Raw genomic sequence first — 72,089 nt, 5'->3', positions numbered from 1 at the left:
TTAAGTGAAGAATATCACCATACCTTGTACAGTATGGTAATGGGGGATGTACTGGGTGTAAATGAACAATACATAGTATGACATACTCTCATATACACATTGACAAACATATAACAGTCATAGACACATCTGACAGACCTGGGTTTAGCAGGGCTAACTACCTTGTCACTGAGTCTATTCTTTTACAGAGAATTTGCACACAGCACATGCATCATTGGGCTGGATAGTGTAATCAGTTACCTGTATGGTTGATGGTGACAGTGGTCCTCATACAGTGGACCTTGGGACATGAACTGGGGGTACCATGGTGTAAAGACAGTATACCCATCACCCACACCCCACATTGGATATTGTACTCACTGAAACCCATGATAATGCTCTGACATACCCACAATCACACATTGACCAGGTCTGCTATACAACACCTTGTCTATCTAATCAGTGCTACTACAGGGATATGCATTTATTGCACATGCCATAGGGATAGTAGGGTGAGGGTTTGTCATGGCTCTCCTAATGGCAGCAACATCACTATCCCTTATAATGTATGGCAAGGTTTATTGTATTTGGAGAATGTGGCCTCAGAATGCTGTCTCTTACAAATATGCACACTTGCATACATACATACACTTGCCACGTCTATCTACCCATTTGTAGAACAGTGTTATGCTGGTACTGCAAGCTCCAGGTAGCCCATAGGGTGAAGAGATTAACAAGGTACATTTACATTTAATGTCAATTACAGTAGCAGCCATTTCTAAGTATGACAATAGGGGATGTAGTGTGTGAGAAGGCCCTCAGGGTACAACTACCTCAACTACAAGTTTACAAACACACAGACACTGTTATTTTCAGTAATGTACACTGACACATTTGTCAGTACTGGGGTCCATAGGTGCAGGTGTTCTTAAGTGTGTGCCAGGATAATGTCCATGGAGAGATGAGAAGAGTAGGGCATGTGGGTTCACTGGTATCATGCCACCTGACATTTGTCAGTAGTCCATCTATCAACCGATGCTACTTGAGTGATCCCCAGGGTGACAGTTAAATCCAACATCTAATCATTTGGTTTTCTCTAGCAGAGGGCCAGTGAGGTGCTATAACTGACATGTATGCAACATATATTACCTAACATGGCCAGTGTCTGGGTTAGAGACCTGTACCTATGCATGCTCTGTTGACTGTGGTAGTCTGGTTGAGGTATCTATGTCATGTGGTGCATACAGAATGGGGTTTCCTAGCTGTGGCATTCATAACATAGCTGGGCAGAATGTCAGTGTCAGTCAATCATAGATTGCCTGGAAGCAGCCAAGATGGATACCTGATATCTGCACTTCTGTACAGAGGGTAAACAGAAATCAACTAGCCAACAGTTTACGCATTAGGATGAATGTTTTGACAGATAGAAGTTTGACACTGATAGATATGCCATTACTACATGACAGCAGCCCTCAATGAAATATTCTAAACACATAGTCTACAGTTAATATCCACATATCAGATCAATATCCAGTAGCAGATACTTAATAACATACAGCTCACACACCAAGAATATGCCAGTCAGTACTCAGAGTCCAGCTTTGCATGCAGGGGTGTATGGTTCCAGTACTACAATCTGCAATCTACTCTTACTTGGAAAAACACTGTTAAAAGTAGTAATGTAATGATACAATACATGCAAGTGTGACCGCATATAACCTGGGATACTACCCATGTATGAAACACATACAAAGTGAAAATATTTTTGTACAAGACATGTATACTCAGGTGCCCCATACAGTATACTCACACCCCTTGCTACTGTAATGACAGCATATAGAAGCATGTTATGTACATGGAATTAAATACACTTATTAAAGATGTCATTACCCTGCTATTTTATCAGACTGGAATATGATCACTGGTTACCAGGGCTGGGCTATGCTTAGCAGTTGTAAGCATTGCTTAAATGTAAATGCTAAGCACATTTGCGCACTGGTAAGTGAAACCTACATGGAATAAATGCTTATTTGTTTGACCGTACATTAGCAGCTTTTACCTTCGCGCAAACCCTCATAAACCCACTTAAAGCTGCTCAAAACTGTCTTAACCACTCTGTATCCAGCAGTCCTTGTTCTGCCTAGCAACAAAATAAACAGGTCTTGTAGGTCTTGAATCCAGGACCCTGTCAGCTATACTCACAGCAGTTAACCACTAAGCCATCAGAGCTGTGAAGATGTCTGTTGTTTTTTTTTTCAAATATATCATTCAGTACACATACTGAGTAGTAGTGAACAACTGCTTTGACTACTACAATTGTTTAGTACTTGTAAGTGAAAATAGTGTTGAATCAGTCATGTTTTTATATCTAAATATACACATATCAGATAAATATGGTGGGATACATCTGTGAAGGTATATACAACACTCATGTTTACACATAAGGATATGGATATATATATATATATATATATATATATACATATATAAATATACAATATATACATGTATACATTTACATAAAACACATACACACACACACACACACACACACACACACACACACACACACACATATATATATATATATATATATATATATATATATATATATATATATATGAAACATATGCACATAACATATAGTGGAGTCATACCTCAGCACCATAAGTCACAACCTCAGTGCAAGGGAATGCAATGTAAGTATTGCAGGTATAAATGTAGAATGTTGCTACAGTAACAGGGGTTGTGTCAACAGATATGTTGGGTAGGAAGTCACTTCTGATACTGACATGTGTGCCATCAGTTACTGACAGACATCATAAGATCATTATAGTGAAGTACCACACAAATCACAGCAATGATCTTTTGGAATGCAGCAGAAATATGACCAATAAATGTGGACAGTCTAACATAATCTGGTCAGTCCAGAGGTATACACAGAACTCCTTAGTGCAAGATGTGTGGACCAAGCCTGACAAAGGGGATGTTTACAGTCATGAAAAAGGGGATATCACACAAATACTGGAATAGATAAGCTCACACACTTGATGCAGTAACACCCTCCTGTATGTCCTAACACATATTAACTGGAGGCGCAGACATCCCAAGCCCACATACTTCCCATTAGTTAGTGACATACATATTCACAACATCCCACTGCTTTTTCAGAAATATACAAGACATATGGTGGCCAGGCAACAGTACATCTGACAAATATCTGGACATAACATCACACTAGGTAAATACACTGAGCTGCTGGGCATGTCACAAAGCATTGTGCAAATTGCAGACAGACTGCCACAGCACTGACCCAAGATTCCTATGGGGGAATATACATGTACTTGCAAATATAGCAGGCACTACAGGCATGTAACAGCATGGAGTAACAGACACCAGTGTGAAAGTGCATTCCCATAATCAATCTCAACAGAGTAGCAGTCATATTATGGTAAGCCTAATTAATAGTACAGTATATGGACTATGTGAACAAAGCCATCATCATATTTGCCACTCACACACTACCCCTACATATACTGGCCCAATTCACAGTGTAGTCTGATGCCTGACTGTGGTATGGGACATGTCTCAGTCTGGCCCTACAAATGTATACGCTGATAGGGTACTAGAAACTGGAGCAGCATGCAACATCGGATAGAACAGGACCAAGAACACTGACATCTACCACAGTCTGTTCACAGGCTAAGTAACATATTCACAATACATTGCTACACAATACTGACACTCTGTCAATAATCACCATAAGTACACAGACCTCACTACTGTACAGACTACAACAGAATGACCAGGTTTTGTCCTCAGATATAAGGCCTACTATACATAACATGTCTAGCAGTCTGATATCTCACTGGCTTGTTATCAGGTATGAAGTCAGTAAATAATGATATACTGTACATATGCACCTCTTGCTGCATGACATATGGACAAAGGGTGACAGACTTGGAGGACAGAGGCACAAACACAAGGCCAATATTGACATATTGTTGTGATAAACTGAGAAAATTCCTGGTGCAACAGGGTTTGTTGTGACATATCTCTTCTGAGGAATATGAAGTCAGTAACTCACATGAATATCACCGTGTACTGACTGAAATCATCAGAGTATGCTACTGCATTTCTAAAGATAGGAAATGTGTGAGTAACACACCACATGTAAGACTACAAACTCTGGCCAGTCTGCAGATAGCCCTACAGGTGAGTTTCCTCAATCACATAACAGTGTCATGCCAGACTTTAAATCATGTAGAACAGCCATATCCACACAAACTCTGTTAAACCAACATTACTTCAAATGTAGAACAGCAATACTTACATTCTGTCCCCATGTCTGGAACATACCCCTCATGTTTTTGGCCTGTCTCCACAGTGTATGTTGTAAGAGGTATTTCCAACGGGTCTATAGCAGATTATCAGTTTTACTACTTCGAATCACTAAACATCAAACTTTAATGATCGAAGTAGTAAAACTTTGAATCCCTATAAAAACAATTTAAAAACAAAAAAGCTAAAAAACAAACAAAAGGGGTAAGCTGGGAGGGAAGCCCCCTTGCATCCCCAACACTTCCCGTTTTTAAAATATACCAACTCCGAGATCGCGCTACAGTGTAGGAAATGGAAATCTTCCGTTTCTGCACCATATTGCACTGAAGTGTGATGTCGGAGTTGGCATATTTAAGTAGTGGGAGTGGGGGCACAGCCCCCATGTGGGGGGTGCAGGGGGGCTTGCCCCCTGCTTACAGCCTTTAGGTTTTTGTTTTTAAAATGTTTTTATTGAGATTTGAGGTTTTACTACTTCGATTACTAAAGTTTGATGTTTAGTGATTCAAAGTAGTAAAACTTCTATAATCTGATATAGACCCATTTCCAAATACCCTCTGTGATGCTGTTTGTCAGACACCCACATGACGTCCTGCTCACAGTGAAGGAAAAGGGCCAACACCCACATGAAGGGCTTAGTTATAGGAGTGTGTTTCCATTCAATTGGCTGTAGGAATTATACCACAGCTGTTCCACATGCAATTAGCAAGTGGAGGACTGTAATTTGTGCACAGGCCATCAGCTGATCATGAGCATTACTTACAAAACTCAAGCTGCTGCCTATGCATAACAGATGTACTTTTCCACATCCACCAGAGAGGGAGATAGGGAGACAGAGACAAAGTAAGAAAGGAAGGGAGTAAGAGAGTAAGAGCCAAGTGTGTTTGTGAATGATCCGTGGGTAGAGAGTGGTATCTGGGTATTAAAACAGTTGCCTATATTGTTTATTAATCTATACTGTCATATCGTAATTGCACATGGCTGTACACATTTATGGCTGAGGAGTGTCTACAACAACCTCTACAGTGTTTGAAAAATGTTGGCCTTGTAATGTGGACATTGGGACATACAGGTCCTCAATATAATGATGTAGCAAAACCCACACTGCAATGGATCCTGTCATTACACAATCACCCCAACACCCACACAGGGGGTGGCAGAGACACACACACACACACACACACACACACACACACACACACACATGCACACACTCATTTGCTAGTACTGTGTTTCTCCCCTACCTAGCTATGTATTGAAGTGTTGCTCAGTTATTGAAGGTGCCACTGAGCTTATATGTTGGAAACCTGTCCAAAGGTATCTTTGAAGGAGAGTGACATCAGCAACAATGCTAAAGGAGGGGTAAGGGAAATGTAGTAAGTGTGAATGTCCACAAAATCAGGTGTCAATGAAGACACACACACACACACACTGTCTCAGAAAAACACACACATCATCACAGTTGGCAGGATCAGGACTAGAACTCCTTCCTAACTAGTTTGCTACACTATGGTAGTGCACAGTTATCACAAGCGCCACAGAGTTTATAGAACTGAAGCTTGGCTAATGGGTTATTTCAAGGTGAGCGAGATCAGCAGGCATGTTAAGGTAGGGCAATGGGAGGTGTAGTGACTGTGAATGGCTTCAAAATCATATATCTCCACACACACACACACACACACACACACACACACACACACACACACACACACACACACACACACACACACACACACACACACACACACACACACACACACACATACACACTTGCCAGTACTGAGATGCATAGTTTCATTGCTTCACAGGTGTGTAGTAGGTGAATGGGTCTGAAGGCTGTACAAGGCTAGGCAAAGAGAATACCTTGGCATCAGGCCATATGACAATAGTCTCCAGTGTGGCTCAGGGGTGTAGTCCCTGCAGTGGTCCCCAGGAGTGTGTATTGTATTCACCATACACTCATCTGGGTTACTATTGTGGGTGGCCAGTGAAGTGCACTGCTTCTCATGTATGTGATCTATATTCCATAACATGGACAGTATCTGGGTTGGGCACATGTCCCACACACATGTTGTTTGACATGTGGAAGTGTACTTGAGGTCTCCTGGGCATATTGTGGGGCCAGATTATCTTCTGATGTAACATTCCTGACCTCACTTGGTGAGACCTGGCTATGTAACTGAGGTTGTGCTTGCACCTACATTGACAGCATGATACAGGTATCCAATGTAGTTAGTGGCGTCTGTCCATACAGGGCATGTGTATAAGGCATGGTATTCCCTTTGTGGGTTACATTTGCAGACTTTACAGTTGTTGTAGGTTTCCAGTGGGGAACATAGCAAAAGGGCCACTGTAAGCAGTGATTTGCCTACTGCGGGGATGGAACAGGGTGCAATGTCCTTTTACTTGCTGGATAACACACAGTCAGGAGATGTAACACATCAAGTACTTTCTGATGTCAGTGGCACTGTTGTGGTCAACAGGTATGTAGTCCACTGCAATCACGCAGTGATTACTATCTTTGAGTCAATATGCAGGGAACTACCAATATAGTGGTTGTCATATAGCTCAGTGTGTTTTTGTATGAGACGTGGGTGGAGAGTGTTCTCTGAGTAATAGAAGGGTTACCTATATTGTTCGCCAATCCATAATATCACATGAAGGGCTATGGATTGTCTACACCAACCTCTCTGGTGTTTGACATCTGTTGTCCTTGTAAGGTAGACATTGTGACATATACTAGGTCCTCAACATAATAATTTAGCAATACCTGCCAGACAACAGCTCCTGTTATTACACAATCACAGCAACTTTCACACAGGGTACTGATGACACACACACACACACACACACACACACACACACACACACACACACACACACACACACACACACACTTAGTGCTGAAATTCAAACCCTTACCTAGCTATGTATTGCTACTACAGTGTACTGCATTTATCGCAGTTGCCATGGAGCTTATAAGATGGACTGTCCCAAGGTACTTCTAAGGTGAGGAACATCACCAGCCCTTGTAAATACTGACATTGGGTGATGTAGTGGGTGAGAGATCCCAAAAATAATTTTACCCTACACACACATTTACATTTGCCAGGGTTGAAGTTCAAACCTCTATCTAACAATCTTTATGGACCATTATGTTACGCATTTACCACATGCACCACTAACCTGACATGGTTTAGGGTTATCAACAGGTACTTCTAAGGTGGATGATATCTATGGGTCTGTTAAAGTCAGGCTCTGAGATGTGTACGGGGTGTAAATGGGACCAAACTCTTTGAGGTAGAGACATACAAATGTACACACACAAAACACTTGCCACAGATAAGATTCAGACCCATACCTATGTAGCTATTGCTACGACATTGTTCCATATTTATGGCATGCGCCAAGGAGCTTACCTGTCAAAGAGTTCTCCTCAAGTTTCTTTGAAGGTAACTAACAACAGCAGCAGTGCTAAAGGAGGGGTAAGGGGAGAGTAGTAAGTGTGAATGTCCATAAAATCAGATATCACCAAAGATGCACACACTCTCTCACACAAGCACACACAGTTTCACAGTTGCCATTTCTGGGATTAGAACTCCTATCTATTGCAAGCACCATAGAGCTTATATGTTGGAGAGCTCTCCACAGGTATCTTTGAAGGTGACTAACATCAGCAGCAGTGTTAAAGGAGAGGTAAGGGGAGAGTAGTAAGTGTGAATGCCCATAAAATCAGGTATCATCAAAGACACACATGCACACTCTCATACCATCACACACAGTTTCACAATTGCCACATCTGGAATTAGAACTCTGACCTAACTAGTATGTGACACTACAGTATTACACAGTTATCGCAAGCACCACAGAGCTTATGTGTTGGAGAGATCTCCACAGGTATCTTTGAAGGTGACTAACATCAGCAGCAGTATGTGAATGTCCATAAAATCAGGTATTACCAAAGACACACACAGTTACACAGTTGCCATCTTGGGTATTAGAACTCCTACCTAACTAGTAGGCTACACTACAGTATTCTGCAGTTATTGTAAGTGTCATGGAGCTTATGAAGTTGGCACTTGTCCATAGGATTATTTCAAGTTGACTGACATCAGCAAGCTTGCTAAAGTAGGGCAATGGAAGATGTAGTGACTGTGAATGGCCTCAAAATCATTCATCTCCACACACACAAACACACACAGTTGCCGTGTCAGGGAGTAGAACTCCTACCTAACTAGTATGCTGCACTACAGCATTATGCAGTTATCACAAGCACCATGGAGCTTATGGGGTTAGTACTTGTCCAAAGGGTTATTTCAAGGTGACTGACATCAGCAGGCTTGCTAAAGTAGGAAAGTGAGAGGTGTAGTGACTATGAATAGTCTCAAAATCATTCATTTCCACAAACACAGACAAACTCAGAGTTTCACAGTTGCCATGTCTGGAATTAGAATTCCTACCTAACTAGTATGCGACACTATAGCATTACGCAGTTATCGCAAGCTCCCTGGAGCTGGCACTTGTCCAGAGGATTATTTCAAAGTGATTGACATCAGCAGGCTTGCTAAAGTAGGGCAATGGGAGGTGTAGTGACTACACACACACACACACACACACACACACACACACACACACACACACACACACACACACACAGTTTCACAGTTGCCATGTTTGGGATTAGAATTCCCACCTAACTAATTTTCTACCCTACAATATTACAAACGTATCACATGCACCACACAGCTTATATGGCTGATACTTGGCCAGAGGGTTATTTCAAGGTGACTGACATCAGCAGGAGTGCTAACATGGGCAGTCGGAAGTGCAGTGTGTGTGAATGGGCGATAAAACACTCCTCTGGAAACACACACTCAGTCACACACAACTTTACATTTGACAGGACTGGGTATATAAATGCTAGATGAATATTGATTTGCACTATCGTGTTACACAGTTATCACAAGCACCAGAGACACTATAGGGCTGCGGGCTACCAAAAGCAATGTCTACAGTGATTGACAGCAGCACATCTTGTGATATTGGCCACTTGGATATGTAGTGGTTGGGACAGGCCTCATGATGGAAATCTCTCTGTCACTGTCTGTTTGTCTCTTCCTCACATCTCTGTGTGTGTACATTTGGCATATTATAGTGTGTTGGCCTTGGATATGTGTGAGTATTCCTGTCCAATGTATGTGCAAAGCATGAATGGTGTATAATGTGGTGTGTGTGCACAGACATCTGCAACTGATAGATATGTATAGTACAGTGTTGTCAGACATGGGCTTCATTTCTCTAAGTGTAGGAGCATGCCCAGTATGACCTTCTGTATTGAGTGTGTGAATCCATTCCAGTAGGTTGTACTCCAGTCCAGGATTTTGTGTTTTACACCTACAGCTAGCAACCTGTTTCTGCAGGATATCTGTAGATAGGTTGACAATATGGAGTCACAATGGGTGACAGATAGTGGGATACTGTAACTATTGTGTCTGTGCTGCTTGTGTTACCTGGTTGGTGTTAGCAGAGATATTCAAATATATGTACTGTTTTACACTGTGATGTATTATGCCATCAACTACTGACAGATATACTTATTTGCTCACAGTTATTTCCTGGGAAATACAAGATGAATGAAGCTGTGTCCAGTATTGTGGTCTGTAGCCTACATATTCTTGCATACTCATGCTATTTTGGAGGGGTAGCTGCAGACACTTGCTGATAGGTCTGTGTAAATGGTCCAGCACCTTGGTACCATGGTGGCTGAGGATCCCCTGCTTGTACATATATCAACGTAACAGAATAGCCATATCCTGCTGTGGCCATACCTCTCAGCTGTACAGATTCACCCAGATTACCCAGAGGCAGGGCTCATATATCTGGTCAGTTCCCCTTCACATTGTGGTTTACAAGCAGGTTTGTAGGCACTCATTACTGAGTTTGCAGGCAGGGGTAGTATGGGCACACATCAGAGTTTCAGACTTCACACACTCCATGATGTCCATGCTTCTACATCCCCCACTCTGATTCTATGCTCTTCCTAACATTATGTGAGCAATATCTGAGAAGTATCCCAAAGTTGTCCCTTTATCCCAGCAGTATTTAGGGATTGGTCCACAGTTCATGCAGCAGAACACGGTGGGCATGCTACTGGGATTTGTCAACATAGCCTTGCATTTGGCTTCTGTTGACTGTGTTATGTTGTTAGTTGGGACCCCATGAGATAACATATATTGGCAGTATGGGTGAGGCACAGGTCTTTGACAGAGGTCTGTAGGGAATTTGGTAGTGATGCAGGCCAACTGTAGCAGGCCAGTGCATTCTGTCACTCCTACATTCCCAGGCTGCGAGCCACTGGATTCCCCTGGGGTGACAGGGTAAGTGTGTGAGGTGTTAATGGCAATAGTTCCTATCCATATTAATCCATTGTTCTGGATGATGGCAGGGTGCTGCTTATTGACCTACATTTCAATTTCAGACCTCTTACCCTTCAGAACTAACATACAACTGCCTGACCTGTTGTAGTCTATCTGTGTAGGTCTGGAGGGGGGCAGCTCTCCATTGCCATCAGTTGGAGGCCTTAGCACAGCCTTTCTTTATGATCATCTACACCTGTCCTGCTGGTTGAGGCTGGTGTTGGGTATGTGAGCCTCACTGACATGCATGTGTGTGTCCTATGGGCACACATTTGGGCCACCACATCTACTGACTGCAGTGGGATTTGTCACTGTGTCTAGTACTGCCTACTTTGTTGACACCAGTATTTGTTATGGATTTCATGCTGCCCATATAGGTGTCCACTACCTGTTGCCATCCCATTCAGCCACCCAGTTCCCTTGCATGCTCACATTCATACCATAGATACAACTAGCAGAACATACTACTCCATTCAGCTATTGATAGGAAGAGTGACTTATCTTATGGCTGTGCCAGTATTGAGAATGGTGCTGGAGGGCTGACTATGTCGGATGCATATAGTACACTCCCTATACATGGTAAAGCACAGGTGGTGTCACGTTTGGCATCCCTTTTACTGTATGTGCGAGTCAGAGAGAGGTGTCATTCCCTGGGTCCCCACCATGTCAGTGTATGTGCTATGCATTGCCTCTTTGCCAAAGCCTGGGAATACTGGACACACCTCCTTCTGCCTACATGGGCAGGCTCAGTTTGCTCCTTCTCCAAGTCCCTCTGTGCCTGTGATGGCCTTGGCAATGTTGGGGGGCTGTGTGGCCATGCCCCATGTTGTTCCTGCTGCAGCTGTTTCCACAGGATCATATTGTATAGCATGGCACATACAATGAACATTTGTGTACATGTTGCTGGAGAATACTGCAAGGCTCCACCGGATATGTCCAGGCAGCGGAACCATGATTTGAGCATCCAAAACACACACTCTATTATGATTCTGGTTTGTGTGTGTGGTTCATTATAGAGTTATTGTTCGGGTGTGTGTGCATTTCTGATGGGTGTCATCAGCCATGGCTCCAGTGCATAACCAGCATCTCCCAGTAGATGGCTATGGAATGTCCCCACTGGCAAATGTCTGGTACAGCTGTGTCATATGCCAGATGTGGGAGTTGTGATAGATTCCAGGGATGCCAGCACACACATTCAAGATAATGCCCTGGACATCACACATGACCTGGCAGTTGATGGAAGGGAAGCCCTTGCAGTTTATGTAGACCCTACCACACTCGCCGGATGATGCTTTGATGTGTATTTGTGTGCAGTCTATAGCACCCACTACATCAGGGTATTCTGCTATTTGGTGGAAGAGATGCATATTGCTGGTCAACGCCTCATGGGTGTTGAGGAAATATATATGCTCACCGGCATGTGTTGACATGGCATCCAGGAACTGGTGGAGTACCCTGGATGCTGATGCCTGTGAGATCCCCATGATATCCCCAGTTGGCCTTTGGAAGGTACCTGTGGCTAGTATTCTTAAGTCTACACATGCCTTGGTATCCACTGGTATGAGTTCCCTTCTGTTGGTTCTGTGTGAGGCGTGGTTGGCACAGCTCAACAATTTGCTGTAGAATGTCCCTGTCCACCCTATAGTGCTCCACTATCTGCAGCTCATGTAGCCCCTGGTGGGTTATCCTTGGTCTGTGCATTCTTCTCCTCCTCCTCACTGTGGGTTGGTAATCAGCATTCACATCCTCCCCACCCTCAGTCTCTTCCACATATTGATGTATGAGAGCAATAGCAACCCCTAACATTTTATTAGTTTTGTCAAGTAAAATTTCCCCGTTTGTGTACACCGGTGGTGTAGAGTTTGTGGGAAAAGCCAGAGTGACAGCTGTTTGCATAGTTTATTGTAGTGTGCTGGGCTGGGCTGCTGCCTGTGTAATTGGCTGATTCTGATACATTTCACCTGCCAGCTATGCTGGTTCTCCTTGATTGCCTTTCTACTGCTATTTTCCCTTCCTGTTGCCTTACTGTTTAAGCCCCGAGGCACGCAGCACAAACACAGTGCTCAGATGTGAAAAGAGCTGCTATTTCCTTTTTTTTTTGTTTAAAACCCGGTTCATGGTGCTCACACCCATTTAAGCAATGTAAACACTACTAGGCAGCCTCAGACACCCCCCCCCCTTAGCTGTGCTTTGCTAAGGGCAAACAGGGGTCACAGAGCTCCAATAAGCTTACGGCATGCATGACACTCCCCCTTATGAGGTCCTTTACCTCTTATACTTATACCATGGTGTTGCTGCACCTAAACGGTTGGGTGCAAGCTAACACTGAAAGGAATTCTGTGATTCAGTATCAGTCCCTTCATTTGCATAAAACAGAATGCTACTTCATAGTTACCACACTCACACTGAGCCTTCCCCCTTAGCAACCACTATTCACTGGTATTGTTGTCTTATGCATGCCATTGACTATCATGGCAACATGCTGATTTGGGTTTAAAAGCTTATTTTCAACTTTTTTTTCATATTTTTGGGCTGATCCCATTTGCGCAACTCTGCCCTACACTTAAATGGCCAAAATCGGCCAAAAAAAAAATAAAAGTTATTTTTTATAATTTTGCAACTATTTCCCATGTCAATGGCCATATATTTGACCATTGGCATGCCTACTACATTGAATGCATGCTTTCTTTGGGGCTGTCATGTCTCCGTTTTGTAATTTGCAGAAATGTATTCAGTTAGTAACCGAATACATTTCTGCAGGTTATACTATTCCTGCACAGATACCTGCCTGCTTCCTGGAGCGTTAGTTCACCTCATTTGCATGGTTTTCAACAGCAAATGGGGTAATTAGCATATAGCAGTGGTGTCTATGCAGGAATAGTGTAGGAATGCTTGTGCACGTCCCAAGAGCTCGTTCCTGGATTGCTCGTCAGCCATATTGGCTGCAGCAGCTCTTGCACTATTCCTGCACACCATGCAGAGCTTGCTGAATCCCAGGGAATGTCTTGGAGAAACTAATTCTATCCTGTTTTAATTGATGTTTGCTTTCTCCTTCAAACAACCCAGCACTGTAAAAAAAGATGAAATTATTTGCAAATTCAGAGCAAGTAATTACCTGCATAGTGTAGCTGTCCTTCCATCAATGAGAAACTCACAATGTCTTTCAATTTTTTGCTCTGTAAGTCATGACAGCAAAATATTTAAATTGTCTTTCAAACTTTTTTATCTCTGCTGTAAATTTGAGACTATCTCTCTCTATATATAGTTCTATGTATTGTCTGTAGATTAGAATGTGTGATATACCTTTAAGAAGCTTTCTGGTGAGTTAGCATATGCATGTAAGTACTGAGCATGTGCAAGCAACAGTGCCATTTTGAGTGAGCAGCCAGAGTGAGAGCATGCATGTATGTATGTATGTAGTCAGTTAGTTAGATAGTTCATTTAAGTTCAGTGTTCCTGCCTTCCATCCTGATTTATTTGTATACAATAAACTACTTCAATTAACACCCAAGTATCAATGTCTTCTTAATGCACATAAGAAGAGTGACACTGTCTTTCTTTCTCTTTCTATAAATATATAGGTATTTTTTTTGTTCCTTTTGCCCACTACCTGTTTATTATCATTCCCCACTTGGCCAATTGGCCTATTTCTTCCCTATCACTGGTGTGAAGGTTGATTAGGAGGGTCCCATTCAGATGTGCATAAGGGGTGATTTTTGATTTTGTTTTATGCATGGACACTAGGTGAACTGTGGGGAAGGATGTTTACAGTGGGTATTCTTAGAAGGTTGTTCCTTTTGTCCCTCACTTTTGCAAGGGATATTGAAGCAACTATATTCATTTCCCAAAGCACAAGAGGTGGATTTCCCAGTCTCCAACACACAAATTGCAGGTACTTGACATTCTCCATGGTGCATGCAACTTTCTCCATACTCATGGCTGAGGAGAGCAGGCCACACTCCTTCACTCATCTCTTCTCCCTGCCTGGCTTCTCCAGTGCCAGGGCTGCTAATCAAACCCTGGTCATCTAGGTTGCAATCAGTGCTCCATACCACGTATATTTTGTACTTTTTATTATACTGTAGCTAAGCTTCCCAGAGCAACACAGTTGCAGTGTGATATATATATATATATATATATATATATATATATATATATATATATATATATATATATATCTTCTTCTTCTTTTGGCTTTTCCCAGTTAGGGGTCGCCACAGTGGATCATCTGTCTGCTCATGATTGGCAGTGGAGTTTTACAGTGTCGAGTTGCCAGCCCGGCACCCAACCTTCCACAGAAGGCACACACACGCACACACTCACACCTAGGGTCAATTTAGTGTGTCCAACACACCTACTGCATGTCTTTGGGATGTGGGAGGAAACTGGAGCACCTGGAGGAAACCCACATGACCACAGGGAGGACATGCAGACTCCACACAGAAGGCACCCCAGCCGAGAATCGAACCGGAGAACCTCTTGCTGTGAGGCGGCAATGCTAACCACAGATATATATATATATATATATATATATATATATATATATATATATATATATATATATATATATATATATATATATATATATATAGATAGATAGATAGATATATATGTATACATTGTAAAGAAAGACACAAACATCTTATATACATTTTCAGTGACAAATGTACAATTCACATTACACAAATCCTTCTTCCTCATTCTTGAATAAACATTGTTATAGATTTAATAAGGTTTGTGAGCAGCTTACAGACTTGTTGCAGTCTTCTTAAAAAGCACTGGCAGATATATACACAAAAATCATATCTATACAATCTATCTACACATCAAACAAGTTTCCTTGAGACACCATCAAAAAAGAAACTTGAGGTGAGGGTGTGTACAATTTTATACTACTCCAACATTCCCTTCCCTTTCCTGACAGATCATCTGCTCTGGCTTTACTGGTAACATTCCTGTATCAGAGTGTCATATTGTAGAACTGCATATCTATGGTCTATCTGATTAGCTTAGCATTTTGATTACTAGAGCTGGGGTTATGATCTGTGGCCATTGAGAATTGTTTGACATATAGGTAGGGGTGAAGCTTTTGTAGATCCCAAACTATGCTCAGACATTCTTTTCTATAGCTGCATAGGATTCCTCACTGAGTTAAGGTCTACTGCTGTTTTCTCAATTTATTTGCTGAAGAATTATGAACAAGGCCAAAATTAATGGGGGAGTGAGCACGGCCCAAAATCAGGGATGTTTTGAAATCTTACTCAAATTCACTTATAAATTTAACAGAATGATGGGTTATGAATCAGTGTGCATGTCCTGAAGAATGAGTGGTATGAAACCTTAATATCTGCATTACTGGCTGACTGCAATCCTCTGTAATTTACCAGAAAAATCAATCATTTTATGACAAACAGGGCAAAAATATAAGACAAAATCAGGGAAGTCTGCAAAATTAGGAACAATTGAGAGCTATGCTGCTCAGATATGGTATTAGGTGCTCTTCTTCTTTAATGGAAACCTAAATATAACCCCTAAACCATGGTTTGAACCCTCTGCCTGTGCAATGAATTCTTGATTGCAGTAAGGGCTGGCTAATGTAGGATGTCCACTCAAAGCTTCTTTAAGCATTTGGAATGCTGGCTCACAGATGAAGTCCATATAATTTTATCTTGTCTAATCTTTCTGGTCTGTAACCCAGATTCGGCACTTCTGCCATTCCAGTCTGACACTTGTTGGCCTTAATGGTTAACTCTTTTTAATTTGCCCAACATTTAACATGGTCTTGCCAGGAAAAGGTATTAACAGCACTGCCATCTCAGTGGGAATGTACATAGTATAAGCTGCTGCTAGTATGCCATGTACCACCCTCGGGGATGCTGCTGGGGCATTATTCATTCCCAGGGGTATTTTTGTGAGCTCATTTAAACAAAAAGTGTCAAAAGGCTGACATCTCACTTCAGGGAACAAAGGTAACAGATAGTAAACCTTGGTCAGGAATAAACACCGTCACTTTCTGCTCAACAGAATATTCTCTTTTCCTCACTGGTAAATCATGCTAGATTTTGTGCCAATCCTATAAGCCCTCTAAGTCTAGTCCTGGCATTTCTGACATATCCCATAACAGATTCACTTTAGGAATCATAATCACTATACTACTCATTAGGACCATACAGGAGCTCAGAGGCTTAAAAACCTATGTATTCCTGGGATATATGCCAAAAAAAGGTATGGCAGGTTTTTGTTCCACTGCTACTTATCTGGTTAGGGAATGAACTCATTGTGGTCTTTATGACAGAGTTGCAGATCTCCCCTAGGCCACTGGTCTGTGGATGGTAAGGAGGTGTTTTTAAATACTCTACCTCACAACCCTTCTACAAACAGGTTAGCAGGTATAATATGCGACACTGGAACCTTTATGTGTGAGCATTTCTGTGATTTAATCTACTCTTCTAAAGATTTATGAAACATAATTTGCCACCCCCAAAATATAACTCTTACCTGTGGAACTTGGAGTAATAGGCCCCACAATGTCCATAGCTACACTCTAAAGTGGTTCCGCAGTAATAAGTGAAGCCATCAAAGCACCTTTAGCCTTATCTGCTACCTTGTCAACTTTTCAGCACTGCTTATAGATTCTAAATGACTCTGACACATATCTTGCAATATTGGACCAATAAAAATATTGGATAATCATTACTTTTGTGCACTTTATGTCCACATGGCCAGAAAAGGGAATATTGTGCCCTATGACCAGAAGTAACTCTGTGTTGGCCCTTGGCACTGCCAGCTGCTGTATCACTTCTCCCTCTAGTTTGTCCTTATGATTTCATTCTCTGTACACTACATCTTTGTTCCAGTTTACAAACGTTCCCTTCCTTTAAAATAAGGAGCCTAATCGGTTTCCTCCCTCAAGTTGTATAAGGTTATGGTCTGAAAACTGAACCTGTTTTAACTACTCATTTGTGACCCCCTCCAGTTCCCCTTTGAAAGGAGGTCTGGCATTATTAAACAATGGTCCATTAAATTCAGGCTTGCCACTACCATGTAACTCTCCCCATTAAGTAGCCACATCACTAACCTTGGTTGCAGGTATGAATAGTGGCTAGGCCTCCTCCCTGCTGCCTTCCCCATGTCCTTAAATCCATGCATGGCTGCATGTAACCACATGCACAAAAGATGCTGCACCATCCAAGTCATTTCTTATTAAAATATCTACTGTTATATTATTAAACACTACCACATGCTTGTTCCTTTATTCATCCCTCAAAAAGGTGTCCCTTGCTACTCTATAACTACAGCAGACTGCTCAGGTAGCATTTTTACCACTTTAACCACTGCAGGATAAAAAATTGTTATGACTGATGTTGTATCCCTCATGGTAATGGTCTTTTTCCCCTCTACAACAACAGGGTACAGACCCTTGTGGTAGTTTGGAACACTGGTTGTTTCCAGACAGCCCACCACTGCTATAGTGCTACCTCTGCTTGCTGCATCTCATAACTTTAGTTCACTGTTTTTGTTGTAGTGGACATTTGAACTATATATGCCCCTTTTGGGTAGACTGAAAAGATTTGAGTCAAGGACCAGGGGATATACTAGAACTGATATTGATCCCCTTCACCTGTAGAATATGCATGGTATGCATGGTAACTTCAGGTTCTCCCCACAAGTTCCTCTACACTAGTGCATAGCAGTAGGTACCTTCTTTTTGAGCAGTTATGACCTTTAAGCTAGATATTGTTCTGGCAGTGTTACAGCTCCATTCTGCAAATGAGAGTCTCATGTCCTTAGGCAGGGTACTGAGTGCTTTTCCTTTCATTAAAATGTCTGCTAGCATTTCAAATGTAGTGAATTGACATTCACTGACTGACTGCATCACTCACTCACTCACTCACTCCCTCACTCACTCACTCACTCACTCACTCACTCACTCACTCACTCACTCACTCACTCACTCACTCACTCACCTATGAAAGTGCTCATTTCGGCAACATAATCACATGGTCATCTGCCTTTCTATGTCCTCTGAATTTCATTCTATATGCCTAAATGCTTCAGAGGTCAGTTTACAATATTACATTTTCAAATAATTCAACCAAGCTACAGTAGCCATTTTTTGATACTGCATGCATTGCTTTACCTATGATGAACAGTGCAGTTAAGAATCTCAGCCACTGCTTTGATCAATTTGGTGTTTATTGCATACCCTTTAAAAATAAAATGACAAATGTCCCCTCTCTTTATACTATGGAAATAATTTGGTACTCAGCTGACCTGTAGAATCCAGCTTCTCTTTCTTCATTACTCATATGCCGTTGGCAGTGTCAGCATTTCTCCCTCTTCTTCTTATGTCTTCAGCAGCTTCATTCTGTCAGCTGACTTGAACTCCCAAGTGTTTCATCACTAACTCAAGTTACTTTAATTCCAGCTGGGTACTGAGATTATATAAATCATCTGGGAATAGCCTAAATTGTCCTTTTTGTTCTGCATGCTGCACACTCACAGCCCCGGCCAGGCTATCTCTGGATTCAGTGTGCTGCACTCCAGCTACACACATGGCTATCATGTTCTCAATGGACACACTGCCATATAAAATTCCTTTGGTTTGCCACTCCTTAGTCAGCTGTGACATGGACATCTTAATGTTTTTTCAGAGGTAATTTCTCTTACCTAGCTTTTATACCCACAAAAATAAAACAACTGTTGCACAATCTATACCTTGTGCATTTGTGGCTGTTTTACTTATCTTGTGAATGTGAAGGTGTGTGCATCGTTGTGATTGCAAGCATACATACACCTTTGGTGACTAAATAAATCCAACTACGATATCCTTAACAGTACTATCATTATGTGACAGAGGGGAGGGGCTATGGTCTTTGGATCTACTCCACTGCCCACAATAATCTGATGACCAGCAGGGGTTGTGGCCTCTTGATTCTCACCACTGACACCAAGCAAATTATAATATAAAATGTCCCCAAAATTAAACACTAAGCAACTTATTAAGTGAATCTTGGCTTCAAGAGCATAAAAGAAACAGGCCTGTTGCTTTGGGCTATGGCTTACATAATCCAAATCATGAAAGGGTTTCACTCTGAAAACCCACTGTAACATTTTGGGGTCTAACTTATCAGGATCCTTTCCCATTTCCCTCTTTGATGCCTTACATTGTACACACACACACACACACACACACACACACACACACACACACACACACACACACACACACACACACAAAACACTTTTTATGGAAGACTGATAATATTTCCCAATAATACTGTTTTCAATCCAGATCCAGGGTATACCACTGTTAACACTCCTGATTACATGACTAGAGAACTCAGTGTACTAGTCCGCATGAAAGTTAAGCCAAATGACTACAAACATAAATACATATAAGCTCAGATGGCAATGTACAACAGAACAGGATGGCCAGTTTCAGATATATAACAGTATCCGTAATCACCATTCAAAGCAAGTACCATCTCTTTGATTAATAGTAAGGTAAATAAATGAACTACTTAAAAAATGAAGTTGGGCAGTTCACTTAAAAATGCAGAGAAATATGAAATTGCAAAGAGGGATCAGAAAAAATAAATTCAAGCAGATAGGATTGTTAGAACAATTCAGCTAATCTGGGCCCTAGTTATTCTATTTGAAGTTTTAGCACACAGCAGGCAGAAACGCACATGCAAAACGAATCACTGATACATAGTAACAAGCCAATCAATACTCAGAAAAGTGTCTGCCAACATTCCCAAACAGCAAAATGATGGTTGCCAATTTGGCACGCTCTGAAGAGAAAATATCTCCATCTAACTTCTGGAAGGCTGTCATAATAAATCCACAATGGAAAGCATTCTTTCAAAACCCATTTCCCATTAGTGACTCTCAGTCCATGTTACCTTATGGAAACTGTCTATGAGCTAACATCTTGGAGGTTTTGTCCTGTTTTAGTTAACAGGCTTATTTTTCCCTTCTGTCTGGCAGCAACCCACAGGAGCAAAAGAAAAATTTAATTACATATTCAAAGCAAGCAACTACCTAGCCAGTGTAGCTGCCCACCCCCTAAAAAGTCAGAAAGTCTTTTATTTTACTCACTGCAGCTGAAGGCAGCAAGAAACATTTTCTTTCATACATTTACATATTATGTGTGCATTGAATGTTCTGTATGCAATTACTGTGCTTCACAAAACACAGTTCCAAGTATAGTAGCAAACCTTATATACATTTGTATACATTGTAAAGAAAAGCAAACACACATCTTATACATCTGTTCAGTCAAATACGCACAATTCTCATTCTACAGCCATGTTACCTAATCCTTTAGTAAAAGCAATTACAGATTTTACAAAGTTTATGTGCAGTTCATTGCTTTGTTACAGTCTGACCAAAAACAAAGGCAGACTAAAACACAGATAGCCCAGCAATCCAGATGAACACATGACAACTCACTGATTTCCAGATTGTCTGTGTAGCAGAGTAGGTAGTGATCTCTTCTACTTCCGAAAAACCTATGCATGTCATATGTCTCATATCTGTAGATTGTTAATCAAAGTTTCCTGAAATAAATAAATCGACAGTTGTAATATGAGCAAGTGTGATTGGTGTTTTAAAATTTGCATTCTTGAGACTGCGGATACCTAATGTTCTCATGACTGACAAAAATTCACAATACAAAAGTTAGGAATTCCAAAGATTTATGCACAAGTGGTAATTCAGACATACAACATCCAGCTGACAATGTCCTCAGTCCAATGGACAAGTAGAATGAACTCTGCAAACAATGGTGAGTCTTATGACAGAGAGCTGTAGCAAAAGTTATCTGAACTGCCATCCTGCAATTTTGGAGTTTAAGAATGTTCTAGAATCAGACACATAACACACGCTCTTAGGTCACTCCACAACAAGTACAAGTATGACTCTGTCACTGTCCATGTGGGTGTGAATGACCTGAGACACACCTCCCTGGACTACATGAAAAGAGACATAAAGGAGCTCTCAGATAGCCCTGAGCAGCATCCTACTTTTGCCCAGAATTATACCGCAGTACAAGTAGAAAATGATTGACTTCAACAATTGGCTAAGTTTCTGGTGTCATTCTAAGGGGATCCAGTATCTTTCTGCTTGGGATGACATGACTGACAGACCTCAGTGCTTTCCCAGAGATGGCCTGCATCTGTCACACCTGGGTTTTTGGATACTGGCTAAGGCTTTGCCTCCTCTATAGTGCCTTTTTTAGATGATGTTCCAAAGACCAAATTACCATCATAACAGCTATAACTAAATGCAATCTGAGGGTCATGCTGCTCAATGCTAGAAGTCTAAATCTCAAGATGCACTTGCCCAAAGCACTCCTCAAAATGGAGAACATCGACATTTGTGCTGTAATGGAGACCTGGTTTAAAGCAGCAGAAAGCACCCCTGCACTACCAGGCTATAACTCATGCCACACCTTTCGGCCCCAGAACATGGACTGAAGCTCCAAAGGCAGTGGTGTCTCTATATTCATAAAGGATATGCACACCTTCAGACTAGTAGCCCAGCATAACACATCTGAGATACTTCAGGTACAACTAACATTGGGTAAGATGGTGATTCAGGTTGTAGCCTGCTATAGGTCCCCAACCATGTCCCAAGACTCTCACTCCATGTTCCTAACCACCCTGGAAACTATTAGGGTCCAACCCAACACTCTCATACTAGGTGACTTCAACTACTCCTCCATCAAGTGGCAAAACTCCTCATGCCCCAATACACAGGACAAATGCTTCTTCAATTCCAATCCGCTGGACCAGCTCATTCTTACTCCCACTAGAGGAAGCAACATCCTTGACCTGGTTATTACTAACATGGGCAACCATTGTACTACACCAATAGTCAATTTCTCCCTGGTTAGATCCAACCACAAAATAATCACCATGGAAATCCACATCTCACCCCCCCCCCCCCCGCAAAGGTAACCACCATGAGAAACTTCTGCAAAGCTGATTTTGGGCTCCTAAAAACAGAGATGGCTAACTTCATGGCACCCATGTCAATGGCAAATAGATGCATGACTGCAGAATCATACCCCAATGCACTGTACAAACACGTACATAAATGCATGGAACTAGCCATACCCAACAGAACCAAGATGCTCTCCTCCAGAAAAAGGAAGTCAATGTGGTGGTCCCCTACCATTAATAAACTCTACAACAGAAGGAAGAAACTGCTGAAGAAAAAGGTGAAGTCCCAAGACTGGAAAAATTCCCTTATTAGCCTCAACAAAAAGTTGAGATCCCTCATCAAAACCTCTAAAGATAGCTATGAAGGCAAAACTGTGGCAGACACTAAAAACAGCCACACAGCCTTCTACAGTTATATCAAAAATCTCCACAACAATACCCAAGTTTGCTCTGAGTTACTGCACAATGGTACCTCTTATACTGAGCCAACAGATATTGCCAATGTACTGGCAGACAGAGTCAGTGCTAACTTTATCCCTCCCCCCTCACAGGGCCAATCACAATGCCGGAGGAATGCCAGGCACCCAGCATTACTGCAGCACAGGTTAAAGCTGCATTGTCCAAGGCCAAGAATACAGCTTCCATGGGAGCCGACAATATCCCTGGATGTGTTCTGCATCAACTACTAAGTGAACTGGCACCACATCTTTCTGCTCTGTTCAATCACAGCCTCACCTCAAGCTTTGTCCCTACTGAATGGCACACACTGCTACAGTCATTCCTCTCCATAAAGGGGGAGCAACTACAGACCCTGGGAATTATTGGTCCATTAGTCTGACAACTCTGATATGTAAGGCTATGGAGCGCATCATCATGGACATAATTAGCAAGGATATAGGGACTCTCCAAACTCTAGATCCCACACAATTTGGTTTTGTGAAAGGTAGATCATGCCTGCTCAACCTGGTTGACTTCTTTGACTCAGTCACCAGAGCTGTGGATGAAGCAAGGCAGTTCATACAGCTTACCTTGATCTGGCCAAGGCCTTTGTTACCATTTTACTCAGGAGTTATTGATAAACTCACCAAACTAGGCATCAACCCCTATATCACTAGGTGGGTTGGAAATCAGCTCACAGATAGAACCTACAGTGTGAAAGTAGTGGACTCCAAGTCAGACTGTTGACCAGTCACAAGTGGAGTCCCACAGGGATCAGTCCTGGGTCCTCTCCTGTTTGGCATCTACTTCTCAGAAATCCAGGCCAACACAGAGGGACTCTAGCTGACCAAGTTCACAGACAACTGGAACCTGAGGGCCATTATTAACTCTCCAAGTGATGTAGACATCCTACAGAAAGGCCTCACTGAGACCAATGACTGGTGTCAAAACCATGGCCTTAAGCTTAATGCCAAAAAATGTGTCATCTTCCCCTTTGGGAAAAACTCAGTTCCCACTAAATACAACATTGATGGGAGCCCACTGAACACTGAAGGTGTTATAAGAGATCTGGGGACACAAGTTAACAGCAACCTCTCTTTCAACCACCACATTGCCACTGTGGTCAGAAAGTCCTTCTATGTGGCACATCTCATTATCAAGGGTTTTGCATCCAGGAAGAAAGAGGTCATCATCTCTCTCTACTCTTCCATCATTAGGCCAATCATTGGGTATATTGCCCCATTTGGCATGTACCTCATTAGACACATGCAACCGCTGGAAAGGCCACAAAAGTACCTCATGAAGAGGTTCCTAGACCTTAAGCACATGTCATACATGGGCAGACTCAAAAAACTCCAGCTATTCTCTGTCCCATATAATCTACTAAGAGGTGATCTCTGCTTGACTTACAAAGCCATGTTTGACCCAGCTCTGTTAGAAATGCTACATCTAAAGAAATCTCAATCCCTCCACACCACATGCTCCAGAGACCTCAACCTCATTATCACAATCAACAGAACATGCTGGAGAGACAGGTTCATAACCCAGAGACTGCCCATGGTCTAGAAGACTTCCCATACATGTCAAGCAGAGCACCTCTCTGGCCCTCTTCAAGAGAAATCTTGATGAGTGGATAGGAAATTGAAAGTTTACCACGGGGATCACTCCAGTGGCTCTACTTGATAGTGGCACTGGGAACTAACGTCAGGCGGCATGATGCCAGGGCACTTCTATGGGCTAGGCTTGTAAAGGTTCTAAGGCCATTAGCCTGGTACACACCTATGGATCTATGAACCTATTAAATAGATGCTCCCAGGAATTCATGAAAGGGTCTAGCTTGACCTGTATGGCTTGCACTAAAAACTCCCTGCTCTCACATTGCAGTATTTTTGTGATTCAGAGACACATTAGAAGTGGCGAGGAAAGACCTCATTATCAGCTAATTTGTATGTCTTTGAATCACAGTTACTTCCGCAACATGCAGATCATTGCTGATCTGCACATTGAGGTAGTTAATTGTTGCTCATGTAGATACTGGTATCCTCATTCAGTCGTCTACATACACAAGTGCACATTTAAAAGCAAGCATGCACACACACACACACATGCACACATGCACACACACACACACACACACACACACACACACACACACACACACACACACACACACACACACACACACACACACACACACACACACTCCACAGTGCCCCTGCTAGTTCCTGAAGTGCCATTAAGGTACAGGGGCTTAGAGTACTCCCTGCTGTATAGTGTTCCCCTGCCCCCAATCCCTGTAATAGTTTATTTACTATTATGCCACCACTGTATTTGTCCTGGTAGCTAGAGACCTCCCCCCACTACCCCAATCCCTGTACTGCTGTTGGTGCCATTATGGCACTAAAGTTTAGAGCCATCCCTGATGTGTAGAGGCTCACCCACCCCTGATCCATGTACTGCTGTCAGTGCCATTATGGCACTTAAGTTTAGTCATCCATGATGTCTAGTGCTCTCCCAACCCTCTAATCTATGTACTGCTGTTGCTGCCATTATGGCACTTAAATTTAGAGTCATCCATGGTGTCTAGTGCTCCCACAACTCCCTAATCAATGTACTGCTGTTGCTGCCATTATGGTACTTAGGTTTAGAGTCATCCATGATATCTAGTGCTCCCCCAACCCCCTAATCCCCATACTGCTATTGGTGCCATTATGGCACTTGTTTACAGGCATCCCTGGCATCTAGAGGTTTCATTCCTGGGGTCTAGAAGTGTATAGAAATATATATATATATTTGTATATGGATTGTAATTTTTTAAATATTAATGAGATAGCTAGTGATTAGCTTGTCATTCGGGATACAGGTAGTCCACAATACTCAGTTTCTAATATGGACCTAATGGAGTTTAGGCCACACCTCCTGTGTCTGACATAATAGGCAAATGCCTTCACCAAGTGAGATATTATAACCATGGGCACCCCACAATTGTCCATACTTGTATGTTTTCTTTTCACTATGTTTATAAAGAGAGTGCATATAGCTGCATTCCAGCCAGTCAGATTAAACATGTAACAACTGCACCCTCATTTTAATCCAGTCTATTAAGGAAGTCAATGTAACATCTAGAAAGACTCTAACAGCATACAATAATATCTGCTTTTGGCCTATTTCTATATCTGAACAAATCAAAAGTCTTGCTTTGTTAATCACAACTAGTAACAAGTCAACTTAGTTAAACTCAGAATCTCCTCTGAAACTGGTATAGAAATTGAAGGTATTGATCAACAAAGCTTAAGTATTTTCCTTGATAACAACTTCAAATGTATCACACATATTAACAAAGTAACTGAAACAGTTCAAAATCTTGGTCTCTGTTTTGGACTTAGTCCTTTCATGAGGAAAGACACCAGACTAACAGAAGTAGCAAACAGTATACTTGTCTTTAGGGTTGGAAAATCATTAGGTAGTGTTTTTTATTCCCACACCACACAACTGGATTATTTTTTTCCAAAGATAACACTGCAAAGCAGCATGGGGGCTGCACTCCGGATTATGCCCTCTTTCAGATTAGACATTAAGATGAGGTCCCATCTGTCTGACTTGTTGGTAGCTCAGGTGAACATAAAAAATCACATGGCACTTATTAAATGGAATAGGAGTCCTTTATTTATTTACCAAAATAACATTTTATTTACAAAATATTTACATATTTATGAATATCTACAAATGTACAAACATATAGATATACAAATCTGTTTACACATATTCATAATTTCCTTTACAATCATACTAAATTTTCATCCCTATTAAAACCCCACTCCTTTTGCCATATTCACCACCTGGTTTTACATAATATCGTTGCTAAAATGCATTGACCACGAACACATGTTCATAATTTCCTTTACAGTCATACTAAAGTTTCATCCCTATTAGAACCCCACTACTTTTTCCATAACTACCACCTAATTTTACTTAATATAGTTGCTAAAATCCATTTACCATTAAGCATAATCTAATTTATTCTTTCATTCCATATAACTCATATAACATGAAATAACTTTTTAGCTATTCTTTTTTAAGTCTTAACTTCTAATCTTATAACATCCATATTAATCATATCCATGACTTTTATCCACTTCTTTTATATCTTATAAATATCTTCTTTACATAGTTTTCCCCATAACTTTCTTACTCTGCTACATTTCAAAAACACATGTCATGCAGTTTCTTCTTCTTGACTATGTAAACATATTCTATCACCTTTCGAATGCTGCGGTGGTGATGCTGCGGTAGCATTGTCGCCTCACAGTTAGACGTTGCCCGTTCGATTCTCAGTTAGAGCATCTTCTGTGTGGAGACATGCGTGAATGGGCGTTCCTTCGGTGAAGGTTGTGCATTAGGCCCGGCAAGCAAGAGCGTAAAAATCTACTGCCAATCATTAGCGGACCGGAGTTCCGCTGTGGCGACCCCTAACCGGGAAAAGCCGAAAGACACAAACAATTTCCTTTCACTAGCAGTTTATCTATTACTAGTTTCTACAAAACATCTTGACATTCTACTTTCTGATTATACCATTTGCTTCTTATTTTTTATAGCTTTAATTTTTTCCATCTGTTAGATGTTGCCATGATTTTACATAGTAATGTTTTATCATTATATTCTTATACCATATTTTTCTATCTTCTTCAGTATCATCAGTTTTTATTTTCCACAAAAGTATTATTTGTGGTAACATTCTATTTCTTCATTTATACATTATTTTTCTCTTTTACTCTTTTTTATCATACCGCCAAATTTATCATACTTATATTTATACAATTTTACCACTAATCTCTCATCTTTTTCATTTATCCACATTAATACTTTGTAAAAAATTAATGAAGCAGCACATGCCACTGGGTTAACTAACCTTAAACCTCATTATTTACAAACAAAGCTCCTGTTTTTACTGGGTTTAATCTAGAACCTCATATAAGTAATAATATAAAAATAACATTTTCAAATACTGTTGGCAACATAAATGCAATTGCTAAGTATGCTATTTTTCCCAACAGTACTGAATTTATCAAAGAACCTTTTTTTCCTTAATGATAATTTACAAGTTTTCCAGAAGAGACAGGTTTGTTTTATTTCTTTTATTGTTTTTTCCCATTGAATTCTACTTACATCTTTATTCCAAGATTTTATACCTAACACAGAAATTTCATTCATCGTAAAATTAATAACCCCTTATATTTACTACATCATCTATTTTCTTCATTTAAAGCCATCCTTATCACATTTAGACACTCGTTTTGCAAATTAGTAGTTATTTTATCTAAATTCTTTTTTTGCAATTATTATAATATCATCTGCATATGGTAACAGATCTGGAATTCTTAACCTCTTAGATATTATATACCCAACTGCCTTCATTTTGTAATTTTCTTTCACATACTATCATAGTCATAACTAATTCAAAGTGTATGCAACTCATTGGACATCCCTGTCTTACACCATTCTTCATATGTACCTCTTGGCTAACTAGCCATTCACTAGTATTTTTACTTTATTATTACTATACGCTGAACTACATAATTTCCTAACTTTCTCACTTATATTATGTTCTTTCAATATTACCCATAAGATTTCATGCCCAGTTGTATTAAATGCCTTATTGTGGTCTCCTATCATTATTTTTGCTTCTTTGTTTCTTTTCTATTCATAATATTCACAGATTCTCTAACACTAACAGTTCTTGACCATCCTACCCATTTATGCTAGATATACTATTTTTCATAATATTCTCCATTTTAGTTTCAAATCTCTTTTGTATTATTTTCATAAAGCTCTTATAATCATTATTATTCAGTACTGTCTAGAGTTTTTAATTGTTTTCTATATTCCTTCTTCCATACTGCGGTGGTGGTGCTGTGGTAGCATTGTCATCTCACAGTTAGACGTTGCCCGTTCGATTCTCACTTAGAGCGTCTTCTGTGTGGCGGCATGCGTGAATGGGCGTTCCTTCATTGAAGGTTGTGCATTACGCCCAGCAAGCCAGCACGTCAAAATCTACTGCCAATCATTAGTGGACTGGAGTTCCGCTGTGGCGACCCCTAACCGGGAAAAGCCAAAAGAAAGAAAGAAACAAACAAACAAACATTCCTTCTTCCATATGAATTTAAGTAATCCAAGACATCATTTTTTACACATAAAACCTTCATTTAATCATTCATTCAAAATCATTTTTTTTTGCCCATCACTTAAATGTATATACACTCCATATGTTATTCTATCTGGTCATGTGGCCAAATCTATATTTACTTGTCCTAATGATATCATAACAATCTCTTTTTCTAACTCTTTATTCTCTTTTTCTGTTAACTTTTTTTACTTTCCCTGTTTTTTCACTGTAAAAAACAAACATTTTTTTAGACTTTTGCTTAAATACCATTCACCATTTAGACCATTTTTTTATAAAATGTTTTCACAGTAATCTGATCCTTCCATAACTATATTACTAATCTCGTTCATTCTTCATTCATTGCTTTCTCATTTATCATTTGTATTCCTTTGTCTATTTTTATGTAGTCCTGTTTTCCTTTATCTCTAGCCATATTGCAAGATGATCAGAAAATCCTGTTTCAACTACCTTCCCTTTCCTATTACTAAACCATCTATACTACAAAATCTCTTTCAGTTCTATAGGTATCCCTTTTGTAAGTCCATGAATTTTTGCCCCAAGGTTTTAACTTACCACATCTTATAAATTTTAACTTTTGATATAATTTCCTTACTTTTAACACTTGCCTCTTAAATCACAAGTAAAGTCTTCTTTTATTATAATATTCATATTTATCAATACATAGACTAAACGCTGATGAAATACCCTTTCCCCTTCAGGAAAAAAAAAACTTTTTCTAAGCTTGTTTCCTGCCTTTCCTGTGGGTAGTCTAGCCTGGATATAGATTTGTGGTGTCCAGGACTATTTGTAGGCTTCTAGGGCCCAAGCCTTTCTGTGCTGGAGGGAAGCCTTCTAGCTTAATTTTGTTTCTTAGAACTAGCCAGTTTTTTGTTTCAGCACTTGTTCAGAACTTACTGTAAGCACTAAATAAGCTACAAATTACTACAGCACTCAACTTTCCTCACTGTCTAGAGGAAAACAGTTTCTAGTACTTAACAAATAAGCACCTATCCAGGCATGTCTAAGGGTCAGCGTTTTCTCCTGTCTACCTGATTAATCTGGGCATCTTGGGGCAATGCAGTAATCCCCTCATGTACACAGACAACCCTCTCCTCCTACCACCCAACACTACAACCTGTGAGAGATGCACTTATATAGCCAAACTGGAAGCACAGCTCTCTTCACCTAAGACTGGACTAGACAGTCAAGAGGAGAAGGTAAACACTTGCACCACACCACACTCAGCACATAGTCCCTCAAAACCTACACCACCAAAACACACACATAGAAACACAAAACACACAACTACATTCATGGAGGCTCTCAGTCAAAACCTGCCCAAGCAACAGGGACCCCCAAAGCAGAAACACAAGCAACCTCCACCCTCCAACACAACCCAAATGACACATAGCCCACAAACTCAGTGTGCACTCAACCACAGCCCATAAGGCATAACAACGTACCCAACACTCTAGTCATAGGTGACTCTATAGTCAGGCACACTGATGTTCCACTCACCAGGCTAAACAAGGAGAAAGTTACTGTCAGCTGCCTGTCAGGTGCCAGGATCCGCATGCACTCAGGTCACTCCACAACAAGTACAAATATGACTCTGTCATTGTCCATGTTGGTGTGAATGACCTGAGATGTACCTCCTTGGACTACATGAAAAGGGACATGGAGGAGCTGTCCGATCTTGTAGCCCAGGCAGGTATGACCCTAGCCCTGAGTAGCATCCTGCCATCACCCAGAATGATACTACAATACAAGGACAAAATGATTGACTTCAACAATTGGCTAAGCTTCTGGTGTCATTCTAAGGGGATCCAGTATCTGTCTGCCTGGGATGACATGATCGACAAGCCACGATGCTTAGTCAGAGATGGCCTGCACCTGTCGCCCCTGGGATTCCGGATACTGGCTAAGGCTCTAGCCACCCCTATAGTGCCTTTTTTAGGCAAGGTTCAAATGACAAATTCACCACCATAACAGGTACAAGCAAGCAGAATCTGAGGGTATTGCTACTCAATGCTAGAAGTCTAAACCTCAAAATGCACTCTCTTGAGGCACTCCTTAAAATGGAGAACATCGCCATCTGTGCAGTGACAGAGGCCTGGTTCAAGGCTCCAGAGAGTACCCCTCCATTATCAGGCTATAATTCATACCACACCTTTCGGCCACCTAACCTGGACCGAAACACTAAAGGCGGAGGTGTGTCCATATTCATTAAGGATATCCACACTGCCAGGCTAGTTGCTCAGCATAATGCATCCGAGATTATCCAAGTGCAACTAACTCTGGGCAAGACCGCAATCCAAATTGTAGCTTGCTACAGATCCCCCACCATGCCCCAGGGTTCCCACTCCTCATTTCTTAATACACTGGAAAATATTAGGGTACAACTTAACACCCTAATAATGGGTGATTTCAACTACCCTACCATTAACTGGGAAAACTACTCATGTACCAACTCTTGTGCTCAATGTTTTCTAGAATTCATAAAATCCAATGCCATGGATCAACTTATCCACACCCCCACCAGGGGCAGCAATATCCTAGACCTGGTTATTACCAACATGGGCAACCGGTGCTCCACACCAGAGGTCAATTCCTCGTTGGTCAGATCCAACCATAAGCTAATCACCCTAGACATCCAGATCCCTCCCCCACCCCCCATTAGGGAAACCACAGTAAAAAATTTCTCCAAAGCCAACTTCACGCTTCTTAAGACAGAAGTGGCAAACTTCACAACACCCATGCTGATGGACAATAGAGGTATGACTGCTGAATCCTACACAAATGCACTTTATAAGCACTTACATGAGTGCATGGATCATGCAATCCCTAACACAACCAAGATGCTATCCTCCAAAAAAAGGAAGCCAATCTGGTGGTCCCCTGCCATAAACAAACTCTACAACAGAAGAAAGAAACTATTGCAAAAAAGAGTAAAATCCCATGATTGCAGAAACTCCCTGGTCAGCTTCAGTAAGAAGCTGAGATCACTCATAAAATCATCCAAAGCTAGTTATGAAAACAAAATCGCCACTGACTCTAAAGACAACCACAAAGCATTCTATAGCTATGTCAAGAATCTCAATGGCAACACTCAGATCTGCTCTGAGTTACAGCACAATGGCACTAAATATACAGAACCAATGGATATTGCCAACATCCTGGCAGATAGGTTCAGTGCTAACTTTACCCCTCTGTCATCCCCTAAAGGGCCCATCTCTATACCAGAAGAATGCAAAGTTCCTGTAATCATGGCTGCACAGGTAAAAAACACACTATCCAAAGCCAAGAACACAGCATCCATGGGACCTGACGACATCCCAGGCTGTGTTCTACATGAACTACAGAACGAACTGGCACCCCACCTAAGTACCATGTTCAATCTTAGCCTTACCTCAGGCTATATGCCCACTGAATGGCGCACATCGACAGTTATCCCACTCCACAAAGGGGGAGCCACCATAGACCCCAGAAACTACCACCCCATTAGCCTAACGAGCCTGGTCTGCAAGGCTATGGAGTGTATCATCATGGAACTTATAAACAATGACATTGGTAATCTCCAAACTCAGGACCCCACCCAGTTCAGGTTTGTAAAAGGCAGATCATGTCTCCTAAACCTGATAGACTTCTTTGAGCAGTCACCAAAGCCATAGATGAGGGTAAGGTGGTTCACACAGCCAATCTAGATCTCGCCAAGGCTTTTGACACCATCCCCCACTCTGGAATTATAGATAAACTCACTAAACTAGGTATAAATCCCTATGTCACAAGATGGGTTGCCAACTGGCTCACTGACAGAACCCACAATGTGAAAGTAGCAGACTCCAAATCCAGCTTCAGACCAGTGACAAATGGAGTACCACAGGTTCAGTCCTGGGTCCTCTCCTGTTTGGTATCTACTTCTCTGAAGTACAGGCCAACACAGAAGGTCTTTGGCTAACGAAGTTCGCAGATGACTGCAAACTAGGAGCCATAATCAAAACTCCAAAAGATGTGGACATCCTACAAAAGGGCCTTGCTGAGACAGATGCCTGGTGTCAAAGCCATGGCCTCAAGCTCAATGCCAAAAAGTGCATTCTCATTCCTTTTGGTAAAAACTCAGTACCCATGAACTACCACATAGGTGGTAGTCTACTTAACACCGAAAGTGTGATAAGAGACCTTGGGACACAGGTGTACAGTAGTCTCTCCTTTGATAATCACATCGCCACAGTAGTCAGGAAATCCTTCTATGTGGCACACCTCATCACAAAAGGTTTCTCATCCAGGAAAAAAGAGGTCATTGTTCCCCTCTACTCGTCACTCATTAGACGCATTATAGAGTACAATGCCCCTTTTGGTTTGTGCCTCACAAGACATCTACAACAACTGGAAAGGCCACAGAAATACCTCACAAAGAGGATTATCAGCCTCAAAGAGATGCCCTATGCAGACCGCCTCAAAAAACTGCAGCTTTACTCCGTTGCATATCACCTACTCAGAGGCGATCTCTGCCTAACACACAAAGCTATGTCAAACCCAGACCTTTTAGACATGTTCCACTTAAAGAAATTCAAATCCCTATGAGCTGCATGCTCTAGGGACCTAAACCTCGTCACCACAATAAACAGAACATGCTGGAGGGATATATTCCTGTCCCAGAGACTTCCCATACTCTGGAACAAACTACCTATCTATATCAAACAAAGCTCCTCATTAGCACTGTTCAAGAAAAATCTTGATGATTGGATGGGAGATAGGAACTTCACCCTGGGGATCACTTCTGTGACTCTGCTCGACAGTGGCACAGGAAAATAATTTTCTTGGGTGGCGAAAGCCAGGGTACCTTTGGCTAGGCTTATATAGGCCCTAGGGCCAATAGCCTAGTACCTACCTATGAACCTATGAACCTATTACAATTAGTATGCGCATATAATGTTATAATTCTACATACTTGATTTTTCAATTTTAAATCTACAATAGTTAATCTTCCCAGTTTTGATAAAGTTACATCTAATGTTTTTATTGCATTTCTACATAATATGGCTATTCTAGAACATCTCCCATTTCCTAAATTTCAGATTATTTTTCCTCCCTATAGTTTCTCTGTTTGCAATCTTTCTTCATTTGTTAAAAATATTGTGTCTTGTAATATAATTACATTTACATCACATGTATTAACTACTCCAAAATTCCTATTAATCTTACTATATTCTTAATACTATTCATATTTACAGAAAGCACTCTAAAATTTTCATTTTTCTTTTTCCTTAGATTCGTGTTTTCATAAGTTAATACTTAATTACTAGGCTAGTTTTCTTAATAGGCCATTCTAATTCTAGCCAATTTTCCTCCCAAAAGAGAAAATCAATAATGTACCTTGTTTCTTTGAGTCAAACACTTTAATTATTATACCAAACCAATCATTAGATGTATATATTCTTTTTCATCCATTTCATTTCTTTTTTCTTTTATACTTATCCATTTAAATTTTTTTTTCTGTCTTTTACCAATAATTTTTTTCTTTATTAATTCCAATTTTATGTCTTCTTCATCACTTATTTCAGAACCTTCTTCTGTTTTCTTTATTATTTTTTGCTCATTTAACTTTTTTTCAATTTGTACTACTTCTAAAATTTCTTCTCTTTATTAATTTTTCTTTCCTTTTTTTTTCTTTTTCATTACTTTTATTTTCATGTTTGGATTTCATCCATAAATGACATTTTTTTGTCATTTATAACATTTCAATTCACATTTTTTGCCTTGTCCCAACAAATAATTTAGCATTTTCTTTTGTCACAGTTACTTATTAAATGTCCTTCTTTTCCATAAGAAAACATGTTTTGGGTTGTCCCCTGTATTTTACAACACCCCATACCCCTCCATATTTATCATGGTTGATATATATATATATATATATACACACACACACACACACACACATACTTTTTCTATTATCCCAGCCACCAGTCCATAAACCCCTTTTGCCATGAACTTTTGCAATGTCCAGTTCTTCTTTAAAAAGTCTCCCTTTCTACCTCTGTTCAAAATTGTACATGGATTTTCTTTTTTGTTTCCCTATTAAATGCTTTTATCACATAAAGTTTACATAGGTTCATAGGTTCATACTAGGCTATCTGCCCTAGGGCATTTATAAGCCTAGCCAGAGTGTGTTTGGCTTTCGCCACCCATTTTAAATTAATTTTGCTATGCCCTTTTTCAAGGTTAGTATACTGTGCCTCTGTCTAACAGTGACACAGAAGTGATACCCGGGGTAAACCTACGATCTCCCATCCACTCATCAAGATTCCTCTTGAAGAGAGTCAGTGAGGGACTCTGCCTAACCTGGACTGGGATTTTATTCCAGAGTGAAGGGAGCCTCTGGGTTATGAATCTGTCCCTCCAGCATGTCCTATTTATTTCAGTGCTGAGGTTCAAGTCTCTTGAGCGTGTAGCTCGATGGGATTTGGATTTTCTGAGGTGCAGCATGTCCCTTAATTCCGGGTTGGACATGGCCTTACATGTCAGGCACAGGTCACCTCTGAGCAGGCGGTATGCCACTGAGTAGAGCTGGAGTTTCTTTAACCGGGCAGCATATGGCATCTGTTTGAGCCCTTTGATCCTCTTGGTGAGGTACTTTTGGGGTCTTTCCAGTTGCTGCAGGTGTTTGGTAAGGTACATCCCAAAAGGGGCATTGTACTCGATTATGGGCCTGATGAGGGATGAGTAAAGAGGCACAATGACCTCCCTAATCTAGATGTGAATCCCTTCATGATTAGGTGGGCTATATAAAATGTTTTTCTAACCACTTTGGCCACGTGGTTGTCAAATGAGAGATTGCTATCAACTTGGGTCCCCAGGTCCCTAATTACTTCTTCTGTACTTAATGGATTACCACCTATGTGGTAATTTGTGGGCACTTTGTTTTTGCCAAAGGGGATGACTATACACTTTTGGCATTTAGCTTGAGGCCATGGCTCTGGCACCAGTTGTCTGTTTCTGTGAGGCCCTTTTGGAGGATGCTTGTGTCGGCTGGAGAGTCGATTATGGCCCAGGTTGCAGTCATCTGCGAACTTGGTCAGCCACAGTCCTTCCGTGTTGGCCTGTACCTCCGAGAAATATATACCAAACAAGAGAGGTCCCAGGACTGAGCCTTGTGGGACGCCACTTGTAACTGGTTTGGAGTCTGACATGGCTCCAGCAATTCTAACCATGTGGGTTCTGTCCTTGAGCCAGTTTGCAACCCATCTAGTGACATAGGGGTTTATATTTAAGCTGGTGAGCTTATCTATAATGCCCGAGTGGGGTATTGTATTGAAGGCTTTGCGAGGTCCAGATAGGCTGTGTGGACCACCTTCCCTTCGTCAATGGCCTTGGTGACTGTTTCAAAGAAGTCAACCAGGTTTAAGAGGCAGGATCTGCCCTTACCAAAGCCAAACTGGGTAGGATCCAGTGTCTGTAGGTCCCCAATATCTTTATTTATGAGGTCCATGATGATCCTTTCCATAGCTTTGCAGACCAAGCTAGTCAGGCTTATGGGGCGATAGTTTACAGGGTCCATTGAGGCACCACCTTTGTGGAGAGGGACCACTGTTGCTGTACGCCACTCTTTGGGTACATATCCTGTAGTAAGGCTGAGATTGAACAGTAGTTTTATGTTTGGGTTTAGCTCTTCTTGGAGTTCATGTAGGACACAGCCTGGGACACCGTCTGGTCCCATTGATGCTGTGTTTTTTGCTTTGGAGAGGGCGGCTCCCACCTGAGCATCTGAGATGTCAGGGGGGGCAGCACTCTACTGGGATAGATATTTGCCCTTTTGGTGGGGGGGGGGTTTGCACTGAACCTGTCAGGTAGGATGTTGGCAATGTCTGTGGGATCAGTGTATTTTTTGTTATTTTGGACTAATTCTGAGCATATCTGGGAATTCCCACCCAGGTTCCTAACATAACTAAAGAAAGCCTTGTGATTATCCTTAGTGTCCTGTGCAATTTTTCTCTCGAAGCTGGCCTTTGACGATTTTATGAGTGCCCTTAGTTTTTTGCTAATACTTATCAGAGATGCCTTCCCTTTTAGGGATTTTGCTCTATCATGTAGTAGCTTCCTCCTTCTATTGTATAGTTTGTTTATGGCTGGGGTCCACCAGACAGGTCGTCTGCCTTTGGAGGATTGGGTCTTGGTTTTATTTGGGATTGCATGATCCATGCATTCCTGAAGGTGTTCATAGAATGCATTTATAAAGGATTCTGCGGTCTGGGCCGTATTTTCCACAGGCCCGGGGGCTTTGAAGGATTCCACCTCGGTTTTGAGGAGTGTAAAATTTGCTGTAGAGAAGTTTTAAACTGTGGTTTTCTGGGCAGGGGGTGGGGTCGGGATGTGAATATCCAGTGAGATCAGTTTATGGTATGATCTTACCAATGAGGGATACACTTCTGGTCTGGAGCATAGAGTCCCCATGTTGGTGATGATCAGGTCCAGTATGTTTTCCCCTCTTGTGGGAGTGGTAACAAGTTGTTCCATAGCATTTGAGTTTATGAATTCTAGGAACCTTTGGGCAAGGGTGTTGGAGCTAGAGTAATGCTCCCAATCTATGTTTGGGTAGTTGAAGTCGCCCAATATAATGGTTTTCGGAGAGACCTTCATATTTTCCAGTGTTCTCAGGAAGGCCGAGTGGAGTTCCTGGGTTTGGGAGGGTGGTCTGTAGCAGGCTATAAACTGGAAGGCAGTTTTACCCACTGTTAGTTGCACATGGATAGTCTCTGATGCTTCGTGCTTTGCCACCAACCTAGAGGTGTGGGTATCTTTGATGAATATCGATACTCCCCCTCCTTTTGTGGTTCGGTCCAAGTTTTGGGGCCGAAAAGCACGGTATGAGGTATAACCTAGTAGTGCTGGGGTGCTCTCGGGAGTCCTCAACCAGGTTTCTGTTACTGCACAGATATCGATGTTCTCCATGCTAAGGAGAGTTTTGAGTGCGTGCATCTTGAGGTTTAGACTTCTAGCGTTGAGTAGCATTACTCTTAGTTTCTTATCCCTTGTGATACCTATGGAGGTGGGTTTGTCTTTTGAGCCTTGCCTAAAAAAGGCACTATGGGGGTAGCAAGAGCCTTTGCCAATATCCGAAAGCCCAGGGGTGACAGGTGCAAGCCGTCCCTAGCAAAGCATCGTGGCTTGTCGTGCATATCATCCCAAGCTGACAGGCATTGGATCCCGTTTGAATGACACCAATACTTAAGCCAATTGTTGAAATTGATCGCCTTGTCTTCATATTGTGGCATCATTCTTGGTGAGGGTAAGATGCTACTCAAGGTCAGGGTCATACCAGCCTGGGCTACATGCTCAGAGAGCTCCTCTATGTCTCTTTTCATGTAGTCCAGGGAGGTACGTCTCAGGTCATTCACACCAGCATGGACAATGACTGAGTCATATTTGTACTTGCCTTGGAGTGACCTGAGTGCTTGTGTTATGTGGCGGATCCTAGCGCCAGACAGGCTGCTCACCATGACCTTCTCCTTGTTCAGCCTGGTGAGCGGGACGTCAGTGTGCCTGACGATAGAGTCACCTATTACAAGTGTATCAGGTGTGTTGTTTAGCCTTAAGGGCTGTGACTGTTCAGCACACTGGCTTTGTGAGATATGTGTTGCACGTTTTTTTGTTTTGGGGTAGCTGTTGCTTGGGTGTCTGCTTTGGAGGTCTCTGCTGCTTATGCAGGGTTACAGTATTTCTTTTTTTATATTCTCCAAGAGAATTTTCCACTGAAAAAATAGTCTGAAATATGTCGCAAAATGTTTATTTGTTAATAATAAGAAATGCTCTTATGTCATGTGCATTTCAACCAAAAGAAACTATTACATTGTCCCACACTTCATACATTCCCATTTCTTTGTGTTTTTTACTTTGAATCCTTACCATACACTTCCATTTTTTTTTTCATTTTCTTCTGCCCTCTTTTCTGCTACTTCCCTTTTGCCTTCTTTTACTTTCTCTGCATATATTTTCTATTCCATCTCACTACTATTCTTCAGGATTGTCTCTGCATCCTACTTTTGTATTTTCTCCATGTCTCCCTGAGAAACATCTCCTTCATTTCCTGGATCACTCTGCACCACCATTTATTTAAATAAATCATCCCATAACCCTCCTGACAAGAGGGTTGTAATTATACATCCATCATTTGCTGACTCATCTCTGTCAAACAGATTTCTTTGAAAAATCTTCTCAGAATCCTGCACACATTCTCTGGTTTATATGTTTGCTTTTTCTTCCATTTCACTCGCCACTCCATCATCTCCTTCTCTTTCCATCTGCCTCCTTGTTCCTCTGGGCCACGTCTGCACCTGGAATGGAAACAGGAATTGCTCCTGCAAAATGGGTCCCACTTGGAAGAATGATGAGTAGGGGAAGTTCCGCAGTGCTCTGGTCCAATTTCCCCTAGTCAGTATTAATATCACAGTGGGTCTTCCTGAAAAGAGGTTATTGACCTACTGGGACTAACTCAATCAACATAATATAAATAAATGAATTCCTAGTGACCAACCTATTATATGGCAGCTCTCTTTATTCTAACCTATGAAGTATATATCTATGTAAGCTGAAGAAATATTACAATAAAGTATCTGAAAGAATACTTTAATAAAGTAGTCAAAATCAGAGATGAGGTTCAGAGTAAGTTTCATCTCAGTCTCACGTTAAATATGCAAATTGGCTCTAATACACAAAGGTCCCCAGTCTCAATCTAGATAAAACAGCCCATAGAGTCCTCCATATCCTAGACAATCATCTTGTAATTAAACAAACCTTACAATGATATATACTATATTGTCCTCTCTGGTCAGAATCAAAGTATCTGCATAAGGTCTCTAGTGCTAATAACAATCTGAACACTCATTCTACATAGTACCAATATCATTTCTCTGGAATGATTTTGCACCAGGTAAAAAATTATCCAAAGATGGATCTTTTTAAGAAATGACAACTTTCTTCCAATTGCAGCTGCCTTTGTATCAGAGACAACACATAGTTGGCATTGTCCTTCCATTATATGTCACTACCTTATTCTATTGTATACTTCGTGTCAGTACTACCTGATCTATATAAAAAAGAGAAATAATGATCATTTGTACTGTTCGTTGTCTATATCACAGCTCCCATGTACAGAGATTTGTATAATCCTTATGTGTATATCTGCTGCTAAACTGTATTTATAGTGTTTTGCTTATATATTGCCTGTCTATAGTTAAAACTCACACTATATCTGATATAGTATTGTCGGCGGTATATGTACTTAACTGTTTGTTTTGCTGTTCTTGGAACATTTCATCCTGGGCTTCATCTGAAAACAGGTTATGCTCCTTCAGATTTTCCTGGTTAACAAACAAGTAAACAAATGTAATAAAATAAAATATAACTATTGGAACATGTTTTAATACTTATTCATTTAAGATGGACTACAGAGTATCGAAACCTTCATAAGCAGACATACTGCGGTGGGTTAGGAAAAGGAGTCCAGTTTACAATGGTATAATTTTCACTAATCTCAGGGTTGTTGCCACTGAAAAGTCACAAAATGTTGAAACATTTGGGATGGTTATTTATTCATGTCTGTTTGTATGTATGTATGCATTTTATTTTATTTTATTTTGATACCTTCTTTATTAAACTGCAGCAATGAGTGAAGTCCATCAAACAATAAACCCATTGAAACAGCTGAAGGAATGCTTCTACTGTCTGACAAATCCGTTGGGGTACTGCAATATGCACTAGACATGTCCAGCAAAATCTTTGAGGTGTGAACCATGTCAGATAACATGGTACTGCAGAAACAACTGCAGTGGCAGGAAAAACATACAAGCAGCTCATACCAATAGGACCAGCAGTGGTAGAGCAGATTCAGAGTATGGGGATTAAGAAGCAGTAGTGAAACCACAAGTGAAGTAGTGGCTGGCCTAATCCATTACAACACTAGTGAAGAAGTGACATCTCATCTATGGGTGATAACAAAGACAATACATACATTATCACATAAAGGTTATGCAAACAATGTATGGACTGGTCATGCTCAGCATCAGATATAATCATAGCCATGCAGGTCAGGGACCAGACAAAGCACAATTATCATCATCACTTGCACAGGTGGTTTGGGGGAGCACAGTGACAGCCCACAGTGACTCTAAATTGGGGTAGGGTCATGAGAGATGAATTTGGTAGTCGCTTACTCTGGTATCAGGAAGTGTGCAGTAAAGGATCGCATCCTCCCCTGATGGGGTGTTGAGCTGTTGTGCCATGAACATTGACAATGTCCACTTTGATGGCCCTCAGTCTTGGGGCTTGATGTTGTCTTTAGCAGGGAATGTATTGAGCTACAAGACTGAGTGGGTGCACTGTGATGGGGTCATTGTTAACAGCTTACAGGGCTTTGTTATCCATGATTTGCACAGCGGTCCTGAGCAGGTAAGACATTCTGTGCATCCACATGTGATAAAGGTGAAAATTATGAGACCATTTGCCAAATGCCTGACATAGGGTACTAGGTATTTAGCCTGAATATCATTGCAGCCCAAAATCATGAGACCACTGATGGCAGGTATAGCATGCTGTTTAGCCACAGCTGACAATGAAGTTGTTTCAGCAGCTGTCTCTGTAGTCTGTCTAAGATCGGCTTGTGCCTGGCCACCTTGTGTCTGGTCTCCCCTACAACTACATACTTCATGGCCTGTTGAGACAAATTAGAGGGCAATTATTATATGTCGCATTGAGGAACTCAGAGGGCATGTTTTTCACCAGAAATCCAAACAACAATATTTACTCTCTGTCCTTATATTCCATATCACTGCGCATGTGTTGCAGATCATCACATAAGCCTTAATGCACACTCACAGTCTCCACAATGCTGTTTGTAACAGCTGTATGTATCTGGATCACTGAAAGTCACACCCATAGCTTTATGCTGAGTCTCATACACAGTTCAGGGATTTATTTAGAGTGATGGTGGCATTATAACCTTCACGTCTCCCTTATGGTGGTTAAGCAAACATCAGAGGCAGTATGAATGCCCATCACTGTGTGTGCTGGGGGGCACATGGAGAGCCCAGGAAATGCTCACAGTTGCAGAAGAAGAGCTGCTCTGCACTGATAGCTGTCGAGGTCAATCTGCACCTTCAAATGAGCCTATGATGCTCATGATGTAGATGAGCTATCCTATGTAGTGTTGCAGACTGTGCGACATTGCCATTTTCATCAGCCACAGGAGACTGCTGACATCAGGCATGGCTCTCCCACTGTGCTGGTTCCTCTTCAAGAAGACCCTGTTAAATCATGAGCAATGATACCTTTGGCAGCACTCACACATGTGCCTGTAGAACCCACTGTTCATATATAATGGTGGACAGCAATACATGTGGTGCAGGTTGCTGCAGTTGCAACTCAGAGAAGCTTAAAAGGACAGGTATGCATAAGGTATGGGGGGTGGGGGTCAGTCCCATCACACATGTGGTGTAATATGCATGTGGACTTTTACTGGGTAGCACTAATCTGCTGCATCCTCTGCTGCCCCTTGGGAGGTTGTTACTAGTCCAGGTATGCATCCAAGCTACCCATAGTTTTGATGGTCTGCTTCCCTTTCTTAGATAGAAACATCAGGGACTCCTCCATCTCTGTGAGCAGTTTCTGTATTTCTTGTGAACCCACTGGGGTGGACATGAGCTTGGCAATGTCTCATGACTTGTCCTTTGCACAGACAATCATATCAGTTGCCCTTCACCTTACCTGTTGCAGAGCCCTATTGTGGCAGCTGACATTATTCATACCCTGCTCAACTACCTGACACACCCGGTCCCAATATATATTTTGCATAGGTTCATAGGTGTTTACTGGGCTAATGGCGTTTTTAAGCCTAGCCATGCTTCCTAAATCTCTGACAAGTTCTGGTACCCTTGATAAGCAGGGGCTTGGGAGATGAACCATTTACAAGCTGCCTTTGCCATTAGAGACTCAGGTGCCAAACCAGGGATGAATTTCCTGTTTCCCATTAATTATCCAAGTTACATTTGATTTGGGTTATGGAGAAACTCTGGTTCACATGAATGGGGAGCTTGTTCCAGAGAAGGGGTAATCTCTAGGATACATACCTGTCTCTCAGGCAGGTCCTATTTATAGCACTGACAAGGTTTAAGTCTTTATAAGGGGTAATTCTGGTGTTGTTTGTTTTGCAGATATGCTGGAGGTCCATCAGGGTGGGGTCTGACAATGCCTTGCATGCCAGGCATAGATCTTCCATAGTAGGGAGGAAATCCATCTACACTGTGCAACTTATAAACAAAGGTATGGCATCAAGGTCTGAGGAAGTTATTGTTCCAGTGTATTCAGCATTCATCAGATCTATAACTGAGTACAGTGCCCCCTTTGGTATGTCCCTATCTAGGCATATCCAACAACTGGAACATCCACTGAGGTTCCTCACTAACAGAATACAGGGCATAAGTAACATGTCCTATGCAGACTGCCTCAAGGCTCTGCTCCTGTATTCTGTCTCCTACAGGCTGTTGAGAGTTGTTTAAGTTCAAGTGTGAAAAGCTGTTCACACAGGCTACATGATGCTCAAATCCTGGCATCTGTCTTCGAGCCCTTGGGATTTGAGTGCTTGTAGTGTTCTCTTAAGGACTAGAATATTTTGGATTTTGTTGTTAAAGATATTGAATAGTGCACAGGCAGCAGTCATCTAATTTGGTTTTAAAAGTGCTCCAGGTAAGTCTAACAGGTTAGCGTGTTGAGTGCTAGACATATTACAGACAAAGAATTGTGCAGTCATATAATGTCTGTTTGAGTATGGTAAGAAGAGAAGCTGAAAGGCCTCAATACATTATATGACCATAAAACAGTTTATCATGTATGACAAGTTTGGTTTTAAAAATGTGAATTAGATAATATGTGACCTTGTACAGTCTACTAAATGCTGATTAGATATATTTAATCTTTTAAAGAAAGAGCATACTTAAGGATGGAGATGAGGTGTTTGATTTTATCAGTGCATAGTATAATGCTCTCTGATTCTAGTTTAGTTTTCATTTTAGGGGAGTTGAGATTTGATAGGGAATGAAAATGGCTACTGTATTGTAAGCAGCATCCTATCATAGCTCTGCAACACAATGCTAGCATCTCATCAAATCTAAGGCTATCATCAGCAAGTCCAGCTTTTTAAACACACTAAACACAAGATCAAATCCATTTGAAGCAATATTGTCTTATACTAGAAGTTTTAACTTAGAGGATCACCTGCACTCTTGGTTGTTGTATTCATCAATTTGGACCACATGTAGTTAGTACTGTAATACTACACTATAACATAAAAAGGAAAATTTATTCCAAACAGGAAGAAAAAAGGATTACTAATAAAATAAAGTTGAATCAATCCTTCACCTTAGATGATCTAAAATGGCTCTTCAATCTATTCAAGTGGCTAATCAACAATTTACAGATCAATTTCAATCAATTAAAACTCTTAAACAAATTGCAAGCAGAATGAACATATCAGAAACTGAGATATCTGAAAATGAAATGAAAATTGACCGACTTCAAAAGAGGCTAAAGCCAACACCAAAACTTAAAGAGTATATACAAAAAACAATCAATTTAAAAGCAATAAACAGGCATAACAATATTTTGGTTACAGTTATACCTGAAAAATATGAACATGCAGCTGCACTAAAATCTCTGCAACAAATATTTAATATACTTCTAGACAACAGTTCTGTAGCAGACTGAATAATCATTGAAAGGGCACAAAGAGCATTGAGATCTGCCTTGACTATAAACAAATTGAGACAAATATATGTAAAGTTCCTAAAAATATTCTGCCACTAAGAAAAATACATTTTTGATGTGGAATGATACCAAGATAACTTTTCATAAAGCCTCCCCTTACAAATGAAACAGGAAAGACAGAAATTCTCTCCATTTTTTGCTCTTTTTTAATCATCAACAATGTCAGATTCCAGATGTGGTACCCAGCTGTTCTTATCTGCAATCATAAAGATACTGAATATTCTATGCACACAGTTCTCAACCATTTTCAATTTCACAGTGGATTGATCTCCATTTCAAACAGCTTCCTTGATTATGCTATTTTTGAAATGCACTTACCAGCCTTTTTGAGAAGATGATGTGGTTTGCCTTGGGGTCTTAGCTTTGGTTGATTGCACCTGCCTCCCGACTGAAAGACTGCAATATTTTTGTTTTTTTGTTTTTCTTGTTCCTGGTTGATTAGTTCCCATTAAATATGCAATCCAAGCCCAAGCTTAATTTCAAGACAAACTACCTGCCTCACAGGATGAGCCTTTATTTGATAACCTTGTAATTAAAAGAATGATCCTGTATTCAGTTGTGCAGTCATTGTTACTAACTTCTCAGACATTAAGCAAGCAAATCTAAAGATAATATTATTTTTTACTAAGACTCTATGATTATTGTCAAATTAATTTTTGTTTGAAACTTAACTGGAAAAAATGTGCTTTGCATAAGATTCTGGTAAATTGCTATAGTTTCCTTGTCTGTTTTGTTAAACATAAAAGGGATAAAAAGAGGAACTATGTAATGAGTGATATTCAGAGCTTCTTGTTTTTTATGACTATGTTGACTAAACGTATATCACTTAAACTAAGAGGCTTCAGTAAATCTTTTCTTTGTTCAAATGTCAAATATACAAGTCTCATATTAACTACTCTGTTATTTACTTCCTGGCATAGATGGATTGTGATTAGGCACAGGGTACTTCTGGGAAGATTTCAATTATTTTAGTCTTAAATATTCAAAAAGAAATATTCAATTTTATTTTACTATCAACATAAGTAGTTCACTGAAAAACATTAGTAATTTAAGTGTGGTTTCAATGAGGTACTTACTAAATTAGGTAACCATCTTGTACACATATACTATCTGTTAATTACAAGTGGACAATAGACTCATGAAATGTAAAATGAATTCATTCACAAAAGAAAAGAAAAGGAAAGAAAAGAAAAGAAATATGTTTTTACCTCACTTACAAAGCTAAGACACAAATTATTTTCTCACAAAAAACCTACTTAACTTCTGAGCAATAGTCTCAAAATGAAAAGAAGAAATGGAGAAGAAATTGATTAATTTAATAGTAAGCTTTGGTACTAAATCTAACAGTGCAGGAGTAGCTGTTATCATCAAATCATCTTTCCCTGGATCTGTGCTGAAACATGACACAGATAAACATGGTAGAAAATGTTACACAGAAGTCAAGAACAACTTCTTTAATAAACCACTTTTAGCCTTAAACATTTATTCTTTCTGTTCTAAAGAACAATAATTTATCATGGAAATTTCTAATTTACTAAACCAGTTCCCTAATTATTGCTTCATTATATGTGGTTATTGGAATACTGCAATAGATCCTTTAGAAGACAGGACAGTCAAAAGAGGTAATATAATATCAATCTATCCATAGGTCTTTATGATCTAAGAATGGATTTTAATCTTTTTGATTTCATTAACTAATAAGCCAACATGGCAACCACAACAAGATACATCTATTTTTTCCCACTGCGACAAAATCTGGTCAAGGATGGATTTCTTCTTAATCAACATAGCTTCATATTATAAAAATATACAAACAAAAGGAATTATTATCACTAAAAAGTGAAATTCTTAAACAAGAATAAATCAACAAGTCTGACATGACTTTAAAAGATTGTATAACTAACAATCAAAAAGAGTTATTTTTCTTATATGTGTTGCAAACATCCTTTCATAAAACAAAAACAACAGCCATGTTCTCTGAACTGGTATACACACTTTCTAAATATTTGGCAAGATTAGTAAATACAGATAACTCAAAGCTTTGGTAGCATCTAATGCAAGTCTAACTCATATAAACTAATTATCTCTTTTAAATTTAAAATAATTTATATTCCAACTATTGGTATAAAATTCACCCCTTATTTACATTTGATCAAACCAATAAACAAATCAAATTAACTATTAAACCAATTCCTTTGAAAGAACTCTTGTGCACCCAATTTATGATTCTTAATAACATTTATATGACTCCAGCTAAACATAACATTTTTTTCTCAAACTACTTTCTGAAATGTCTGTTTGCCATTTCCACAATGCTGACTTGTTGCACATACTTTGGAACTGTAAATTCACTTGCAAACTATGGTGTTCTTTAAAATTCAAGTTAGAGAGAAGGGGCTATGAAAATTCTACTTTGTCATGTGAATTTACCTTATTACATATCCCACCTGCAAATTTATCCAAAGACAATATTTATATCCTAATCATTATTTTTCTATTGATCAAACTATACAGCACTCAAAACTGGCTTGACAGATCCAAGCTTTTGTAGGAAGCATTCAGGGAACTAGCTGTAAAATACATTAAGGCTCATAAGCTAATTATGTTTGAGCAAGATGAACAAATATAGTATAAAGAATAATAAGAAAAGTGCTAGATTGCCTTTTTGAAACCACATAAGTGTTACTGATGAATAACCTTCCTAGAAATTATCTAGAAACTATTGCAAAAGATTATACTTAACTTGCTCTTTATTTAGTGCATTACTAATGCACTATACAAAGTTGGCTAGCATACTTCATTGTTGTATATAGTGTAATATATGGTTTATCTGTTTGTTTTAGGTATTGTTGTTTTATGACTTTTTTTGTTCTTTAGTGTTCTGTTATTCAATCAGTTTGATGTTATACACATTATACAAAATGCAAATACATGATATTGGGAAAAGAGGGGGAGTTAAGATTTTATGGTGAGTAGTGCATAAGAGAAAAGAGTTGCTTAAGGGGCATTTACTTTTAGACCTGAATCTTATCACCATTTTTCTAATTTCAGAATATTGGCCTGGAGTTCTTTTTCAGCTACAGTGCAATTTTTGGCTGTGAAAAAGAGTCTGCTATCATCATCTTATATTATCTGCACATAATCATTATGGTTTGGTATATGATTGATAAATAAGTTGAATAGTTGGAGGTCCAGTATGGATCCTTGAAGAACACCTTTAGTAGGTACAGATCTTGTTCCCATGTGACTGTGAGTTTTCTATCTGTTAGCTAATTTTGAGGCCATTTTTGAGTATGAGAATAAAACTCTTCCAGGTTGTTTATAAGACCTACATGACTTACAGTATCAAAGAAGGATTTTAATAAATTTATGAATGGTCCTCATACTACTCCAGAGTTTAGCTTATCCCTGATGAAAGTCAGTTATTTTTAATAATGCTGCCTTTACTGAGTAACGTCAAAGTAAGCCTTGCTGTGACATTTCAAGGGTTGAATTCAGCTAAGTGCAAGGTTATTCATTGTCAGATTATGTAAATGATTATTTTGATAGAATATTTAGTATGCATTATATGTGTAGTTATTTGGTTCTGTTGAGGTGTCTCCTTTATGTAGTGGTATTATTTGTGTCTCCTTCTATATAGCTGGCAAAGTGTTTTCTCTTAGACTTGTTTACGAGTCATGTTAAAGTTATGGGTTGGGAATAAGCTGCCATTTGACAAACTTGGGAGAGAGGAATATTACTGGCACCATCTGACTCTTGATATTTGGCTTTCATTATTGTGAGCATGTTGAGTTCCTTTAACTGAAATGTTATGACATTTGTAAATTAGAGCATTGAATAGAAGAAGATTGAGAATGTATTTTATAGATAGCTGTTTCAAAATAATTATGTATTATTACTATTAATTATGTATTAATTATGTATTATACATATTTACACCAACCTATCCAAGAAGAATCTTCTTAAACTCACTACATCTTACAACAACATTGCCAGATTTGCTACTGGTAATCACTTTAGAACTCATCACTGCCAAAATCTAAAACAACTTGGATGGCTTGAACTGCAAAATCAGCTTTATTTTAACCAACTAACCATTGTTCATAAGATCCTCAACCAGCCCAACAACACTCCTATACTCTCAAACCTCATTACTCCATATAAAAATCTTAATACCTTACGCTCAGCTAACAAACCTCTACTTAGTATTAGTAAGTCTAATAACATGGCAGGAAACTCTCTTTTCTCTTACACAACTGGGAAATACTGGAATCTTCTACCTAGTGATCTTATATCACTTCCTTCCCTACCCCATTTCAAACAAAAACTCAAAATACAGCTTAGAACACACTGGTTGTGCCCTTGCACTAACCCTGACTAACATATTACCTCAGTGACTAAGTTTCTCCTAACTCCTCTTTAATTATAATTTAATGCTCTTTCTGCAAACTTTAGAAAAATAGCAAACCACTTTAGTGATGTTCTACCTCACATGGATATCTTGAGCAACATGTTATCAATACTCTTATGCAACCACTCTCATGAAATTGTAAACCTTAAGTTTAAATCTACCTCATGTGAATATTTTGTCAGACATTATTGTAAATATTTGTCTTGTAATAAACTGTAAAATGTTTGTATCTACTGCTATGTTAACTTGATTGTAACCTGACAAACACTGTTTTGTATTTGTAACCTTATACATTTTGTTATAATGTATCTGTCTTTGGAGCTTTTCTCCCCGGGCCTCTACTGAAAATGGACATATATCCAGTTGGACTAGCCCGGTCAACAAATGTAAAATAAATAAATAAATAAATAAATAAATGTAGTGGCTCAACAGTTTCCTTGACAGTAGAATTAAGGAGGGTATTAGCTGGCTTCAATAACTTGATTATATTGTGCTGGGAGTTTCTTGGGTAAGGAAAATACCATATTGTAATCAAGCCAACTTTTTTACAGAGTTTGATTTTTTTTTGTATTTGTGCCCTAGTTACGTGTGTTGTTCTAAGTTAGTGTCTGACTCTGTTAAGCTGATATTTGCATCTCTTACTTATGGTTTCTCTTTTAGTTCCTCTATTGCCCAGTGTTGTGATGCACTATTAATCTAATTCATTTTAGTGGGACTAGAATGTCTATGATGGCTTTTATTCATATGTAAAAATTGTTGCTGATATGTTTATGTCTGGAACTTGGTCTTTAGTTTCCTAGTCTATTGGGTGGATTAGTTGGTTCAAGTGGTCTTAGTTTATATTTTTAAAACTATGTAGTATAAATTATCTTTGTTGTCTGTTGGTTGTACCTTGGTCCAAGATCGTGAATGTTGAGTGGTGTTTACTTATGAGGCCTGTGAGGACACTAGCTACCAAAGTAATATATTCTACACATGGAGCTAATTTTAAGGATGATATACTGATTCTCTTGGTGTTTTGCTGATGTATATTGAAAGGTTAATTACTTGAGCTAAGCTGCTAAGAGGAATTAGGTCACTTTTTCATGAAGTGGCTGCCCTGTCTATACTTAGGTTTCTTATGTAGATTATTTCAGAATTGACATTGTGAAGTAACTGCTTGATAGCATCTTCCTTTCCACTGCATGAATACTTTTGGGTAATATAGTGTCCTGGTAATTTAAAGGATCAATAATGTGATGCAGGGGATTTTATTATAGTAGCTGCCTTGTTTTTATCTTGGAGTTGGATTGTTTTTCAAAGTTTTATTGTAGTATCTATGCTATAGCATTTGAAGAAATGTAAAGCTTTGGTTGGAATGACTTCATGGGACAACTGTTTTGAAGCTTAGTATATGAGTAATCTGTAGTAACTTAGGTGAATTGTATTCCAGTCTGAATTACATACCAACTACATTTGAATGATTTGAATATATTATTTAGTTATGATTATGTGATGTTATAATCACTACCGACAGTGCAGTATGACACATATGAGAGGATTAGGAGAAATGTGAGTGGAGATAGTACTTTAGGTGTTTTCTTAATGGATTTTTAGTACATATATATTCCAAGAGAGTGTTCCTATGCAGGCTGTACATTAAAGCATCTCCAGTTAACAGCCGTGCACATTACATCTTATCTAAGAATAGTTAGGAATGTATCAAAGATGATATAATATAGGGAATATGTTGCAGTCGTGTTGCCCTCTTATTAAATATAAGTGGAGACTCTTGTAATATCTGGTTGCTTGTAATTATTTATTAGTATATTAATTGCAGTAGAGGGAATAGTAAAAAGATACAGCCATAGTGGGATGGGAGGATTTAAGAGGAAGACATAGCACATTGATGGCATATACTAAGGTAAGGATAACACTTAGATGTGATCATTTTTTGTAATATAATTTTATTACAATTTCCAATAAACAATACAGATACAGATAAAAGAAGAAAAAAAATTGGAATTCACTTACATTAGTTGCATGCTGTCAAATACAGTCAATAATAAACTTCAAGAAATATGTCTTACATTTGCTAGAAGAATAATTGCAATTGAACATGGGATCATAAAAGGAAGTATTTGAAATTGCACATACTAAATTATCTCATAAAGAATATGTACCCATATGTCTAGGCCTATTTTAATTAACAATATACATTATATACACTCGGTTGTCACTTATAAAAGATGATCTACATAGAGGTACTAGGTATTAATAGTACCAGTAGGGTTAGAAGGTATGGTCGTACATGGTTATTATGTCCCTTAGGGAATTGGTTGGAGATTTACAATCCTCGTCTGGTGAAGTTAAAGCAGTTGGTATAGTGTATTTAGAAGGAGACTATTTAAATAAGGAAGAGAGAGAAGAAGAAAGAAAAAGAAAAAAAAGTTGTAGATAGTTGAGGGCCTAGTTAAGAGCTTCTACAAGGTTACTCCAATATTTCTGGAAGTACTTTTTCTTTTTACTTACTGTACTTAATTTGCTCATCAGAACATATTTGGTAGCAATGGTTTTAAACTTTTTCCAGTTTGTTTTTGTTCTATCTGGTAAGTTGAGTGAAATATAGGTTTTGAGTAACGCACATAGTGTTACAATAATATGTTTGGACTCAGAATTGTAGGAACTGGGAAAGATGTTCAAAACTGCCATTTCCCATGAAAGGGTGGATTTCATGTATCCAATTTTCTCAAGTTGTGCTCTCAAAGAACACCACAGTTTGTAAATGTTTTTGCAGGACCAAACATGTGTAATGTATTGACTGTTGAATTAGGACAAGTGGGCCAAAGAGGTGAGATGTTTGGATTAATTTTACTCAGAAATAGAGGCGTATGATAAGCATTGTTGTTGATCATAAACTGAGGATAAATTAATTTTTTGAAGGGGATTAGTTTTAGTGTTATGTCAATCGCCTCAAGCTTTTGGTCAAGAGTTATTTCCTTGTTTTGGCTTTCCTAGTACTTGGAATATAGAATTGTGTTGTGGTGTTTTTATTTTTGTTATTAAACTGTAAGCGTTTGATAGCATTTTAGTCCTTAATGAAAGCTGAGTTATTAATTGTTGATAAAGTTGAAAATCTAATGGTGTCACTTTGACCTTATGTGTAAACAGAATTATTAGGTATAATATTTGTTTGACAATTATGTAATTTTTTTGTTGACTGCCAAAGATGTTATAATAGAATCAAATGGGAGATCTTAGTTTGCCTCACATGTACCGGATTTTGTTCCCGCCACACATGTAGGGAGTCTCTGGGTGATGAATCTGTCCCTCCAGCATGTTTTATTAATAACCGTGTCAGGTTTAAAGGTTTCAGGCTCAAGGTTTACTCCTTTTTGTAGGTTCTAGATATCTGGCATATTATTCATCTCAGCATGTTCATCAAATCTGGCACAGGTCACCTTCTCCGCCCTCCCGTATGTGACCGGTGAGACTGAATATTCTACTAGAGCTTTCAGCAAAGACATTTTTTGTATCCTTATTTTTTTTGGTGAGGAGCTTGTGGGGATGTGACCAGCTGCTGCAGGAGGGTCAGATACATTGAGGGGATCATATATTCCGAATCCTTTATCCTCCTAATGAGTGAGTTCTAATGAGTGTGATGACCTGGGGGTGATGAGAATCTACCTTTCAATGATTCAGGTGTACCAATCAAGGTGTAAATGAGTGATGAGAATCCCCGATTATGAACTCTGTCAGGCATGTAACCTTTCATCCCCAGGTCCCTGATAACGTCTTTCTTCCCAACTACAGTGCTCAGTGGATTACGTACCTATATACGGGCCCTTAAGTAGGGCTAGGGTACCTTGTTGTGCTCGATGGACTATAACTTTGGCCATGGCTCGTTTAACTTTGTTCTTCTCGGCGGTTCTGCCCCCAAGGGATCCGAGTCTTGATGCCTGTGCTCATGCACTATGTTGGTTTAAGATCTGCTTCTGAATCCTAAACTTTGCGGCGTGTGTCGTCCTGTGTTGTTGTACACTTGCAGCCAGTAGATGCTACAACAAGCACTGAAGGAGGACTGATGGTGACCACCTGTTGTGACTTGACAACTGAGCAGACGCCACCCCTGACCCTCTGGACTCTGAGGTTCGTTTCACCCCTTCTTATGTAGTGTGTTACTCTTGTCCTGTGATGGTTTTACATTATGATGCCTGAGTGGGGTTATGTTGTACCTGAGGTTATTGCCCCTCCCAGGACAATTAAGGAAGGGCTGTATGGACTGCCTTTCCCTCATCAATGGCCTTGGTGACTGTTTCAAAAAACCAATCAAGTTCGAAAATGATCTGCCAAAGACAAAGCCAAACTGGGTTGGATCAAAGAAAGTCTGCAAGTTCTCATGTCTCCATTTATTGCAAAGTTCTTCCATGATTCATTTTTTGAATCCATTATGAAGTCAAGCTAATGGGAAGATAAGCTAATGGGAGGGTGAGGCACAGGGGTCTGTGAAATGGATGTGGGACGCTAATAGCGCCACTCCTTGGGTGCGTATCCTGAGGTGAGACTAAGATTATGCAGCTGTCCTAACCAATTCCTCGTTGAGTTTAAGGAGTACACATGGAGGGGACAGACATCAGGGTCCCCATGGATGCTGTGTTTTTTTGCCTTGAGAGCAGCAGTTCCACCCTGTTAGAGATGTTTGGGGGGGGGGCTACAATCCTCTGATATCTCTTCTCCTTTTGGGAGTTCCTTATGATTTGCTTTTGAGTCCTTATTTTGATCAAGGGTAAATTCTTCTTTTTGATTTGATTTGAAGGATTTTGCTCTATCTTGTAGTAGCTTCCTCCTTTTTGTTTTTTTTGCCTCTATCTGCAGTATGGAGGTCCACCAGACTGAGGTTTATCTTTGGTTTTTCAGGTCTTAGTTTTGATTGGGATTGCTGATAAGGTGCTGGTAGAAGGCATTTGGTGAAGGCATTTGTAAGTGATTCAGGTTTGGTTTGATTGTAGGATAGCCCTAAAGGACCTTAAAGGAGACCACACTAGTTTCTAGAAGTGTGAAGTCAGCTTTTTGAAGTTTTCTTTTTTTTTATTTTTGGTGGGGGTTGAGGCGGGATGAGGGCGGAGATTAGTTTATGATCTGATATACTCTGGAGAGTGAGGTGAGGGGTATACTTGTGTTGAACATTGTGTTGTGTGCATGCTGATGAGAGTATCAAGTATGTTTTCTCCTGGTTGTGGATGGGTGATGGGCAGCATTTGAGTTTATGGAGGAACAGGAACCTTGGGGTTGCTAGAGTTGGGCTTTTTTGGCTTTAATAGTGTTTGGGCTCTTAATAAAGTCCCAAACTATACAGTTCTTGATGAGAGGAAATCTGTCTAAGTTTAACATGTTGCTATTTAGTTTGAAGTTGGGATTTAAGAGAATTGGTTTTCATCATTAAGGAGTTTTTTAAATCTAGAGATGTTATAAGCTTTTGAAAACCTACAATATTTTTTATTAATGAAGGATGAATCTTAAAATCTTTAAGAGTTTTAGTATTAAGGAAAATAGTTGATTTTGGGTTGAGCTTGGATGCTATTAGGTGTGAATGGTAGATTTTTATCCACAGCGGATTCCAAACTTTATTTCAAGGTTCAAAGTTAGTTATGTGTATAATACAACTGGCATTTATTATATTATAATATGTTAGGAAGTCAGGGAAGCTCATACCTCCTTTTTCTTTGGGAAGGGTTAGTCTGGAATAGCTGATCCTAGTGTTCTTGGGATATCATATAAATTTCCCTAGTGTAGTTTCCATTTTTGAGAAGAAACTGTTTGGAATATTCTGGTTGATGGCATAGAAATGGAAAAGAATTTCAGAAAGGATATTCATTTTTATAATAGCTGTCTTAGAAAGACATGACTTTAGACCACGTTTTATTGAGATTATTTTTAATTAGTTCCTGTTGGGGGTGGGTGAAAGCTATACCCAAATATTTGAGCGAATAGTTAACTTTGATCTTTGTTTCTGGTACAAACAATTTTTTGTGTCCAAGGGGATTTAATGAATAAATTATTGATTTATTTGGGTTAATGGCATAATTTGAGATTAGTGAAAACTTGTCGATGGTGCTTAAGATCTTTTCTAGGTCGGTCGAGGGAAACTCAAAGTAAATATTTAAATCATCTGCAAAGGCAGTATATTTCACTAGAACTTTAGAGATGTAGACCTAGTGTTGAAATGTTTTTTGACTTAATTTCAGGAGAAGGACTTCAAGATAAAAGTTGAATAAGTAAGGTGAGAGCGGACATCCCTGCCTTGTGCCACTGATTATTTGAATTAGGTTTGAATTATTTTTGTTTGTTTAGTGTAGTAGATGCCTTGTTATAAAGGGTTCTGACCATATTGATATATTTGTCAGGGAAGGCAAAGCGCTTCATAATCTTGAAAAGAAAGTGTAAGTTGACCCTATCGAATGCTTTTTGAATGTCTACTGAGAGTGCATATTTGGGGGATTTGTCATTCATTGACATGTTAGCTATGGCTTCTATGGTCAGTGTGTTATCCCACACATGTCTATTATTCATGAACCATAATTGATCATGAGATATGATGTGAGGTAGTATTTCATTTAGTCTATAAGCGAGAATTGATGATAGAATTTTTATATCTAGATTGATTAAAGCAATTAGACGATAGTAGTTTGGGCTGAAATTAATGGCGTTAGATTTTTGTATAAAAATAGTTTTGGAATTATTCATGTATAAATCAGAGATACCAAATTGTATTATATAATTGTAGACTTTAAGTAAAAGAGGGGATAAAAGTTGCTTGAAGGATTTATAAAATTCTGCTACATATCCATCTGGACCTGGGGCTTTTCCTGGTTTCAGTTTATTTATGATTAAGCGGATTTCATCAGTGGATATTGGTGCCTTAAGGGAGTATCTATGGGTGTCATTTAATTTTGTGAATTGCAAGTTATCCAAGAAGAAATCAGTGGAGACATCTCCAGCAAGTTCTTGAGGTTCATAGTCCTCTTTATACAACTCTTCAAAGACATGAATGATTTCCTTGTCCGAGAAGAAAGACTTGCCATTATGGTTAATTTGTTTTATTCTAGTGGGTGGAGGTTTGATATTTCTTATCCTGGCCAGTAGTCTAGAAGGGGTTTGAGCCTATTCAGCATTTTTTTATTAGGGATGCTTTTTGAGTCAGAATTCCTCTGAGTGTAGCCTTAGCTGCTGGATGTCTTGGGGAATGTCTGAATTGTCTAAAGAATTTGTTGTGTGGGATGGGAATTCCTGAGCTTCTTGACAGAGATTCTTATTATTTTGAAGATTTGAATTGAAGGACCAGTTTGATAGGATTTGGCAATAGGAGTTTGATCTATTTGGATTTATTTTAAGATTGATTTTTGCATGATCAGAAAGAGTTCTGGGGTCACTGCTGTAATTTATTTCATAATTTAAAAAATGTTAAGATTAGAAAGAAGTCTAGCCTAGACCATGATTTATCGTATGCCAAAAAAATGTATATTTACTAATTGAAGGGTTCTCTCTGAAGGATTCAAATGGATCACATAGATTAAAGTCATCTATTAAATCTCCTAAGAGGGTAGTAAGACCTGCGGGTTGTTTGTTAGCCTTGCATGTCCTATCCAGTTAAGGTCTGTTAGTCATGTTCCAGTCCCCACCCAAAATCAGTAGATGATTATGAAATTTTTCTAGAAGTGTATAAATTTCATATAAAAAAGAGGATTGGTACATACAAGGACCGTAAACATTTAGAATAAGGATTTCTTTATTGCAGAAGGGAATAGAGCATGTTAGGTAACATCACCTTCCATTAGAATCACACCAACTTGCTATTAATGAGCCTTTAAAAGAGTTTTTAACAATTATGGCTACTCCTTTAGAATCTGTGCAATTCCCTGCAGCTATTATTTGTTTAACCCATTTCTTTCTGGCATCCTTTTCCCATTGTTCTTTTGTCATGTGAGTTTCTTGAATGAGAGTTATCTCGAAAATTGATTTGTAGGTTAAGTGCAACATTAGGTTCTTTCTCTTATTATTTTGTAGACCCTTAACATTCCATGATTCCAGCGATACCATTAGGGAGTTATTGTGGTAATCCGATAATTATTACTAGAGTTAGATAGGCTGAATAGAGAAGATATGTTTGAGTTATAGAGGATTATATAACCAAGGTACCAATATTTAAGGGCATTTTTAGATAGGTCAAACAAATAGTGGTAATTAGATAAAGTGAAAATCACCCCTTTCAGACCTCCCCCCATGCATATCCACATCCTACTACTATCTGAAAGAGAAAATGGAATACTATTTACAGTTCTAACTATTATACAAAAAACTTCTATTGTTTCAAGATCCATCTGACTATACACACTAAAACTTCCTGCTCTATGTCAATGATAAACTGATTATACAAGAATATAAACATTTACATGTACTAGCTAAATAAGGTGGATAACAAAAGCCTCATAATATTGGCGGGGATGACATTTTAAGGAGAATTTTAGAGCTGTCATATATAATACTAGAAGATTACTTTTACAATACAAAGTGGATGACACGTTCATTTAAAGCATATAATAGACAAGTGTACCGTTATAGTTCCTAGACAGGCATTTAAACAATTGATTTGTATTAACCGCTAGATACTACTATTAGATGTTAGTTTTAGATATTAGTAGATATACTATCTACTGTTCCAGAGTGAATAAAGCCTGTGAATCCTAGTACAAAGTTTCAGCAAAATGCAGTGAAAGGTGAACAATATACTGTACACAGATTATTAGTGTATAGGACAGTTTTAAGCAGCTTAAGTTTCTAATGACAGTACTATGACCATTACAAAAAGAAAGGTTATTATAACATGACCAAGTTATGGTTTCTTGAGAAAAAAGAAGAAAAGAGAAGGATCCAAGGGTGATTAGAAATCTTTCAACAACACTCTTTACACAATACTTTTTGAGCTGTTCAGTTTCCAAATTGTCTTTTGCAATAGACAACACATAAGTGCTATAGTCCCAAAGATATCAAAAGGGTAATTCATTTTTACTTCAACTACATGTAACTGCCCTTTTAGGATTTAAGTGGATGTTTTCATAAAACTATATCTTAAAATATTTTTTCCCTTATAAAGCAATGTGCTTATGCATGCATGTGTGCACGTGTTTATGTTTGTGTGTGTATAAATTTGTATGTGTATATATGTGTGTGTGTGTGCGTATATGTGTGTGTCTGTATGTATATATATATATATATATATATATATATATATATATATATATATATATATATATATATATATATATATATATATATATATATATATATATATATATATATATATATATATATATATATATATATATATATATATATATATATAGGTTCACTTCAGAAGCTCGAAATACTGAAATCTCGAATTTTAGTATCTCTAGCCCAAGAAGTCAAATCCACATAATAGCGAAAGTTTAGAAACGTGAAACTCAAAACCTGGAATACCAGAGGTTTTGAATTTTGCGCTTCTAAAGTTTAACTATGGTCATGTATTCAAGTAAGTGTGTGTGTGTGTGTGTGTGTGTGTTAAGGGGTTTGAGTAGGGGCTGTGGTGTTTGTCAGTGTGTTTTGTTGCTGTGATGTGTGTGTGCGAAGAGAAAGTAGCTTGTGTGGTGGTGTTTTGTGTATGTTTGTATGTAGTGTGACCTCAGAGTGAGAATATTTAAGTAGGGGGTATGGGGGTCACAGCCCCACATGGGTGCAGGGCTTGCCCCTGCTTTCATGTAGTAGAGTGATTGTGTGTTTGTGTGGTGGATGGTGTGTGTGTGTGTGTGTGTGTGTGTGTGTGTGTGTGTGTGTATGTAGTAAAACTAAAAAATTCAAAACCTCCGGTATTCGAGGTTTTGAATTTTGCGGTTTTCCGTTTTCGTTGTTTTGTGGATTCAACTTCTTGGACACGAGATACTGAAATTCGAGATTTCAGTATTTCAAGCTTCTGAAGTGAATCTATATATATATATATATATATATATATATATATATATATATATATATATATATATTTATAGAAACATACATAGCTATATAAGTACATGCCCATACAATTAAATAAATCAAGTGTGTAGGTAAAATGGGATGAAGGGGGACTGCAGTTCCAGGTGTAGGGTGTAAGGGCTTATGGCTGTCAGTTACTGAATGGTTTACACTGTTATATAATCATCCTTTTTTTTTAACATTTATGAGGTGAGCAACCTTATTTCTATTGTAGACAGGACTAAGACACTTCAGAGCTTTGCATTAACAATAAGCTATAGCAGGCTTAAGAATAAAAATGGATTTTCATTTTAAATTAGGATGTTACATCAAGCCTACTTCAGATATCTAGTTACAATTGTTGAATAGTAAGTGTGTTACAACTTTCAGAGCTGCAGTATATTTACCCTCATACACTTTTGCCTTTAACTACTGTAGGAAGTGGAAGCAGGTATATTTCCATGCACTACAAATAATTATAATCTAATCTCTCCAGTCATGGCCCAACCCATGTGTTCAAGGCATGAATGACAGCTTTTTCCTCTTAGGCTTTACTCTTGAGATGCATACCTCTCAAATTTCAAGACTCCTGTAAAATGACCAGATTTATACTTTATAACACCAGCCTCTTACTCACAGAATGTATTTTTTCTGGGAAATTATTGAGAAATGACGTTCAGAAGATAATAACAGACATTTGACAGACAGACCTCATAACCTTCAGAAAATACATTCTAGACCCCCCCCTGCATTATTTATGGCTTTGTCCAGACCACTTGCTTCAAGAAGTTGTAAGCCATATCTAGACGATTTCTTTACATCCACGTCTCATGTGCACAACAGCCACAAACAGAGAGTCCACCACAATCTTTTACATGTAGTGCAATCACTAATATTAAATAACTAAACCAGAGATCTTCTGTGTACCATATAACTGCAAACTATGCAATCATCTCCAACTTCCATTGAACAAACCTAATCTATAATTATGTCAGAAATCGATCAGCCACATTTTATTTCTGCACATTGACCTGCAGCTGACTGAAAACTATCTCTAAACCCTTCCCTAGTTACAAAGTGCACTTTATCTGAAAAGCAAAGTTGAGTCCTGAAATATAAATGAAAAAATATCAAGTAATTTAAAATGGCACAGTTACTAGAATGTCATTTTGAAGACATGGGATCGATTTCCAGGAGTAAGCATCAGTTATTTCCTACATACAGTAGGAAAAAACAAAGAATGAGATTATGCTACAGCTTTGCGGTATCTGTAAAAATCACATCTAAACCCAAATCTCAACGCCTCAATAACTACCTCAGGTAAAGTCCCTTTCCAGTCCTCTCTGTCTCGGCATTCTATTTGCAGGCCGTGTAACCAAACCATGCAGCTGTTTAATGCCCCTTGACCTTATAATTATCTTCTGATTTACCTACCAGGAAGAATAAGTCCACTGAGGGTAAAGTTTACAAATGCGCTATGCGAGCTACGTCACACAAGGCCAGCTCTGCCCAATCATCTGAATTGTACGTGCAAGTCTAGGGGGAGGATAAATATAAATAAATAAATAAATAAATAAAAACAGAGGAAGAAAAGTGAAGAATACTCTAAAGAAGACAGTCTACTGAGTGCCCAGCACTTTCCTTATACTTCCGCACACCACACAAGTCCGTTCAGAAGAAGATGTCTGAAGTTACAAAGCGCTTATCCGGACTTTTGAAATAAATAACTTAGATGTGATTATGAGCGAAATGAGTCACTGTGAAAAAAGAATCATTAACTAATCATCTAATAGTGGAGCTATCTATTGTATGGTACAGTGCTGCTCACCTAATGGGGTACTGTCTACTACATCATCATCATCGTAAATCCCCTTTTTACCAGTTTTCTAAATGGGGTCAGGATTTTGTGTCAACTATTGCCATCTTTCTCTTGATTCTTTGTCACTCTCCTACTTTCTTTCAGAATCAGGACTGACTGTTGCAGATCTTCATTCACGATCCATCCGTCTCTTTGCCGGATGCCTGTGGTTCCTCTTGCCTTATTCCTGTCTGTCCCAAATCTTCTTTACCAGATTAACTTTTGCTTTCCCACACATGTGCCTGAACCACTGTAATCTGTTCTTTTTGACCTTCTCAGCAATTGGAGCAACTTGGGCTTCTGTTCTGATGTCATCATTTCTTCATCCGATCCACATTGTGCATCCTACCACATTTCTCAGGCACTTCATCTCCATCAACTTTAGCTTCCTCAGCTGCTCTGCCTTTATTACTTAGGTTTATGTACCAAACAGTAGTACAGGTTGCACTATTGTTTTGTACACCATACTTTTCAGCTTCATTTGCATTTTTCTGTCACACATTACTCATGACTCTCTATGCCACTTTGCTGCAGCCACTCTGATTATAGCTTGAACCTCCACATTCAGACTTTCCTTCTCCTTAACCACCCCTCCCAGACACTTGAAGCTGTCAACCTGTTCCAATATTTCCCTTCTATTTCAATTTTCAGCTTCTTCTTATTTTCCCCATTTGTTGCCATTACCAATGTCTTATATGTATTCATTGTCATCCTATGTGCCTTCAGTTTTACATTTCTTGGTATAATGTTAATCATCTAGTAGCAGAACATTTTGCTGCATGATGTAATACTAAATATCTAATAGGTTCATAGGCCCATAGGTAAGTACTAGGCTCAATGCCCTTGTGGGCCATTTTAATCCTAGCCAATTTCTCATTTTGTGCTTGAAATAATCTATCCCATTTGGTTATAGATATGCCTTACCCATCCAGTGCTTAGTAATTATATATTACCCCTAATGAGAATGCCATAGGTAATTTGAGGGGACTTATGTATGGGATAAAGCATTTGGATGCTGCTTCTATCCATTAGTAACACAGGGTGCAGTTCTGGGATGACTCTTCTGTTCCCCATCTAGATCTAAGTTGTGCTTGAATAGGCACAGCGATGAACTTTGTTTTATGTGGATGGAGCGTCTGTCCAGAGCAACAATATACTCTTTGATATATACCTGTCCCTGCAAACCATGCTGTTGATGTTGATGAAGAGAGTTAGATTTCTGATGCCATTTGACTTGCTGATTTTCAGTAAATCCATCAGTAATAGGTTGGAGGATGTCTGATTTTCAGTAAATCCATCAGTAATAGGTTGGAGGATGTCTTACATGCTAGACACAGGTCACATCTTAGTAGTCTGTAGGATACCAAACACAGTGACAGGTCTTTGAGTTGCTGCCTGTAGGACATGTTATTTAGGCCTTGTAGCCTTTTAGTAAGGTATCTCTGTGGGCATTTCAGTTGTTGCATCTGTCTGGATACAGATATGACAAAGGGAACATTATATTCAATGACTTGCCTAAAGAGGGCTGAGTAAAGGGGGACAATGACATACGTAGATGTAGACACAATCTCTTTGTTTATAAGCTGTGCAAATAGAAGGACTTTCTTACAACAATAGGCACATGTTGATCAAAAGTTAGGTCACTGTCCACATAAGTTCTCAAATCCCAAAAAAAGCCTGGGTCAGATCTTAGGGACATATTGTCAATATGGTAGTTTCCTGGGGTAAATCACCTTCCAAAGGATGCAATAATGCATTTTTGGCATTCAGTTTCAGTCTATGATTTTGGCACTAGTTATTTATTTGAGACAAAGCTTCCTGCAGAATAGCTAAGTCACTGGCTCCTAGCTTGCAGTCATCAGCAAACTTAGTCAGTCAGAGCCCTTTGTTATCGACTTTTACTTCAGAATAGTAGATGCCAAGCAAAAGGGGTCCCAGCACAGAACCCTCAAAGCTAATAGGGGAGCTGTTTTTGGGTAGTCATTTTTGATATTCAGGTGATATATTCAGATAAGTGGTTGCAAACGATTTTAGTTACATTTTGTTGTCAGAGTGTAATTTTACTCTTTTTGATTGAAGAAGTGTATTTTGGAGAAAAGGAGATATGGGTTTGTATACAGTGCTATAATGCAATGATATGAAGATAGGTGAGAATGAGATAGGATAAAGCACTGAAGTGGAACCCAGTAGATCAAGGTGTAGAAGTGGTTCCCACATTCAAAACCAGTTATATATATTCTCTGTGAGCACTTCTGCTGTGGTATGCATTTAACATAACATGACTAACATAGGAATGTCACCAACATTAGCGCCTTCTTAATGGCCACCTGCAGTAAAACACATGCCTAGTGGCATATTCCAACTCTTTCCAGCAAACTGATACTAGTACAGCAATAATAGAGTATTTAGTAAGCAAAGAGTGGTTTAAAGCCAGTCCAGAAAGGCAAAAAGAGTAATGAAACTAAGCTCTGACATCATAAAAAAACTATAGCATCTTATACATACCCCAGGATTCATGAAGCTCGGCACAAGGACGACATTAGCCTTGCACCGACCGTGCTGCATAGAGATGGCGCAGCAGCACCACATGCATAGTAATGAAGGCGCGCTGCCGTAATGGCCACGTGCATAGGAAAAGTGTACGAGTGCAGGGGACGTGTCCAAGTGCTGCATGGAGGCATGAACATGTTGGCTGCATACGTGCAACCTAAAATGCTGACTAGTACAGCCTGCCTCTAACAGTAATCACTCCTGTCAGTGTCCATGGATACTGAAATGTATGCAAAGCATACAAGACAGTTTTGCGAACACCAAAATAAAAAGTAAACACAAAGGCACGTAGCCGAATATTGAGTCCCCGACCCTCGAACAAATGATAATTAAAACCCGTGTCCATATTCCATTGCAGTGTCAATAGTTATACCAAGTGGAAGTAAAACGCATCGTGTTAGTGTGCCACCAATTGCTAAGCCTAGCCCAATGGTTAGAGTTACCACCTGTCCTACATTGTGAGGGACAGTCCCCCCTAGGCAGTTGTGTCCATACCAAAACCATTATAAATGTCAAATGTCCTGTGATTGTAGGACATAATTATGTCCCATATGTTATGTAATAGTCCCATACAAAACTTATTTCCATATATAAAATACCTAAATGTTATAAGAAACAGAATAAGCAAGTAAATGAAACAGAATAAGCAACTACACCTCTACAGCAATAAAAGCTTATATTTAGGCATAAAACTAAAGTACTATCCTTTGTTTTGACCGTGGGTATGTGTTGGCCTGTAAACTCTGATGTGTGTCCCGAAAATGTCCCATCCTGGTCATATGAAACGGTGGCAACCCTACCAATGGTCAGAGCATTTGCCCAATATCTGCCCATTCGCGGTTAGGACGGCCCATAGATGAATGGGTATTACCCGGGTCTACCTACCATGTCATGAAAGATAAGTATTTGCATGTACCTATGTGCATGAAGTACAGCATGTGGATGACAAGAAATGCTAGGGTCGTCCTCACAACCATATTGGTACCAGAGATATGTAGTGTACGCAATGTCTTCTGTTGACTGTGCCATGGGCCATCAACTAGAGAAGGGATGGATGGTGTCTGTGGAATATGGGGGTGGGGGGTGACGGGTAATGTAATAATTCGCCAAGGGGAGACAGGATTGGATGCACAATAGGTGAACTGGAGATGTATGAGGGAGCAGTGGGTGAATCAGAAAGATAACCAAAGAACAAATATTCACATCCGCAATACAATCCCACAAACATATGAACATTAAAAAGTGCAATACACATGTAGAGAAATGTTACCGGCACATACCCACATAATGGTCTGGCCTGAACTGAGCCATCCAACCCCAACACACCTGGATACATACTTGAATACCCATCATCCCCTTCACGGCACACCACCTCCCCTTTCTGAACGTCCACCAAAACCACCCATACTCGGGCTGCTAAGATAGGTGCAGCCATATCTGCACATAGTGACCCCTACCCATATCTAGTAGGCAGTCTCACCCTAGGCAGTCTCAGGATTGCAAACTATGTATCCCTTGCATGTATAACCCTACCTTATTTCCGTAAAGCCAAAGAAGGTCATCAGTCTCCACAATTTTTGGATATCCCCCATGGGATAAGTATTTGTTCTAAACATTACACTTGGTGTCACGACACAATGTCCAGTCCTGTATACATCTGTACACAAGTTGAATGAGCAGTAGTTGTCCACAAGACTGCTCAGCCTCCAGCTGGTCCTGCAGAATCTACGACCCAGGATTAAACACCTGACCATGATGCACGTCTCCCCACATGCATTATCGGGAATATATACCTTACGCATTCGCATAGTGGCAGTCGGATATAGGGTGATTAAGGTACTTTAAAGCAGATGTAAGTAGGGTTACCACCTGTCCCACTTTACGAGGGACAGTCCCTTTTTGGGCAGTTGTGTCCTGACCAAATATAATACAATGGCAAATGTCCTGTGATTGTAGGAAATACTTATGTCCTACATTTCATGTAACAGTTGCATAAAACAGTTATTTCTGTACGTAAAATACTTAAATGTTACAAGAAACAGAATAAGCAACTAAAATGCTACAAGAATAAGCTTTCATTTAGGTAAATAAGTAAAGTTCTAACCTTTGTACTGACCATGGGTATGTTTTGGCCTGCACTGATGTGTGTCCCGAAAATGCCCCACTTTGGCCATTTGAAAAGTTGACAACCCTAGACGTAAGCAGGCATTCAAGCATGTATGCCCGACGGTAAGTGGCAGTGATTCAACGGTATGGGAAATGTAAATAAGCATGTAGGTGTATTTGCATGTGTATGTACAGACCGATATATATAGATATATATATATATATATATACATACATATATATATATATATATATATATATATATATATATATATATATATATATATATATATATATATATATATATATATATATATATATATATATATATATATATATATATATATATATATATATATATATATATATATATACACACACACACACACACACACACACACACACACATATATATATATATATATATATATATTATATTACATATGAAGAATGAACATGGTCACAATATAGCAGTCATAACAAATGTGAAAGGAAACAGTAGCAGATATCCCCGTAATATTTAGTGCTGTTATATATCAGGATGGCCATAGGTGAGCACACTTCTGCATCCCCAACCACAGGTAGAATGCTAAAAGTGGAACGAATGATCTCCCCGTGCTAAGTCTGACGTTGAACTAGGTACAGGGCAGTCCTGGTCCCCAGCCAGACAAGCCTAAACCCAGATGACCATATGAACACCCTGACAATTAAACACATGTATGTGCCAGGACTATAGGCTTTGGAGGTCTGAATATCCTTGGAGTGAGTCAACATGCAGCACGGGTCCAGAACAGTAGGGAATAGGGAATGGCGCATGTGTAGTAGTACGGTTTTCCCAACAGGAAAATGGATGCCTGCTGTGTAAGTGAAGTGATGAGGCATGTGTTTGGGTAACTATGAACCATGGGTATACATATAAATGTAGCAGAACACCACCTAGCGAAAAGGCATTCACGGTTCAAGGTCGACAATAGCACATATAATTTTCCTTGTGGAATGAATGTTGCTCTGTTGTATAGCCGACATTTAAACATGTAAAGGTGAACGTGTGTATCACATGGGACTATTAACCAGATCCTTTCAATCAAAGTGGTACTGTCATAATGAATAAGGCACAAGTAAGCACAAATAAGCGGCAGTAAACATATGCAACGCACAGTAAGCACAGGCAAGTGTGCCTGCGTGGGTGTAAGCAGCTCCCAGCACAGGAAATGTATGTTTGTATGTACAGATGTAATATACACACACACACACACACACACACACACACACACACACACACACATATATATATATATATATATATATATATATATATATATATATATATATATACATACACACACACATATATGTGCGTATAGATATATATCTACATACATGAAATATATATATCTATATCTATCTATCTATATATATATATATATATATATATATATATATATATATATATATATATATATATATATATATATATATATATATATATATATGAATGGACGTTGTAACAATAAAGCATACACAAGGGATACGAAGGGAATCAAGAGCAATGTTGGTATTATATAGTGCTTTCAGCGTATGTCATAAAAAGTTGCCCAGGAGTGAGCAGAGCACCACTACTTACACTACAGGCAGGGTTTTACCAGTGGGATTAGCATCGTTGAATTGCTAAGTCTACTTTACACAAAGATGGAATGTAGTCCCGTGCTGGGATCTCCAAAAATTGGAAAGTGCAAATGGCCGGATTCCATAATCCCAGGAAACGCACGTATGTGCAAATATACATGGCGGGAGACCCTGTGAATACACGAGGTGGGACAAAATGTGTGTAGGGCCCCAAAAGCCCTGGAGAGGGCAATGTGTAAAGGTGTGTCCTGGCTGCAATAACAAGTGGATAATGGATGTTAAGCGTGTAAATTCAACATGGGTGGGGTGGAGGAACTATGGGTATGCAATTATGGATCCAGGCATGCCAGGGTTAGATGGTCCAGTTCTAATAGACCGCCCCATGGAGGTCAGCTAGATCGTAATAGGTATATATGCATACTCACATGCAGACAACAATATGTTGAAGTACAAATTCTGTAACACATGCATTCCATTTGTTGACATAAATAATAGGAATGTGCCCATATAAACATCGACAGCAGATGGAATAATAGGCTGTGCAGAAGAGGGATGGGTTGAATCACACTATCACATTCCAATTACCATCGGTAATCCGTACATGAACATATAGTGACATCTGTCCGCTGTATAACGTGCTACATATAGAAATACGAGTACACCAATAAGTGCTGTCACTCCGTGTTAAAACAAATTCACATCTGGCAAGGAACAAAACGTAAAGATAACTTCAATTTATTATAACTAAGAGCAGCAAGTACTAACAAATAAACAAACGGAAGATCAAGTTAAGCGCTTTCACCCAGCATATCCGGGCTTCATCAGAACTGAAACATTAATTCAAAGCAAACAATTTAAATCTTTTTTGGCGCCAATAATATTACAAAGTTTAAAGACACAGAAGCATTTAAAGCGATTACAATTGCTGGACCACTAAATATATAATTTGTGTCACAATCTCAGATTCTTTAGTTCCCTGACGTTGCGGATAATAATAACATCAAGTAGACTAGCGTAACTGTATAAATGGAATATATACACTGTATAAAATTGTAAAATATATATAAAATACCCACTATCAATATAAAAATATACATATGTATACTGCTATAATGTAAAAATAAACTATCATGTCTCATAAAATGTTGTATAAATAATTAAATGGATGAATGGATGTGTAATTCACATATATTTCAAACTTTTCATTAAAAAAAAATAATTTCATGGATGTAAATATAAATGTAAATATAAATACAAATGTAAATCTCACATATAGCCTAAAAATAATCACTATACCTTATCATAATAAAATATATAATAAATAGGCATTAATATTATAATACAATAATTAGTGATATAATAAATCAATATATAAAATGTAATTTATTTAAAAAATAATAATGGTTTAATTGATATAAAATTGTTCAAACCAGGTGGTGTAGTGGCATCAAGATATATTTGCCACCATATTTCTTTGTAGCTGAGCAAACTTTTAAAATCTCCTCCTTTGGGGTCAAATTTGATTACTTCTAGTATAATAAATTTAAAGTGGTGGTCTTCCCCTTCCCTGTCAAAATGTCTGTAAAGTGCGTTATTGTTGTCTTTGGTTCTTATACTATATATATGGTCATAGATCCTTTTCTTTAGATTTCTTTCCATTTTACCTACATAAAAATTGAACACAGTTGACAAATACTTAAATAAATTACCATCTTGCTATTGCAGTTGCCTGCCTTTCTTTTTACACAACTTTTGTGTCCGTTAGCCAAATAAATAATATTCTCTTCGGACATATATTTACATTGATTGCAGGTACCACATTTGGGATTCATACCAGTAGTCAACTTGTTATTTTTCTTTCCAATAGTTCTACATTCCACTAGTTGTTTAATATTAGTTCCCATTTTGTATGTAAACTGTGGTTTAGCTCCCAGTACTTTACAAAGCTGGGAGTCTTTAGAAATGATGTACCAAAAATGGTTTAAAATCTTTTTGATATAACTGGCAGCTAAATTAAACTGCAAAATGTAAGACCTATGAAAGGAATCAGCACTGTTATCTAACTTATTGTTGTCACTATCGCAAGGTAAGCTTGTCTCTTGAAATACAAGTTTGTGATTGCTCCCTAATAAAGGTGAATATCTGGTATTGCTGTATTGTAATATATATTGAATCCATCATAGTAATGGGATAGCCTCTGTGTAAATAACTCCTTTATAAACTTTAATTCAGAATGTAATAATTCATTGTCAGATGTCATACGTGAAGCTCGTACACACTGACCTTTGAATATATTATTTTTCAATTTCTCTGGATGACAACTAGTGTACTGTAAATAGTTGTTAGAAAAAGTATCTTTCCTGTGTATAGAAGAAGTAAATGTATTTGATTGATGTTGAATGAAGGTATCTAAGTAAGGTAGTCCAGTGTTGTTGTAAGAATATGTAAATTTTAAATAATCACTACTCGTATTCAAAAAATTTATTAAAGATTCCTTTGTACTAGATTCAGCATCCCATAATATGTAAATGTCATCTGGAAATCTGGAGTAATGTTTCACGTACTTAAAATAATCACTGGAGAATAGTACAGTGTCCTCCCAATGAAGCATTACCAAGTTAGCATAGATGGGAGCACAAGCGGCTCCCATCGATACTCCTTTTGTTTGTTTAAAGTATTCACCTTCGAAGTATATATAATTGTTGTCCAATACTATGGCCATCATTTCTTCTAATAATCTAATTTCATCCCATTCGAGGTTAGAATACTTGTAAATGCTAGCACTAAAGGCTTCAAGTCCTTGGTCTTTAGGGATGCACGAGAATAAGTCAATTACATCTACAGTAAGAAATGTAATATTGTCATATTTCAAATCTAAAAGAATCACACTATCACATTCCAATTACCATCGGTAATCCGTACATGAACATATAGCGACATCTGTCCGCTGTATAACGTGCTACATACTGATTACAAGATAACTAGAGTGAAGTGTCGGTGTTATAATGAATAAGGCACTAGTATGTTGGTGAAGCATATATAAACACCATTACGCATGTGTAAGTGTGTATGAGTGGGGAATGTATTGACACACAGATATATATATATATATATATATATATATGTATTGCAAGATATGAATATACATGTATGAATACATAAGCAGATATATCTGTATATATTAGTGTAAATAGATATATGTTACAGTAAATATACACATGTATATACCTAGGTTATGTTACAGCAGTTACGGGAAACATATGTTCAGACCGGGTATATGTTGTTGGGAGGTCCAATCAACAAACGTCGACCCCCCCCCCCCAGCTAGGCCGGTGAGACATACAGACACACAATAAAGGTAAATACAACACTGCTTCCCAGACCACCAGCAGGAAACAACCAGTGGGAGAGATCTACAAGGTCTACACTTTAAACATGGACAGCGACATCCCTTGTGGGACACCAAAAATTCTGTTCTTCCAGGCAATGTGAGTAAAGACTACTGCAACCAAGATGTAGCTGTACACGGAGCAGTCGGTTGTGCAAGCCTGATAACACATGGGTTGACACAACGTACGACATGTGTCCCGACACGAGGAGAGTGGGCAGTGTGTAGGGGTGTGTTCATATCCCACCTGCGCCTACCTGCAACCACAGTAAGGATGAGTGCTGTAGAGTAGTGGCAGGTAGGGGAACTATGGGTATGCGATTATGGGCCTAGGCTTGCAGGTGTTGGCTGGCAGACATGTATTAGGACTGCCCCATGGGTATAAGTAATATTCTAATGTGGGTATAGCAGATGCCCATACCTCCCAAACCTTAAGAGCACATCTACTGGACAGTCCGTAAACAGTTGGGGGAACACATAGGGACCGTATCATTGAACTGTCCCCAATTGCCAGGGACGTCCATGATTACGAATCAGAATCTAGCACAGTCCCAACTAAACCCTCCTAGAACTAGTGATATTAGGAGGAAAGGTGGTGGAATACACGTAATGAATAATGACAATATGTAAGAGTCCTAAACTGCATGTACCTCAGCCAATGTGTATGAATAAATATGTGCTCTGGGTCCATCAGTGTGTCAGGTTAATAGCACCAACCTTCTAAATGCATGGATAAGGCAATCCCAAGCAAAACAAAGACTCTTTGTACCGAAGGCAAGCGTCCAGTCTGGTGGACCCCAGCCATAAACAAACTCTACAACAAAAGGAGGAAGCTACTACAAGATAGAGCAAAATCCTTAAAAGGTAAGACACCCTTGATCACTATAAGTAAAAAACTAAGAGCTCTCATAAAATCATCCAAAGCAAATTTCGAGAGAAAAATAGCTAAAGACTCAAAAGACAATCATAAGGCCTTCTTTAGCTATGTTAGAAACCTAGGAGGAAACTCCCAGATATGCTCAGAACTAG

The sequence above is a fragment of the Protopterus annectens genome, chromosome 2.part0 (assembly GCF_019279795.1).
Source record: "Protopterus annectens isolate FY-2018-M chromosome 2.part0, PAN1.0, whole genome shotgun sequence".
NCBI lineage: Eukaryota > Metazoa > Chordata > Ceratodontiformes > Protopteridae > Protopterus > Protopterus annectens.
Note: the sequence above shows the minus strand (reverse complement) of the source record.